This window comes from Musca domestica, unplaced genomic scaffold (assembly GCF_030504385.1).
Source record: "Musca domestica strain aabys unplaced genomic scaffold, Musca_domestica.polishedcontigs.V.1.1 25, whole genome shotgun sequence".
In the NCBI taxonomy this organism is placed as follows: Eukaryota; Metazoa; Arthropoda; class Insecta; order Diptera; family Muscidae; genus Musca; species Musca domestica.
The window spans coordinates 1,210,908-1,282,996 of NW_026712277.1; the positions used below are offsets into that span (position 1 = coordinate 1,210,908).

At 30.0% G+C, this 72,089-nt stretch overlaps 2 protein-coding genes across 6 annotated transcripts in view; one reads left to right on the top strand and one right to left on the bottom strand.

Moving 5' to 3' along the window:
• The first annotated feature begins 14,678 nt into the window (after positions 1-14,678).
• LOC101900955 (platelet binding protein GspB) lies at positions 14,679-45,447 on the top strand. Of its 5 annotated transcripts, none has more exons than XM_059123738.1 (9): positions 14,679-15,229; positions 19,015-19,617; positions 19,697-21,119; positions 21,500-21,885; positions 38,171-38,351; positions 40,421-40,474; positions 43,722-43,805; positions 43,925-44,076; positions 45,087-45,447. In XM_059123738.1, the coding sequence occupies exons 1-9, from the start codon at positions 14,737-14,739 to the stop codon at positions 45,209-45,211; spliced, it is 3,501 nt and encodes a 1,166-aa protein (XP_058979721.1). In that variant the 5' UTR covers positions 14,679-14,736; the 3' UTR covers positions 45,212-45,447. The 5 variants fall into 5 exon arrangements, with proteins under 5 accessions (XP_058979721.1, XP_058979720.1, XP_058979724.1 ...); XM_059123737.1 differs by having other exon boundaries at positions 40,421-40,498; positions 43,928-44,076; positions 45,087-45,446; XM_059123741.1 differs by having other exon boundaries at positions 43,928-44,076; positions 45,087-45,446.
• A 9,972-nt stretch (positions 45,448-55,419) lies between these two features.
• The window catches only part of LOC131802931 (UNC93-like protein), an 80,130-nt gene continuing 63,460 nt past the window's right edge, over positions 55,420-72,089 (bottom strand). Inside the window, exons 3-7 of the mRNA XM_059123717.1 lie at positions 57,776-58,297; positions 57,560-57,722; positions 55,855-56,122; positions 55,618-55,780; positions 55,420-55,547 (exon numbers count right to left, since the gene is read on the bottom strand). Coding sequence (XP_058979700.1) covers positions 55,475-55,547; positions 55,618-55,780; positions 55,855-56,122; positions 57,560-57,722; positions 57,776-58,297 — 1,189 coding nt within the window. The 3' untranslated portion in view covers positions 55,420-55,474. The remainder of the gene's footprint in view (positions 55,548-55,617; positions 55,781-55,854; positions 56,123-57,559; positions 57,723-57,775; positions 58,298-72,089) is intronic.

Sequence of the window (72,089 nt, forward strand, 5' to 3'; positions counted from 1 at the left end):
AATATTGCAATATATTTTCAAAAACTTAATTTTGAATAATTAAAATACAACCGTAAAAATATGACTTTTCTGTGATCAAAACCTCATCCCAAAAATATGCAACGTTTTTTCAACAATCTAAAATTTCCCCTGAAGGTATACACCAAATTTGCCAAACAATGAATCCACAAATAAGGAATGCTGGTTAAGAATCTCTCATCACGTAGAAGTAATTTGTTCTGTTAAAATTTTCATCAAACTCCTAAAACTATGCACCAAATATGTAACGACTCGACATATGCCTTTTGTTGATAAAAAAAAATATTTTTTACCATATTTTATTAAATTAAATTTTTTTTGAAAAAAAAAATAATGCTGCATACTTTCAGGACATCATAAAAGATATCTACTTTCAAGAGCATTTTGTTAAAAACAATTCCTAAAAGTATGCAAAGTTTTTCGTAATAGAGACATTAATTTGTTTGCAAATAATTGTTATGAAGCCCCTGAAAATATGCAACAAACATTGTCAAAAATTTTTATTTAAATTTTGCCAATATATTTCCTAAAACTATTCTCCACTTCAAAAATTCCAGTTAAAATTTAGTCTAATCCCCTAAAAGTATGCACCAAATTATCTCTGGCAATATGTCTTAAAAACATAAAACGCTTCGTCAAAAAAAAAATATTTCTATAAAATAATTCAATAGTTACTTGCTTATAATAACATTTATTTAAAGCCCTAAAAGTTTGCACAAAATATTCCGTAAAAATTACTCCCTAAAATACGCAACGTATTCTTATATTGATCCAAATAAAGGGAAACATATTAGCTCATATAAAATTATTGCTAGTTTTCCAAAAATATGCAAAATTATTTGTCAAACATAATAACCCCTAAAGGTATGTAACGTTTTGCCAAAAAAAATATTTTTAATATTTTTTTTTAAGTTTTATAAAAACATACATAAACACCCAATTAATCTCCTAAAAATATGTACATAATTTTTATTAAAAAAATAATGACTCCTAAAAGTATGCAATCATTGCCAAAAAAATATTTTACAAACGTTTTAAATTATTTTTTAATATATTAATCAAATATACATATACATCCAATTCATCTCCTAAAAATATGCACCGAATTTTGTAAAACATAAAAACTCCTGAAAGTATGCAATTCTTTACCGAAAAATACTAATTAAGCTCTGTCATCTGTTCAAATTTAATATTTTTAATTTTAAGAAAATAAACATACTCCCCAATTAATCTCCTAAAAATATGCAATTGATTTTATTTAAAAGAAATAAGCCCTAAAAGTATGCAATTATTGCAAAAAAATTATTTTAAAAACTTTTAAAGTATTTTAAAGCATACATTAACACCCAATTCATCTCCTAAAAATATACACCGAATATAACCGAATTAAAAAAATATAACTCCTGAAAGTATGCAATTTTTTACCAGAAAGCAATTTTTGGAAATATTTTTTTAGTTAAACTCCTCATTTGTTCCAATTTCATAGCTTTGTACTTACCTTCCCCCTCCCTCCATCTGCCATTAATCTTATAAAAAATGCACATGATTTTATTTTTAAAAAATAATGTATTTATAGCCAAAAAATATTGTAGAAGCTTTTTATAGTATTTTTTAAAAACATTTTAGTTAAACATACAAAACCTTCCAATTAATCTCATAAAAATGTCCATCAAATTTTGTAAAACAATAATAACTCCCCAAAGTATGCAATGTTTTTTGCAAAAAAAATTAAAAATATTTTTTTATTTAAGCTCCGTCAACCTCCAATTAATCCCCTAAATTTTGTAAAAAAAAATAACTCCCAAAAGTATCCAATTTTTTTTTGTAAAAAAATTAAAAATATTTTTTTCAAAACATTTTTATTTAAGTTCCGTCATATGTCCAAATTGCATAGCTTTGTATTTACCCTCTTTCCCCACCCCTCCAATTGCCTTCTGCTTACTTATCGGATTAATGCCTTTGCAATGGTCATTCTAATTGGAATTCTAACAGTCCAAATCATCAATAAATAATTCCCCATTATTGCTCTTATATCAGGTTGCAGGCTCTTGTATTTATTTTGTTCGTTGGCAGCGAGAACATTTCCCAAGCGTTTGACCGTAACACGTTTTAATTTCGTTGTTATTTTTATTTGCATTGCAACCCATGGTTGAGCTCATAATGTTGCCCCTTATGGTATGCTACAAAAATTGGTTTTATACTGAACATAAAAGACAGAGAATGAATGCACTGTCCAATGCTGCTGTACCTGATGGCATTGCACCCAAGTTTTTTGTTTTTGCTTTTTTTAATTTTAAATAAACCTCTCCTCCCCCCAAAAAGTATGCAATGTCTACGTCCATAAGTAGATTTGCAATGCCAAGCTAGGCTGAGACATTTCGATTTTTTTTTTAATTTTATTTTTTTTTTTTTTTTGTTTCTTTTATCACATAGACTGGCTTTACGTTAAAATATCTCAAAAGTAGCGTATAAATAAAAATAAAAGTAAAAGTTTTAACATTTCCTCACGCATATACTCCAGACATGCATACCTCTTCGTACAAATATACACATATGTACCCTTACCCACACCGACACCGACATTTACGTTTTAGTTATTTTCATTTTGTTGTCCAAATAAATTAAAAACCTCCCCATGTACCATGTCTCCAATTTTACATGCAAGTGCCCAAAAGTATGCAACACCAAAAAAATAAGCAATGGCAACATAACGTGCATGTCCACAAGTGCCAACGCAACATACGTTTCGTCGTAGTCGTCGTGAGCGTCAGCGTCGCCCATATGATAACATTGCAATTTTTGTCGGCAAATGCATGACGACGTTGCGACCAAGGGGATATGAGAGCGGGGGTGAACAATGTCCACCTTTCTGACCCACCATCCATGGCGTTGTCCAGTTTATCGGATTTCTCCTGGATGGACAGATGTATGAATGAAAAATAAAAATTACAAAGAAAAACATTTTTGCGCCAAAAAACATAAAACAGCAGCAACAATTTGAATGAGAGAGGAGCATCAGCAGAGAATCACACCCCTTCCCCCTCTTCACCCTTCAGGGTACATTTTTCCAAAAAATAGAGCAATTCAAAAAACAAACATTGACATCAGCAGCAACATCATTAATTTGTCGGAGAATAAAATGCCCGACTAAAAAGAGCCAAAAAAAGAATGTAAAACACATTATAACGTAAACTCGATTTACTTATTATAGCATACTTTAAGGGATATTGGGGGTGTGTGGTGTTTGTGCAATGAAATTGTAAACGACAGCAATGCTACTTTTTTCTGGGGGGAAATTTTTTAAATTTTGTAGGATTTTGAAAAAATGTGAAGTTTTTAAAATTATTTTAAGAATATGAGAAACTTTTTCAGTAGCTATGGAGAGAAAAATTCTTCAGATATCTCCAATAAACGAGAATTTTTTAAAAATATTTTCTTCGGGTCTATTTTGCACCAGGATTTTTATGGATATTCTTTTCGACGATCTTCAACAAATTAAACATATTTTTTTCAAATCGATCCTCTTGAAATTTTGCATGAAGTTGGGGTTAAGGTTAGAATAGAAGCCTTTCGTTGGAGGAGATGCTCAAAAATATTTAGAGGTTGAAACGGACCAAGAGAGAAAAATGTAGAAACTTTGCAGGTGGAAAGAAGTTAAGACCAGACAGGAGCCTACCAATATGAACGAGGCTAATATTTAGAAAATGAAAAACACCATAATTTTGGTGTAAAAAATACCAACATTTCCATTAAACCACGAATATTTTTCACCCCGGACAGAGGGCGAAATATAAGGCAAATGCAACCGGTCCAAAACAAAAAGTAGCAGGACTGTAGGATTATTCCAAAAACGTAATCGAAATCGATTCTTTAGAAAACCTCTGTTTGAAAGTCGGAAGATCCCGAAAAAAATATCTTACGAAAATCCCCGATTGAAGGTCTGACGGTCCTTAAGAAAATGTGCTTTAAAAAATCCACGTTTAGAAGTCTGAAGGTCCTTGAAAAAATATGATTTAAAAATTCCTCGTTTTGAGGTCTGATGGTTCTTGAAAAATGTCTTTAAAAAATTCATTTTGGAAGGATCGAAGGTCCTTGATAATATGTGTTTAAAAAAATCCCCGTTTAAAGGTCCTTGAAAAATTATTGATAAAGAACTAACTTTAAATGATTGTAGGTCCTTGAAAAAATATTAATTAAAAATCAACGTTTAAAGGACTGAAAGTCCTTGAAAAATTATTGATTAAAAATGCAGAGATAAAGGATTGAAAATCCACGTTTAAAGAATTGAAGGTACTAGAAAAATTATTGATTAAAATACAGGGATAAAGGATTGCAAAGCCACGTTTTAAGGGATTGAAGGTCCTTAAAAAATTATTGATTAAAAATCAACGTTTAAAGGATTGAAGGTCCTTTAAAAATTATTTATTAAAAAGCCACATTTAAAGGATATAAGGTCCTTGAAAATTATAGATTAAATATCCACATTTAAGGGATGAAGGTCCTTGAAAAATTATTGATTAAAAATCTACATTTAAAGGGTTGACGGTTTTTGAAAACATATTCTTTAAAAAATCCAAGTTGAGGTCTGAAGGTCCTTAAAAAAATATTCTTTAAAAAATCCCTGTTTAAAGAATTGAAGGTCCTTGAAAAATGTCTTTGAAAATTCAACGTTTAAAGGATTGAAGGTCCCTGAAAAAATATTCCTTAAAAATCCACGTTTATTGGTCCTTTGGTCCTTGAACAAATATTCTTTAAAAATCCACGTTTAATGGTCGTTTGGTCCTTGAACAAATATTCTTTAAAAATCCACTTTTATTGGTCGTTTGGTCCTTGAACAAATATTCTTTAAAAAATCCACGTTTATTGGTCCTTGAAAAAATATTCTTTAAAAAATCCACGTTTATTGGTCCTTGAAAAAATATTCTTTAAAAAATCCACGTTTATTGGTCCTTGAAAAAATATTCTTTAAAAAATCCACGTTTATTGGTCCTTGAAAAAATATTCTTTAAAAAATCCACGTTTATTGGTCCTTGAAAAAATATTCTTTAAAAAATCCACGTTTATTGGTCCTTGAAAAAATATTCTTTAAAAAATCCACGTTTATTGGTCCTTGAAAAAATATTCTTTAAAAAATCCACGTTTATTGGTCCTTGAAAATTTTTTCTTTAAAAAATCCACGTTTGATGGTCTTTTGGTCCTTGAAAAAATATTCTTAAAAAATCCACGTTTGTTGGTCTTTGAAAAAAATTCTTTAAAAAATCCACGTTTATTGGTCCTTGAAAAAATATTCTTTAAAAAAATCCACGTTTATTGGTGCTTAAAAATATTCTTTTAAAAAATCCACGTTTATTGGTTCTTAAAAATATTCTTTAAAAAAATCCACGTTTATTGGTGCTTAAAAATATTTTTTAAAAAAATCCACGTTTATTGATGCTTAAAAATATTCTTTAAAAAATCCACGTTTCTTGGTCCTTGAAAAAATATTTTTTAAAAAAATCCACGTTTATTGGTCCTGTGGTCCTTGAGAAAATATTCTTTATTTTGTAAGGTATCACATGGCTGGCCCAGTAGGTCAATAGCCGTATTAAAAAATATTTTTCTTTAAAATCGAATTATTTGGAAATATTTTTTAAAGATTGCATATGAAAGCCTTATCATATGCTTCAAGCCCATAAACGTTCATTAACCTAAAAGTATGCAATAAAATGTGTTTGTTTTTTTATCTCTTTCAATTGTCTTAATTTTCATATATATTCTAAAAAATTACCGAAAATAACAATTATCCCACACTAATTCGATGTACCTCTCCTCTACCCTACCATTCCCCAACGTCCACACCAACCAACGACAAAATACGTATTTAAATAAATACAATTCGAAGCAATATAATTATTGGCAATTAATACTTTTCGCCGTGGCTGCAATTACCATTAACGGGTATTTGCATAATATTTGCAAAATATCTGCAACAAAATATCGACTACAAGAGCTAAGAGATACCATTGCTGCAAGTTTTGCTTTGGCCGAGAGAGTGTTGGTGTTAGGGTGTGGTACTCTGAGCCGTTTAACCAAACAAAACGAAAGGAAGACATAAATAGCCAGATGGAATAGAGCAACAAAAACCTGTGGAAAAATGAAAAAAAAAAAATACAAAACTACAGAGACAATCAACGGCAAGGACCGGGCGACCGACCGACAAACTAAAATGAGAACAAAATTGCAATGAGAAGAAGAGGAAAAAAATTGAAAAAAAAATACTAGCAACACTTCAATTAAATGTTATTTGCATTGGAAATTAACATAATTGCTGAGAAATACCTAAAGGTATCATAAGCTTTTAACAACAGCAACGACAGCAGCAGCAAACGACAAAATTCCTCAGCCAGCCAGCAAACCAGAGACTAGAAGAGACAACGACAATGAGAACGTTGCCATTGCCAAACCTGACAAAAATGCCAAGAAGCAAAATGAAAAAAACAGAGATAGCGGGAGAGAAGAACCCATTGAGGAAATTGTATTAATTACAAAAATGTGATAAAACAGGATGGATAACAGCTTAAATACCTTCAATTTGGGGTGGGTTTGGAGGCAATGATAAAATAAACAGCAACAACAAGGAGGACACTAAAAATAATATTTAGCAATGGCAAATGACACTAAATAGGGAAGGAAAATAAAATATATGAAAAATGAAGCATACTTTAAGGATTTAAAAATTACGGAACAAATTTAAATGAAAAACATCAATGACACTATAATTAATTTTTGGAAATAAAGGAGGGAAAAATATAAATTATACAAAAAATGAAGCATACTTTAAGGGTGAAAATAATTTGGGGGGAAATGTTGCCTACATATGTGCCTTATATTAAAAACTCGCAAGTTTCCGACATTTCGTCAGCGAAAAGTCCACCCTTAAATTTTCATTCCAACATTTTGTGTTAGTACTTAAAAGTACTGTTTTGTACTTAATGCACAATTTGTTCAGTTTGACAAATTTTCAATTTTTAACCGAAACTTCATATGTCGTACAAAATTATCAGAGGTTTTATATATTTTCAAGGGTTTCCTCTCTCGAAAAGAAAAATGGAAGATGTTTACTTTTTACACAACAAACGCTTACAAATTATTAAAAAAAATCCACGTCAATTAATAGCTATAAAAAAAATATCTTTAAAAAAATCCACGTCGATTAATAGCTATAAAAAAAATATCTTAAAAAAATCCACGTCTATTAATAGCTCTTAAAAAATATTTAAAAAAATCTACGTCTATTAAGAGCTCTTAAAAAAATATCTTAAAAAAAATCCACGTCTATTAATAGCTCTTAAAAAATGTTTTGTGTTTAAAAAAAATCCACGTCTATTAAGAGCCCTTAAAAATTATTTTAAAAAAATCCACGTCTATTAATAGCCCTAAAAATTATTTCAAAAAAATCCACGTCTGTTAATAGCCCTTAAAAATCAAAAATTATTTAAAAAAAATCCACGTCTATTTATGGTTCTTAAAAAAAATATTTTAAAAAAATCCACGTCTATTTATGGTTCTTAAAAAAATATTTTACAAAAATCCACGTCTATTTACGGTCCTTAAAAAAATATTTTTAAAAAAATTCACGTCTATGGTTCTTAAAAAAATATTTTTAGAAAAATCCACGTCAATTTAGGGTTTAAAAAAAATATTTTTAAAAAAATCAACGTCTATTTATGACCCTTAAAAAATATTTTTAAAAAAATCCACGTCTATTTATGACCCTTAAAAACATATTTTTAAAAAAAATCCACGTCTATGGTTCTTAAAAAATATTTTTAAAATATCCACGTCTATTTATTGTTCTCAAATTTTTTTTTTTTAAAATCCATGTCTATTAATAGCCCTTAAAAATTATTTAAAAAAATCCACGTCTATTTATGATTCTTAAAAAATATTTTTAAAAAATCCACGTCTATTTATGATTCTTAAAAAATATTTTTAAAAAAATCCACGTCTATTTATGGTTCTTAAAAAAATATTTTTAAAGAAGTCCACGTCTATTTATGGTTCTTAAAAAAAATATTTTTAAAAAAATCTACGTCTATTTATGGTTCTTAAAAAAATATTTTAAAAAAATCCACGCTTATCTATGGTTCTTAAAAAAATATTAAAAAAAAAAATCCACGTCTAATTATGGTTCTTAAAATATTTTTTTTTTTTAAATCCACGTCTATTTATTGTTCTTAAAAAAATATTAAAAAAAAAACTCCACGTCTAATTATGGTTCTTAAATAGTATTTAAAAAAAAAAACTCTACGTCTAATTATGGTTCTTAAAAAATATTTTTAAAAAAATCCTCGTCTATTTATGGTTCTTAAAAAAATATTTTTAAAAAAAATCCACGTCTATTTATGGTTCTTAAAAAATATTTTTTTAAAAAATCTACGTCTATTTATGGTTCTTAAAAAATATTTTTTTAAAAAATCTACGTCTATTTATGGTTTTTAAAAAAATATTTTTAAAACAATCCACGTCTATTTATGGTTCTTAAAAAAATATTTTTAAAAACATCCACGTCTATTTATGGTTTTTAAAAAAATATTTTTAAAAAAATCCACGTCTATTTATGGTTCTTAAAAAATATTTTTTTAAAAAATCTACGTCTATTTATGGTTCTAAAAAAATATTTTTAAAAAAATCCACGTCTATTTATGGTTCTTAAAAAATATTTTTTGATGATTCTTAAAAAATATTTTTTTAAAAAATCTACGTCTATTTATGGTTCTTAAAAAAATATTTTTAAAAAAATCCACGTCTATTTATGGTTCTTAAAAAATATTTTAAAAAAATCCACGTCTATTTATGGTTCTTTAAAAAAATATTTTTAAAAAATCCACGTCTATTTATGGTTCTTAAAAAATATTTTTAAAAAATCCACGTCTATTTATGGTTCTTAAAAAATATTTTTAAAAAAATCTACGTCTATTTATGGTTCTTAAAAAAATATTTTTAAAAAATCCACGTCTATTTATGGTTCTTAAAAAATATTTTTAAAAAATCCACGTCTATTTATGGTTCTTAAAAAATATTTTTAAAAAATCCACGTCTATTTATGGTTCTTAAAAAAATATTTTTAAAAAAATCCACGTCTATTTATGGTTCTTAAAAATATTTTTAAAAAAATCCACGTCTATTTATGGTTCTTAAAAAAATATTTTTAAAAAAATCCACGTCTATTTATGGTTCTTAAAAAAAATATTTTTAAAAAATCCACGTCTATTTATGGTTCTTAAAAAATATTTTTAAAAAATCCACGTCTATTTATGGTTCTTAAAAAATATTTTTAAAAAATCCACGTCTATTTATGGTTCTTAAAAAATATTTTTAAAAAAATCCACGTCTATTTATGGTTCTTAAAAAATATTTTTTTAAAAAATCTACGTCTATTTATGGTTCTTAAAAAAATATTTTTAAAAAAATCCACGTCTATTTATGGTTCTTAAAAAAATATTTTGAAAAAATCCACGTCTATTTATGGTTCTTAAAAAAATATTTTTAAAAAAATCCAAGTCTATGGTTCTAAAACTCTATTTGCAGTTAAATTAAATACTCCCCCGTCCGGAATAAAAAACTTTAATAATTTTCTCCATAACTTATTAAACAATCATTAAAAAATGTTGGACACAATGAAAAAACACTTGCAAACAATATTTAATACGCCAAACAATGAACGCCGAAAAGGCAATGAACTGAACTGCCAACTATTCGAAATGAAGTGCCGAGGAAAGTGTCCAGACCAAAAAAAACGTGAGGAAGACAATACACCATTCACAAAACCACCCACCCACAACCTCATGCAAATGGAACGAACGCCCAAGCATATGCAACTATCGATGGCCATAAAGAATGTGATAAAAAAAAAAGTGGAGCCACACTAAATCATAACACATCGTTGCAGGAGACCAACTCTCTCTCTTTCTACGTTCCCTCCCTCTCCCAGTTGTGATGCAAAAGAACTCCGGTATTTTTTGCAATCAACTTCATTATGGTCGTGGAGGTTCCCTTTCACGTTTTTTTTTTAATTCAGTTGTCTTGCGATGTGTTTAATGACACCTTACAATTATGACATTGGCAGGTGGTATGTGAGAACACATACATACCTACATAATATACATATGTATGTATATATGTGCGCTGCATATTTTTGTAACTATGTGCATAATAAAATCGATTTTTTCCCCCAAAGATATCCTTTAAATAATTTTTGGGTTTTAGGTAGGGATTTGAAATATCATTGTTTCAAAATAGATGTGTTAAAAATTTCAATATATCAATTTCAATACGTATGTATGTGTGTGTGGTAACCGTTTTTTATTTTTCCAAATATGTCCCTTACAAAAATTTAGGATTTTAAGAACCATTTTTTTTTCAAATCGTTTTTTTTTTTTTTTTCAAAAATTTCAATATTCCAAATTTCAATAACTTAAAATCTTTTGGTTCAAAAATAATTTATTATTTTCAATCTATCCCCTCTTATTCGCCTTCTCCCCCTCTTAATTTTTCAGTTTGTAATACTTGCCAATGTAAATTCACTTGTTAATCCTTTAATTCAGCAAAACGCTCAATCTGCATTTCGAAAAAAAAATAAATCAACACTGAATTGAAATTTCCAAACAATGGCTCTATTTCATTATTGTGTTTAAGGCAGATTGCAGAGTGTGTGTTTGTTCACATGTAAATATGCATAAATTGTAAATGAGAGTTGATTAAATTATATTCTCATTTATTTGTATAATTACATTTGTTTATTGAAAAAAAAGGCGGGATGGCTGGAAAAATGACGCTGGTAGTTTGTTGGCAGGCAGCTGCGGTAGTAGCAGTTATGATATTAAGTCCAGGGAAACATTGACGTAGCGGTTTTTTAAGGAAAATAACAGGTTTTGCGACTCAAGGAATTAATACGAGAAAAACTTGAGGTTTTGTTCCCAAGAATACTTATTTAATTAAAGGACCCCTTTGGAACCATGAAATACAAAAACTGCAATTTATTAGAAAAATAAATATATTGGAAAAATTATTCCTCCTAGTTGTTACAGTGGTCCGAGCCTACACCCATCTCCTTTCATTGAAAAATTTCAATCTATCCTCTTCAATTTATTCAAAAAATTATATATTTTCCTCTCCTGTAATCGGGTCATTTTAATTCATAGCATTTTAGAATATCTAAAGAATGTTTCCCAATTTATTTGTAAAAAAATATTAAAAAAAAAAATTATATTTTCCTTTCGATCAGATTTTTTTCAGATTTTCAAAGAACGAATTTTCCCATATTTATTTAAAAATGTTCATACATGTATATATTTTCTGCTGAATATCTGAATTGTAAAAAACAATTTTTGTTCCTGAATAAATTTATTTAAAAAATTTAGTATCTCTTAAAAAGACAAATGGATGAGAGGAAAAATCTTTCAAAGAGGAAGAAACAAATACACATTATTCTGAAGGGATGATCCATAATTTTTTTTTTTTTTTTTTTTTTTTTGAAAAAAAAAAACAAGTTTCATTAACGATCTTTAAATATTTTTCAAAAAAAAAAAAAAAAAATCCAAAAATAAAATTTTTTTGAAAAAATCACGCTTAATGATTGTCCTAAAAAAATAAATTTTTAAAAAATTCAAATTTATTGAATTTCCTTTCTTTTTTTTAAATACTTTCGTTAATGATGCTTAAATATTTTTCAAAAAAAATCCAAAAATAAAAATTTTTTGAAAAAATCACCCAAAAAATAAATTTTTAAAAAATTCAAATTTATTGATAGGTGATGTTTATTAAAAAATATTTCTTGAAAAAAATATTAAAAAAATATATTTAAGCTTCAAAATGGTTTAAAAAACAACGAGTATGTCTTCAAAAATTTTTTTTTTTAAATCTACGTTTTCTGATATATATTTTATAAATTTTTTTAAACAAAGCTTCAAAAGGTCCTTCATTTAAAAAAAAAAAAAAAAAAATTAAACCACGCTCCAAAATGGTCCTTAAAATTATTTTTTTAAATCACGCTCCAAAATAGTACTTTAAAATTTTTTTTAAATATTTTTTTGAAACCACGCTCCAAAATGGTCCTTTAAAATATTTTTTTAAATCCACGCTCCAAAGTGGTCCTTAATTTTTTTTTTTTTTTTTTTAAATCATGCTCTAAATTGTTTTTTAATTTTTTTTAGAAAATTCACGCTACAAAATGGTCCTTAAAAAGTATGTGTTTTTTAAATCCCTGCTCCAAATTGGTTCTTAGAAATATGTTTTTTTTTTAAATCCCCGCTCCAAATTGGTCCTTAAAAATATATTTTTTTAAATCCATGCTCCAAATTGGTTTTAATTTTTTTTAGAAAATTCACGCTCCAAAGTGGTCCTTAAAAATATGTTTTTTTTTAAATCCTCGCTCCAAATTAGTCCTCAAAAATATAATTTTTTTTTAAATCCCCGCTCCAAATTGGCTCTTAATTTTTATTAAAAAATCCACTTTCCAAAGTGGTCCGTAAAAATGTTTTTTTTTAAATCCATGCTCCAAATTAGATTTTAATTTTTTTTTAGAAAATCCACGCTCCAAAATAGTCCTTAAAAATATGTCTTTTTAAATCCACGCTCCAAAATGGTCCTTAATAGTATATTTTTTTTAAATCCATGCTCCAAATCGGTTCTTAATTTTTTTTAGAAAATCCACGCTCCAAAATGGTCCTTAGAAATATGTTTTTTTTTTTTTAAATCCCCGCTCCAAAATGGTTTTTAATTTAAAAAAAAAAATCCACGCTCCAAAACGGTCTTTAAAAGTATTTTTTAGATCCATGCCTCAAATTGGTCTTTAAAACAGTTTTTTAAAATAAAAATATATTTTTTTAAATCCATTTTCCAAATTGGTCCATAAAACATCCACGCTGAAAATGTGGTTCTTTTTTTAAATATAAACTCCAAAAAGACGAATTGTCCTTAATTTTCTTTTTTTTTTTTGGCTTAAAAAAAATCCACAATCCATAAAGTTTCTTAAAAAATATTTTCTTTCAAATACTCAAGTTCTTAAGAAGCCCTCAATTTTTTTTTTTTTTTTTTTTTTTTTTTTTTTTGAAATCCACACTCGTAAATGGTCCCTAATTTTTTTTTAATATTCATGTTCATTTAAAACCTTTCAAAAAATTAAAAAAAAAAAAACAAAAAAATCCACGCTCATGAATGATTCTTAAATTTTGTTTAAATATTCACGTTCATTAGAATCCATCGAAATTTTTCGTAAAAAATCCGCGCACTTAAAAAATATATATTTTTTTTAATATTAATTTTCATTGGAGGACTTTGAATTTTTCAAATCCAAGCTTATAAGTACTCCCTAAAAATATATATATATTTTTTTTTAATACGTTCATTGGAGACCTTGGATTTTTTTAATGGCTCGTAAAGAATATTTTTTTTAAATATTCACGTTCTTCAGAGACTCTAGATTTTTTTTTAATCCACGGTCATAAGGACCCAAAAAAAAATTATTTTAATATCTACGTTCATTAGAGGCCTTCGATTTTTTTTTAAATCCGATCTCTTCAAAGATTAGATTTTTTATAAAAAATCCACGCCCATAAATGATTCTTAAAGGCCCTGGATTTTCTTTTAATTCCATGCTCATAAATGGTTCGTAAAACAAAATATTTTTTTAAAATATTCACGTTCATTTGAGGCCCTAGATTTTGTTTTTAATCCACGGTCATAAGGACCCTAAAAAAATATTATTTTAATATTTACGTTCATTAGAGGCCCTCGATTTTTTTTAATCCGATCTCTTCAAAGAATATTTTTTTTTTTTTTTTTGAATTTTCACGTTCACTAGAGACTCTAGATTTTTTTTTTTAAATTTTCGCACATAAATGATTCTTAAAAAATATATATATTTTCTAAATAATTATGTTGATTAGAAGCCCTCGAAATTTGTTTATTCTAAATGCACGCTCATAAATTGTCCTAAAAAAATATATATTTTTAAATTCACTTTCATTAGAGGCTCTCTCTTTTTTTAAGAAAAGAAAATCCACTCTCAAGAATTATTCTTAAAAAAATACTTTTAAATATTTACTTAAAATTTATTTTCCACTTGTTCCCCAAAATGTGTGCTGGGTCATAAATAGCCTGATATTTGTATATGTGTTTGTTTCTCTCTATCAGCGCACACATCATCCATTTGACGCTGACGCCTGATGCTGAGCTCATATTTATAGTTGACAATTATTTAATAATAATCACATGTTGCAATAATAATGACACATTCATTCGCACATAAGTACGTGCCATGATAATGCGATTATTTTGTATTCCGCCACCGCCCCCCGTCAGTGGCTGCGACGGCAGATAATGTATGCAAAATATAAATAATTGTTAAATATTATCCATATTTCATTAAGGCACTCTGGCTGATGACACAATGTTGGCATTTGATGTTTTTGTGGGGAGGGTAAGCCAAAGGGGGTAGGGAGGGGGAAATTGGCAGTCAATGTGAGGCAACTGACACTTGTTGCTTTACCCTGATATTTATTGCATTTTGTAATTTAATAAAATTTTTAATTTCATTTAAAGTTACTAATATTCTCTCTCCCTCTCTCTCTCTCTCTCTCTCTCTCTCTCTCTCTCTCTCTCTCTCTTTTACAGGACTATGACAAAGAGATACCTCCACACAAAATCAACTCCCCCTTGGGCAACAACATCAACGACATGCCAATCCATTTCAATGGACCTCGTCTGGATAATGAAGATGAAAATAATGATGAGGATGCCTCGGCCACCGAAGATGACAAGGATCATCTGAAGGAATTGGAATTTTACAAGAATTTAGCCAAGGCCGCAACGCTGGCCTCTCAGAACAATAATAACAACAATACCAGTAATAATAATTTAGATAAATCACCAATACCTCAACATTTGCACGAAGCATCAAATAATCTACACCCCTCACCGCCACCCTCACCGGAACCCATGCAAATTGATGTGGATCCCCATCTGCATCATCATCATCACCAACACCATCAGTTACATCGTGCCAAAGAAGAGGATATGCAACAGCATGAAGATGACATGGCCTTAATGCATCATGAGGATCACCACATGTCGGAGGTGGATGCCGAGTTGGCCGACCACCAATCATCGGAACAGGCCAAGGCATTGGCTGCGGCAGCCGCTGCGGCCCAGGCTCATCTGAATGGAACTAGTGAGTACATATCGATATCCAATTTTTTTATATTCCCCAAAGCAAAGCAACACGAAGAACACAGATACCGAACATTAATTTTCAGATGATTTCAGAAATAAAAAAATTTGGGAAATTTGGAAAAAATTGGAAATTTAAGAAAAAATGTGAAAAAATGGCCTTAAGTTTTCATTAAAAATTTTTGAATTAAAAAAAAATAAAAAATGGCCTTCAAGTTTTCCCAATTGGCAATTTAGAAATATTTTGAAATTTAAAAGAATTGGAATAAATGAAATTAAAAAAAAAAATGGAAATAAATTGAAAAGAAAATTGGTTCATTTTTTGGGCTTTAAGTTTTCCCAACTCTCAATTCAATTTTTTTGAATTTTTTTTTTTTTTTTGAATTGGAAAAATTGTGAAAAATAAAAAATGGACTTCAAGTTGTCTCAAGTTGGCACATGAGAAAAATTTTGAAATTGGAAACAAAAATTGTTTAAAAAATATAAAAAAATGGCCTTCAGGTTTTCCCAAAATCCCAATTGGCAATTTAGAAAAATTTTGAAATTTAAAAGAATGGAGAAAGAATGAAATTTAAAAAAAATGAAAATAAATTGAAAAAAATTGATAATTTTTTTGGGCTTCAAGTTTTCCCAAATCTCAATTGGCAATTTTGAAAAAAAATTTTGAATTTGAAAAATTATGAAGAATAAAAAAAATTGGCTTCAAGTTGTCCCAAGTTGGCACTTCAGGAAAATTTTGAAATTGAAAAAAAGTGTTAAAAAAATAAAAAACGGCCTTCAAGTTTTTCCAAATCCCAATTGGCAATTTAGAAAAAATTTGAAAGAATTGAGAAAGAGTGAAATTTAAAATAATGTGAGAAATAAAAAAATGGAAATAAATTGAAACAAATTTGGTTCATTTTTTGGGCTTCAAGTTCTCCCAAATCTCAATTACAACTTTAAAAAAAATTTGAATTTGAAAAATTGTAAAAAATAAAAACATGGGCTTCAAGTTGTCCCAAATCCGACGATTCAGAAACATTTTAATATTGAAAAAAAAATGGGAATAGGACTCCGAAAAGTTTTAAAATTGTAAAAAAATGTCCTTAGTTTTCCCAAATCCCAGTTGGTTTGAATTTTGAAAAATAAAAACAAATGAGCTTAAAATCTTTCCAAATCCCAATTTGCAATTCAGAAAATGTTTGAAATTAAAAAAAATTTAAAAAATAACAAAATGGGCTCCAAGGTTTTCCAAATCACAGTTGGCGTTTCAAATAAAAAAATTTAAATTGAAAAAAAAAATGTGAAAAATTATGAATGGCTTTCAAGTTTTCCGAAATTTCAATTAGATACTCAAAAGAAAAATTTGGAACTAAAAAAAATTAAACTGGAAAAAATTATGAAAAGTAAAAAATTAAGCATCAAAATTTTCCAAATCCCAATTGTATATTCAGAAAAAAATTGAAATTGAAAGTGAGGAATAAAAAAATGAGCATCAGGTTTTCCTAATTCGCAATTCAGAAAAAAATTTGAAATTGAAAAAAAAAAAAAATTGAAAAATAGAAAATGGGCTTCAAGTTTTCCCAAATCTGAATTTGCAATTCAGAAAAATGTTTGAAATTGACAAAAAAAATTTGATTTTCAAACCAGAAAATTTCAAGCCAGAAAATCCCTTAATTTTTTTAAGATTAAAAAAAAAAATTGGAAAAATTAGAAAAAATTGTGCTTGGCAATTTAGTACAATTTTGAAATAAAAAAAAAATTGATACTTGAAAAAATGAACTTCAATTTTTAACAAAAATCCCAATTGTCAAAAATTTTGAAATTGAAAAAAATGTGAAAATTTTAAAAATAACTGCTTCGAGTTTTCCCAAATTCCAAATCGCAATTTAGAAATATTTTAAATTAAAAATTAAAAAAATTGACCTTGGCAATTTAGTAAAATTTTGAAATAAAAAAATTGAAAATTAAAAAAAATTAAACTTCCATTTTTAACAAAAATCCCATTTGTCAAAAATTTTGAAATTGAAAAAAAAATTGTGAAAATTTAAATAATAACTACTTCTAGTTTTCTCAAATTCCAAATGGCAAAAATTTTAAATTAAAAAATAAAAAAAAATTAAGCTGGCAATTTAGTAAAATTTGAAATAAAAAAAAATGAAAAATAAAAAAATTAGAACTTCAATTTTTAACAAATCCCAATTGTCAAAAAATTTGAAATTTAAAAAAATGTGAAAATTTTACAAATAACTGCTTCTAGTTTTCCCAAATTCCTAATCACAATTTAGAAAAATTTTAAATTATAAAATAAAAAAATTGACCTGGCAATTTAGTAAAATTTTGAAATAAGAAAGAATTAAAAATTTAAAAATAAATTGAACTTCAATTTTTAACAAATCCCAATTGTCAAAAATTTTGAAATTGAAAAAAATGTGAAAATTTAAAAAATAACTGCTTCTAGTTTTCCTAAACTCCAAACTGCAATTTAGATAAATTTTAAATTAAAAAATAAAAAAAATTAAGCTGGCAATTAAGTAAAATTTTAAAAAAAAAAAATTTGAAAATTAAAAAAATTGAACTTTAATTTTTAACAAATCCCGATTGTCCAAAATTTTTAAATTAAAAAAAAATTGTGAAAATTTAAAAAAAACCTGCTTCTAGTTTTTCCAAATACCAAATGGCAATTTAGAAAAATTTTAAAATTGAAAAAAAAATAGTGAGATATAGGATAAAGTTCCAAAAAAAAAATGGAAAAATTAATAAAACTAAAAAATAAAAAAATTGCACTTCAGAAAAATTTTTGAAATTGAAGAAACTAATTTTTTTTTTATGTTTTGGATTATTTTTATTCTAAATCCAAAATATTCAACCCAGAAAGTAACTTAATTGTCAATTAAAAAAAATTTTGAAGTTCAAAAAAAAAAAATGGAAAAAATTGAGCATGGAGGCCATTTAGTAAAATTTTGAAATTGAAAAATATTTGAAAAAACTTGAACTTCAATTTTTAACAAATCCCAATTGTCAAAAATTTTGAAATTGAAAAAAAAAATAGTAAAAATTAATAAAAATAACTGCTTCCCAAATTCCAAATCGCAATTTAGATAAATTTTACAATTGAAAAAATAGGGAAATATAGGGAATGGAAAATTTAGAGTTCCAAAAATATGGAAAAATTAAAAATTTTTGAAATTGAAAAATTTTTTTTTTTTAGTTTTGAATTATTTTTATTCTAAATCCAAAAGTGAAGTGAAAAATTGTGAAAATTTAAAAATAACTGCTTCATGCTTTTGCAAATTCCAAATCGCAATTTAGAAAAATTTTAAAATTGAATAAAAAATATTGAAATATAGGAAAATGGACCTTCAGTTATCCCAAATCCCAAATTGGAAATTTAGAAAATTTTTTCCAGTTTTCCCAAATCAGATGAATTTTGAAATTGAAAAATATAAAATCCCAACATTGCTGAAGTGCTTTTTTATTTGAAAAAAAATTATTATTTTTTTTTTTTGTGAAAAATCAAAAAAAATCTTCAAGTTTTCCCAACTCCCATCATTGCCGGTTTTTTATTTTTTTTTTTTTAAATAAATGTTTTGAACTAATTTTTATTCTAAATCCGAAACCTTTCAACCCCGAAAATCCCTTAATTGTCATTTGCTTTTTCAATTTACAAAATTTTTGGAATCCCAACAACTGACAATATAGGCATTGTTTCCTAATACTAACATCCTTACTCACTCATACATACACATACACACACACACACCCCGTCCACCACATGCAAGCTATTTCACCAGAAAATTTTATTAGTTTCTTCCCCCTATTCCGTTCTAGTGCAAGAAATGTTAAATTTACAAAAATTGCAAAGTCTCTCCTCGTCATTCCAACAAGAACAGGCCATGGCCGGCAATAATGCCGCCACAGCGGCCGCTTTGGCCAGTCTGCAAGGTTTGGCAGCGGGGATACAGGCCACAGCGGCGGCAGCTGCTCTCAACTCACCGCTGAATTTGAGTGTGGCCAGCAGTGGAGGCAGTGGCATTCCTACATCTATGGCTTCGGAGTTGCTGGGTAGCAGTCACAAAGTTATGGCTCATATGGCGGAGTCGGCGGGCGGCAGTAATGCCGGAGATGGCCAGAATCAAAGGAGTGCCTCTTCACCCAATCATGCTGGCAATAGCCTGGCGGGTGGGGGACAATCAACGGCTTCATCGTCACAAAATGCTTTGGCCAATGCCCTGAGTAATGCGGCAGCAGCAGCGGCGGCTGCGGCCCAGGGTACAGCGGCCACGGCCTCGCCACCACCCCAGCTGCAGGCACCACCGGCCAGTGCACAAATGCCCCAGCTAATCCTGGCCTCGGGCCAATTGGTGCAAGGGGTCCAGGGGGCCCAGCTGCTGATACCCACAGCCCAAGGTGAGAAGGAAATGAAATTCGAATTTTCAGTTTTTTTCTAATTTCTTCCCCATTTTTCTTTTCGATTCCATTTTTCCAGGCATTGCTGTGCAGACCATCCTCACCATACCGGTGAGTCCTCAGGTGAACACCAACGAACAATTCCTATCAAACTTTGGAGCATTTGCTGGCTTCCATCAGCAACAAACGCCACCGCCTCCACCACCACCCCAGCCCCAGCTGCTGGCCGGTGCAGCGCCTCACTTGTCAGCCTCCTTGGCTGCCCTGCATCAAGCACCCACCTTGCCCCAGCTTGCCCCAGGTCCCACGAATTTACTCAAACCCAATCTTTTCTCAAACGGTGTACAACAGCTGTTGGCTGCCCTGCATCCGGAGCTTTTTGCCGCCGCCGCAGCCAATCATCATCACCACCAACAACAGCAGCACCAACAACAACAACACTCCCAACAGCAGCAACAACATGCCCAACAATTGGCCGCCCACCATCATGACATGCATTTGCGTTCGGCCGCCAACGATCGCTCCCCGCCCTCCTCGCCAACAAATAGTACAAAAGCTGCCGCAGCAGCTGCAGCCGCCGCAGCTGCCGCCTTTCATTTGCAATCCCAGCTACAGATCAAAGCCGAAACCCAACCTCATCTACATCCACATCATCATGCGGCCGCAGCAGCGGCTGCCTTGCATCACCACACCCAGGCCCTGAGGCATGCCGAGGGTTTGGCCTCACCCAAGCTGGACTGTAAATCGAAAATAAGTCTCAGCTCGGATGACAATGATGATTTGCCGCTGGCGCGTCATCAATTCGGCAGTCATCATCGTTTGGGTAATGCCTCCAGCTCACCGCGGCCATCTTCAAGTACTTCCAGCAGCTTGGCTCTGAGAGAGCGGGAGGTCAGGGAACAATTGTCACTGAAACTAAGTCCCTCGCGATCGGTAAGCAGTAATGCCGGACCAAGCGGCATGAATTTAAGTCAAATGGGCAGTGAGAGGGAAAAGGAGAGGGAAAGAGAACGAGAACGCGAGAGAGAAAGAGAACGAGAGCGTGAAAGAGAACGTGAACGTGACAGAGAACGCGAACGCGACAGAGAACGTGAGCGTGAACGTGAACGCGAAGAGAAACGTGAACGTGAGGGCTTCAGGGAACGCGAACGGGAGCGTATACGTGCCGCCTCACCCGCCACCCTTAATGCCCGCAGTGCCGCTGCAGCCCTGGCCAAAGAGGCTGCCTCGGTGGGGCAATGCCATTCCTCGACTTCTTCATCTTCAAACAACTGCAACGAAAGAGGCTATTCATCACCTGCAGGCTCATCCGCAAGTAACCAAATATACCGGGCCCATTCGCCCCACATGTCCCATCATTCGCTGGGTCGGCAAACGCCCCATACCATATCGCTGGACTCGCCACATGAAAGAGATTATCTGGGCAATGGTGGCCATCTGGCGGCCTCGGCATCCAACACAACGGCAACCTCCACGGCCAATGTACTTAGTGGTATGAATAGGTAAGTTGGAGGACATCTATAAAAAATCTCTCTGAAGAGAAGATCTCAAAATCTTCTCTGAGAAAGAAGTTGTCGAAATCTTCTCTAAGAAGAAAAGACCTCAAGGTCTTCTCTAAGAAGGAAAGCCTCAAGGACTTCTCTGAGAAAGAAGACCTCAATGTCTTCTCTCAGAAAGAAGACCTGAAGATATTCTCTGAGAAAAATACCTCAAGGACTTCTCTGAGAAAGAAGGCTTCAAGGCTTTCAGAGAAAGAAAATCTCAAAAATCTCTTCTCACAAAAAAGACCTCAAAATCTTCTCTGAGAATGAAGATCTCTTCTCTGAGAAAAACCCTTCCTTCAAAAATATGTCTCTCATCTCCAATTTCTCCCTCATTTCAGACTCTCCTCCTCCAACGGCGAGCTGAGCATATCAAAGTCCTCCCATGGCCCCTCAACTGCAACCGTCAGCGGCCTATCGGTGTCACCAACCCCCATTGCGGGACCAAACATGTCTTCAAACAATGCCTCCACCTCCACATCGTCATCGGCCTCGTCGATGCATCACCAGCAGCAGCCACATCATTCAATGCATTCCATGAAAATGTCTCCTACCACCAGTGCGGTGCTGCAACAGCAAAGAGAGCGTGAACGTGAAAGGGAGCGAGAACGCGAACGTGATCGTGAGAGGGATCACATGGGTGATCTGCCGCCACCACCGCCAGCCATGTCACCCAACGGCACGGAGGGTTCCATTGGAGCCCATGATCTGCTAATGGATTCACCGAGTGAGTAAAGATCGTATTCTGATAAAAAAATATCTCTCTCGTTTTTTTGCGTTTTGTTTTTGTTGTTGTAGAAGAGAATAGGAAGAGTTTTAGAATAATTTTTTTTCTCAGAGAAGACATTTTTCTGAGAGAAGACCTTGAGGTATTTTTCTCAGAGAAGAACTTAACGCCTTCTTTTTCAGAGAAAACCTTAAATTTTTGTTTCTCGAAGAGGAATAAACTCCGAAATTAGAAGATCTCAAGGTCTTCACTGAAAGAAAAAGAGCCTCACGATTTTCTCCAAAACAGAGAAGAATTTAAGGTCTTCTTTCTCCGAGAAGATATTGAGGCATTTTTTTCTCCATCTGTTCATCTCTTCCAAAGATGTCCTGGAGGAATTATTTTCTATAAAATAAAAACAGAATGTATTATCTTCTATAGAAGACCTGGAGGTTTTTCCTCCCAGGAGACCTAGAGTCCTTTTTCTAAGTGAAGGCCTGGAGGATTTTTTTTTCTCAGAGAAAGCCCCAAAGTATTTCTTCTCAGAGAAGACCTTGAGAGAAGAACAGGAAGCCTTATTTTTCAGAGAAAACCTTAAGTTATTGTTTCTCAGAGAAGACCTTGAGGTCTGCTTTATCTAAGAAGATACCATAAAAGGCCATTTCGTGGAAGAAGATTTTGATATATTCTGTCTCAGGGAACGATTTGGATCTTTTTATTTTCATAGAAGACCCGAAGATATTCTTTTCTTAGAAGACCTGGAGCTCTTTTTTTTACTGAAGACACGGAGAAGTTCTCCTCATAGATATTTCTCTCAGAGAAATCTTTGAAGTCTTCCTTGGATCTTCTTTTCCATAGAAGACCCGAAGATGTTCTTTTCTAAGAAGACCTGGAGCTCTTTTTCTACTGAAGACACGGAGAAGTTCTCCTCATTGATATTTCTCTCAGAGAAATCTTTGAAGTCTTCCTTTTTCGTTGTCAGAGAAGACCTTGAAGTCTTCTTTTTCAGATAGGGCCTTGAGATCTTCTACTCTATAGAATACCTTCATGACATGTATTTTATGGAAGACCCTGATGTCTTCTCTTTTGTAGATGACCGGGAGGTCCGCTCTTCCATAGTGAACCTGGATTTATTTTCTTCTATAGAAGTTCTGAGATCTGTAGAAGGCCTGAATGTCTTTTCTGCAATAGAACCAAAGGAGATCTACTCTTCTATAAAAAACCAGAAGGAGTTCTTTTTCAAAGAATAGCTAAAAGATGTCTGCTTTTCATTCAGAAGACCTGGATAAGGTTTTTTCTTCTAAAAAAAACTTGGAGGGGGTCTTCTCTTCTTTAGAGGTGGTATTTTTTTCCATAGAAGACCTGGATTTATTTGCTTTTATAGGAAAACTGAAGGTCTTCTTCTCTCCCACAGAAGAGCTGAAGGCCTTCTTCTCTCCCCCAGAAGTGCTGAAGGCCTTCTTCTCTTTCATTGAAGAGCTGAAGGCCTTCTTCTCTTCCAAAGAAGAGCTGAAGGCCTTCTTCTCTCCCACTGAAGAGCTGAAGGCCTTCTTCTCTCCCCCAGAAGTGCTGAAGGCCTTCTTCTCTCCCCCAGAAGTGCTGAAGGCCTTCTTCTCTCCCCCAGAAGTGCTGAAGGCCTTCAGCTCTTCCATTGAAGAGCTGAAGGCCTTCTTCTCTTCCACAGAAGAGCTGAAGGCCTTCTTCTCTTCCACAGAAGAGCTGAAGGCCTTCTTCTCTTCCACAGAAGAGCCGAAAGCCTTCTTCTCTTCCATAGAAGAGCCGAAAGCCTTCTTCTCCTCCATAGAAGAGCCGAAAGCCTTCTTCTCTCCCACAGAAGAGCTGAAGGCCTTCTTCTCTTCCATAGAAGAGCTGAAGGTCTTCTTGGGTGCTTTCCCTTCTCCGAGAAAACCTAGAGAACTTCTTTTTTCTTTCCTCTAACGAACCTCTTCTTTCAAAAGGAGAACTTCTGATCTTCTTTTGGAAAAGGCCTCTGGCTCATTTTTTTTATAGAAGAGGTCTAGGTCCTGTTACAATAAATTATCTCTGGATCTTTTTTCAATAGAAGACCTGCATGTATTCTTTCAATGGAAGAGCTTTTTTGAATTGAAGATCTCTAGAAATTTCGGGCCTTCTTTCCATTGAAGTCACTTAAGCCTATTGAGGACCTCTAGATCTTCATTCTCTAAAAATGACTCCTATTCCGTATTTTTGGTAAAAAATAGAGGCTCTAATCTTTCTTTCTAGGGAAACCTTTGAGTTTTTTCCCTGATTTTCCAAAAGAACAAAAAACCAAGGTCTTCTGCGAAGAGAGGAGCCCTCCTCCTTCCACAAAACAAACAGAGGTTGTTCGATTTCGGAGAGATGCCCTCAATCTCATGTCCTATATAAGAAGGCCTTGAAGTTTTTTTTTACCAGAGAAGACCTGGGGGTCTTCTTTCTCGGAGAAGACCTCTGAGAGATCTTTTCTCAGAGAAGACCTTTTTTCTCCGAGAAAACCTTGAAAACTTTTTTCGAAGAAGTCGTTTCCTGGGTTCCTTTAGGTTTTTCTTTCTAAGGAGAAAAAAAGAAGGAAAACCTCTTGGTCTTCTAGTTTCTGTCGAAGAAACTAGACCTGGGTGTCTTCTTTCTCGGAGAAGACCTTTTTTCTCCGAAAACTTTTTTCGAAGAAGTCTTTTTCTGGGTTTCCTCAAGGGTTTCTTTTTAAGGAAAAAAAAAAGAAAGAAACCCTATTGGTCTTCTAGTTTCTGTTGAAGATTCCTGAGGTTTCTCTCTATATAAGACTATTTGTCCTTTATTCTAGAAAATTCGCTGGATCTACTGTCTGTAGAAGGTGTCATTATATCTGTCCTATAAAAGAACCTATTAGCATTCTTGCTATAAAGAAGGTCCCTCGGCTTTTTTTTTTTTTTTTTTTTTGAAGTCCTCATTTTGGAATATGACGTCTTGCCCCTTTTTTCCATAGAATAGCTCCCATTTCGCTCTCTTTTTGGCCTCCCTCCAAAATCTTCCCCAATTTTCTTGTAACTTTTCATTAGTTGTTGTTAATTTGAAAATTGAAGTTTTGCGAATTTCCTCAAAATCCCCCTCTCCCCCTTCCCCTCTGCTTCCTCACATCACAATAAACCCCTCCAAGGAAAACTATCTTCATTAGTCTCCAGTAACTTTCTTGCGAAGCTTCTCGTTTACGCTTCTCCGAAAAACTAAACTATATTGACATGTTTGGCAAAAGGTAAACTTTTAGCTATCTACGGCTAATTTCCAATTACACTCCTAAGCTAATTCTTCTTTAGCAGGAGCTTCTTCCTCTGCTCTTCCTTATACCTATGCATCACTTGCTTTCACTTCTTAACATATGAGTGACATTAAGCCTTGCAGCAAGATTTGGTGGTTTCATTCATTGATGACAAGGATAATGGTGTTGTTGTATATTTTTTTGTTGTATTTTTCTTTCTTCGAAGAATTTGTTGCCTCCTCGCTAAAAATGCAATTTGCAAAGTATTAGAATTTTGTTGCGAAAATTCGCCAAAAGATTATTATTTTTGTGAAAAACTTTTCCAATGGCAAAAAGGATTTGACAGCAGCCGCAGCAACAGCATCAACTCAACATTTTTTCATTATTGAGAAGAGTTGAATGGAATTAGAGGTTGCCAAGGTAATCAGCAACTTTTAATGTGGCGAACAGTGGGGGAGATGTGGGAGAAATTAAGGAGGGATCTTAAGGATAATATGCGGTAGGAAAAATATATTCTTTTTTGGATAGTCCTTTAATTGGATTTAATTAGAGGCCAGGATTCATTGTAACATAAAAATCATAATCATAAAAATTTTGAAGCAAAAGGAAAGGCTGAGAGAGGGATAAAGAGAGAGAGAGAGAGAGATACATTGCAAAACGCAACAATAGCTAACTGTAATCCTTGTAAAAATAGTTTTAAAATATCTACGTTTCTTTTTAGTCCTTCCAAAAATATTTTTAAAAAATCCTCTGTCCCTTATGGTCCTTAAAAATTAATTTTTAAAAAATACAGGTTATTCTTTAGTCCTTGCAAAAATATTTTTAAAATCTCCTCTGTCCCTTTTGGTCCTTAAAAATTAATTTTTAAAATATCCACGTTTCTTTTTAGTCATTGCAAAAATATTTTTAAAAAAATCCATGGTTCCTTTTAGTCCTTGAAAATTAATTTTTAAAAATCCACGTTTATTTGAGGTCCTTGTAAAAATATGAGGTCCTCGTGAAAATATTTAAAAAAATGAATTTTTTGCATTTTTTTTAAAAAATATAAAAATTTCGAAGCAAAAGGAAAGGCTGAGAGAGGGATAAATCGAGAGAGAGAGAGAGAGAGACGGAGAGATACATATCGCATCAATAGCCAACTCTAATGGATTTTTTCGCATATTCTTTAAAAAATTATAAAAATTTGGAAGCAAAGAGAAAGGCTGAGAGAGGGATATAGAGAGAGAGAAACAGTTACCTTACATATCGCATCAATTGTTAACTCCAATGGAATTTTTTTATTTTTCTCTTTCGTTCAAAAATTTGTAATTTTTAAGAATAAATATTCTTCCACTGTTACTTCTTTGAATTTTTCTCCCTTTCAATTTCTCCCTGCTACCCCCTCTCTCTATTTCTCCCTCTCTTGGTCTTTTTCTAAGCATCTCTCTAAATTCTAAGTCTATTCAAATTATATTTGACACCATAAAGATAAAGATATAGACATCATTGACATCAAGCCACAACGTTTCTGAAAACTTTTCCAAAATAAGTCAAATATTCCTCTTCTTTTCCCACCTCCTCTCATCACCTGCATATATGTTTGTGTGTGTGCATATTGAGCATCCTTGCTAGCCTCCATAATTGTGTAGTGTCAAAAGTTTAGCTGGAATTAAATATTTTAAAGTTTAATTAACGCACATACACCTTTCAATTTTTGAAGTTCTATATAATCGGATAAGGCTATTATGGTGGGTGGAAATTTGGGGGGAAATTAGCATCAACAGTTAAAAAGTAGCAGTGGATTGATTTCGCGTTTTAGGAGCTTCCTGGATAGTCAAAACGTTGACCTTTTGTGGGGCAGTTACCAGAGGGAGTGGATATATCCCATTTTCACAGCAGATCTTGTGTTAGTTGAAATTATGGGATGTGTGAAATATGAAGAGAACCGGATGCTTATTTCGGATTTTATCATTGTTTTGATTATTCGGAACTGACCCTTTGGAGGGGAGGTATCAGTAGAAATGACCCGATACCTCTTTATAACAGATCTTGTGTTGATGGAAATATTGAGATGTACCAAGTCTGAATGGAATCGAATGTCATTTTCGGGTTTTATGAGCTTCATGGTTATTCACAATTTTGACCCTTTGTGGGGGAGGTACCAGAAGGAGTGGTATCGACTTAAAACGTCCTGGATTTCGTCCAAAGATACCTCCAATGTCGACTCCAAATTTCCTGAAATGGATTTCGTCCAAAGAGGCCTAGGGTCTAAAAACATAACCTCGATGGCCGTATCAAATGAAATATACCCTCTCTTGCCATAGGACTGAGGTTATAAAAAGGACCATAATATCAGCACTTTTATGCACTATTATCCTAACCCACGCTCTTTTTTAGTCCTTGCAAAATTATTTTTAAAAAATCAATGTTCTTTTTTATGTTCCTTCCTTCCTTTTATATAAATAAATATTTTTATAAAATCCAAATTCCTTTTTAGTCCTTTCAAAAAAATCCACGTTCCTTTTTAGTCCTTGAAAAAATATTTTTACAAAATCCACGTTCCTTTTTAGTCCTTGCAAAATATTTTTAAAAAATCCAAATTCCTTTTTAGTCCTTGAAAAAATATTTGTAAAAAATTCACGTTCCTTTTTAGTCCTTGAAAAAATATTTTTAAAAAATCCACGTTCCTTTTTGGTCCTTTCAAAAATATTTTTATAAAATCCAAATTCCTTTTTAGTCTTTCAATAAATATCTTTATAAAATCCAAATTTCTTTTTAGTCTTTGAATAAATATCTTCATAAAACCCAATTCCTTTCTAGTCCTTGAAAAAATAATTAAAAAAAAACACGTTCCTTTTTAGTCCTTGGAGAAATATTTTTAAAAAATCTCAATTTATTTTTTGTCCTTTCAAAAATATTTTTTTTTTAAACCTCATTCTATTTTTTTTTTCCTTGCAAAAATATTTTTAAAAAATCCACGTTTATTTTTAACCTTCGAAAAAATATTTTTAAAAAATCCCCGTATAATTTTAGTCTTCGAAAAAATCGTTTTAAAAAATCCACGTTTATTTTTAGGCTACGAATAAATATTTTTAAAAAATCCACGTTTATTTTTAGTCCTCGAAAAAAATATTTTTAAAAAATCCACGTTTATTTTTAGTCCTCGAAAAAAATATTTTTAAAAAATCCAGGTTTATTTTTAGTCCTCGAAAAAAATATTTTTAAAAAATCCACGTTTATTTTTAGTCCTCGAAAAAAATATTTTTAAAAAATCCAGGTTTATTTTTAGTCCTCGAAAAAAATATTTTTAAAAAATCCACGTTTATTTTTAGTCCTCGAAAAAAATATTTTTAAAAAATCCAGGTTTATTTTTAGTCCTCGAAAAAAATATTTTTAAAAAATCCACGTTTATTTTTAGTCCTCGAAAAAAATATTTTTAAAAAATCCAGGTTTATTTTTAGTCCTCGAAAAAAATATTTTTAAAAAATCCACGTTTATTTTTAGTCCTCGAAAAAAATATTTTTAAAAAATCCACGTTTATTTTTAGTCCTCGAAAAAAATATTTTTAAAAAATACACGTCCTTGCAAAAATATTTTTAAAAAATCCACGTCCTTGCAAAAATATTTTTAAAAAATCCACGTTTATTTTTAGTCCTCGAAAAAAATATTTTTAAAAAATCCACGTTTATTTTTAGTCCTCGAAAAAAATATTTTTAAAAAATCCACGTTATTTTTAGTCCTCGAAAAAAATATTTTTAAAAAATCCACGTTTATTTTTAGTCCTCGAAAAAAATATTTTTAAAAAATCCACGTTTATTTTTAGTCCTCGAAAAAAATATTTTTAAAAAATCCACGTTTATTTTTAGTCCTCGAAAAAAATATTTTTAAAAAATCCACCTCCTTGCAAAAATATTTTTAAAAAATCCACGTTCCTTTTTAGTCCTTGCAAAAATATTTTTAAAAAATCCACGTTCCTTTTTAGTCCTTGCAAAAATATTTTTAAAAAATCCACGTTCCTTTTTAGTCCTTGCAAAAATATTTTTAAAAAATCCACGTTCCTTTTTAGTCCTTGCAAAAATATTTTTAAAAAATCCACGTTCCTTTTTAGTCCTTGCAAAAATATTTTTAAAAAATCCACGTTCCTTTTTAGTCCTTGCAAAAATATTTTTAAAAAATCCACGTTCCTTTTTAGTCCTTGCAAAAATATTTTTAAAAAATCCACGTTCCTTTTTAGTCCTTGCAAAAATATTTTTAAAAAATCCACGTTCCTTTTTAGTTCTTAAAATATTCCTTTCACGAATTTGTCGTGTTTAAAAATTCCTCATATTCCACATTTAATTGAGTTTTGCATCCATTAGAGATCTCTTGAAGGACATTTTCTATTTCCCAAATCAGACATCATCAGTTTCTTCCCACCCGTTACCCCACCAAATTTAAAAATATCTCCGATAAGTCTCTAAGCACATAGCTCTTCACAATTAATTTGTGTAGCCAACAAAAGCTAAAAAAATATTTTTTTAATTGCATATTTTTCTAATGAAATCACAACGAAGTCAAAAAAAGTGCAAAAATATTTGATTACAAATATGACGACCCCTTCGCTATGACCGCACTCCAATAATAATTCCAAATTTCCACATTTCCCATATGGCGGGGCAAATATCCTTTCTTTCTTTCAATTATTTCACTCATCAACATCATTCGAACTCATGATGTTATGAGAGTCCATTATTCACCTTCGTTAAGTATGCGGAAATGCTATATTTTTTTGGGTTAGTTATATTTAATTATGGTTATGGATTTTCAGTTCTTGGTTTTTTTTACGTTGGGCGCCATAATGGTTATGTAGTTGCAGGGGCAGAGAAGGGGTGTAAAGCGGAGGCAATGAGAGAACATTTGCTTAGTGAAATATGCAAATGATACTTGTGTGAGTTTGGATTTCATTTTGGTTGGGTTTTTTTCCCAACCCTTTGTGTTTTTTTTTTTTTTTTTTTTTGGGGGGGGATGGGGAGGTGGGATTTTTTATTTTTCTCTGTTGAATGAACTATTTTAGCTTTCATTACAGTTTTGGTATTTGTATTGATTGGATTAATGTGTATATACACATATGTATGTATGTATGTCTGTATGTACAGATGTATGGGGGTGTGATTGCCAACAATCAAACTTCCAGTTAAGTGCATACTTATGTGTGTGTGTGGATGGCAACAAAAAAGACCACCGCTTAAAAAGAAGTCTGCTGAAAAAAGGCAAATCATGAAAAAAATACCCGTACATCGATAATTTGATTTTGCCTGAGTTCAGGCCATATGGCCAAGAGGTTAATGGCCAATTGGTAAATATTTTAGAGCCATAATTGATAAACTTTATTAAATTTTTTTTTTTCCGTTTGTATTTTCTTCTTTCGATGAAGGTATTTAGGGGCAAAGTTTCGACGGCGGTTGTGGTTAAATGAGGTTTCCTTTTAAGTGAGGAAAATCTCTAGGAAATTTATAAGAATTATAAAATGCTTGGAAGGAATTTCTAAAGGAACTTTTTCTTTGGGAAAAATAAAAGGACGTTTGAGGGGTTTCATCCCAAAAATATTTTTCTAATAAATATTAATGGCGCCCAATGGTTATTTCAAGTCCGAAAAATAATAGTCCAAATTATTTTTATCCTCAAAAATAGTCCTTAAAAATAATTTTTATTTACAAAAACACGATTTTCTTTGTTGGTCCTTGAAAAAGTATTTATAAAATTCACATTTCGCTTTAGTTCTTGCAAATATATTTTTAAAAAATTCACTTTTCGCTATAGCCCTTGAAAAAATATTTTTAAAAACTCCAAAAATTAATTTTTGCTATAGTCCTTTCAAAAATATTTTGAAAAACTCCAGGTTAATATTCAGTCCTGGAAAAAATATTTTTAAAAAAGTCCACGTTTATCTTCAGTCCTTCAGTTCAGTTAGTTGTTGAAAAAATATTTTTAAAAAAGTCCACGTTTATCTTCAGTCCTTCAGTTCAGTTAGTTGTTGAAAAAATATTTTTAAAAAATCCACATTTATATTTGGTTGTTGAAAAAATATTTTTAAAAAATCCACGTTTATATTTGGTTGTCGAAAAATTATTTTTAAAAATCCACGTTTGTTTGAGGTCCTTGTAAAAATATTTTTATAAAATCCACGTTTGATTGAGGTCCTTGTAAAAAATATTTTTAAAAAACCCACGTTTGATTGAGGTCCTTGTAAAAATATTTTTAAAAAATCCACGTTTGCTTGAGGTTCTTTTAAAAATATTTTTAAAAAAACCACATTTATCTTCAGTCCTGAAAAAAATATTTTTAAAAAAATCCACGTTTATTTGAGGTCCTTGTAAAAATATTTTAAAAAATCCACGTTTATTTGAGGTCCTTGTAAAAATATTTTCAAAAAAACCCACGTTTATTTGAGGTCCTTGTAAAAATATTTTTTTAAAAATCCACGCTTAATTGAGGTCTTTGTAAAAAATATTCTTAAAAAATCTACCTTTCCCTTTAGTCCTTGAAAAAATATTATAAAAACATCCACGATTATTTTTAGTCCTTGAAAATTTATTTAAAAAATCCACGTTTATTTGTAGTCCGTGAAAAAATAATTTAAAAAAATCCACGGTCCGTTTTAGTTCCTGAAAATTACTTTTTAAAAAATCCACGGTCCCTTTTAGTCCCTAAAAATTACTTTTGAAAAAATCCACGTTTATTTGAGGTCCTTGTAAAATTATTTTTAAAAATTCCACGTTTATTTCTGGTCCTTGTAAAAATATTTTCAAAAAAATCCACGTTTATTTGAGGTCCTTGTAAAAATATTTTAAAAAATCCACGTTTATTTGAGGTCCTTGTAAAAATATTTTTAAAAAAATCCACGTTTATTTGAGGTCCTTGTAAAAATATTTTAAAAAATCCACGTTTATTTGAGGTCCTTGTAAAAATATTTTTTAAAAAATCCACGTTTATTTGAGGTCTTTTTAAAAATTATTTTTAAAAAATCCACGTTTATTTGAGGTCCTTGTAAAAATATTTTTAAAAAATCTGTTTTTATTTTTAGTCCTTAAAAAAATATTTTTAAAAAATCCACGTTTTCCTTCAGTCCTTGAAAAAATATTAGAAAAATCCGTTTTTTTAGTCCTTGTAAAAATATTTTTAAAAGATCCAATTTTCTTTTTAGTCCCTGCACACATATATTTGTTCCGCCCTCCCACCTCCTCGATTTGCATCTCTCTCAAGTGTAATTACTTAACAAATTGTATACATAAATTATCACCAGCTAATAAAGGGATTAACATGATGTGAAAATTTAACATAACATTTCACTTAACAACAACAATAACAAGGATATGTACCTTGCCTCCCAAAAACTACTTCATCTACTACTTCTACCCTCCAAAACCCAGATCTCAATACTCAACATCTTAGCCAAGATTTATTTGTTGTGTAGTGTGGATGTCTTGCATCTTGTAAATTTCCAAGTAAGACTAAATGTTACTGTCTGCCGTCTGCCAGTGTATATATGTCACCAACAACAACATCTATTACAACAACAATATTGTGCTTAATTACAGCTAATTGACGCTTTACAAAAACTTATGTTTTTCACGTCTTAAGAGTGCTTATATGCATATTTAAAACTGTAATGCAGGAAAAATCTTTCCTACGACTGTCTTTTATGGCTTGGCTTCTAGAGACAGTCGCTTCACTCCAAATAAGTTTGTTCTGTGGCAAAAGTAGTGGTGGCTCATGAAAAGACAACTCATCATACCACTGCATAATCAACCGAACGCCAACTTTAATGACATGCTTTAGAGACAACAATGCAGGCGTTTTGGGCGAGAACGCAGAATAGCTAGGTTCCGTCTATGCCAGGAAAATAAGATGATCAAGTTACAGACATGCATTTGGGATGGAGAGTCGCGGTGCATAAAGCAGTTGTATTTGGAGTGAAGAGGAATGATAGAAAGTAAAATATTAAAAAACGGAGTTTTTTTTTGAGAAGTCCTTGAAAAAAAAATTTAAAAATCCATGTTTATTTTTAGCCCTTTAAAAAATATTTTTAAAAAATCCACGTTTATTTTTAGTCTTTTAAAAAATATTTTTAAAAAATCCACGTTTATTTGTGGATCTTGAAAAAATATTTAAAAAAATTCACGTTTATTTGTGGGTCTTGAAAAAATATTTTTAAAGAATGCACGTTTATTTTGGGATCTTGAAAAAATATTTAAAAAAAAATCCACGTTTATTTGTGGAACTTGAAAAAATATATTTAAAAAATCCACGTTTATTTTTGGATCTTAAAAAATATATTTTTAAAAAATCCACGTTTATTTTTAGTCCTTGAAAAAATATTTTTAACAAATCCACTTTTATTGGTGGACCTTGAAAAAATATTTTTAAAAAATCCAAGTTTATTTTTTGTCCTTGAAAAAATATTTTTAACAAATCCACTTTTATTGGTGGACCTTAAAAAATATTTTTAAAAAATCCACGTTTATTTTTAGTCCTTGAAAAAATATTTAAAAAAAATCCACGTTTATTTGTGGAACTTGAAAAAATATTTTTAAAATATCCACGTTTATTTATGGATCTTAAATAATATATATTTTAAAAAAAAATCCACGTTTATTTTTAGTCCTTGAAAAAATATTTTTAAAAAATCCACGTTTATTTATGGATCTTAAATAATATATATTTTAAAAAAATCCACGTTTATTTTTAGTCCTTGAAAAAATATTTTTAACAAATCCACTTTTATTGGTGGACCTTGAAAAAATATTTTTAACAAATCCACGTTTATTTTTAGTCCTTGAAAAAATATTTAAAAAATCCACATTTATTTTTCATCCTTGAAAAAATATTTAAAAAAAAAACACATTTTTTGAATCCTTTAAAAAATCCACATTTTTTTAGTCCTTGAATAAATATTTTAAAAAAATCCTCGTTTATTGGTGGACCTTGAAAAAATATTTTAAAAAAATCCTCGTTAATTGGTGGACCTTGAAAAAATATTTTAAAAAAATCCTCGTTTATTGGTGGACCTTGAAAAAATATTTTAAAAAAATCCTCGTTAATTGGTGGACCTTGAAAAAATATTTTAAAAAAATCCTCGTTTATTGGTGGACCTTGAAAAAATATTTTAAAAAAATCCTCGTTAATTGGTGGACCTTGAAAAAATATTTTAAAAAAATCCTCGTTTATTTGTGGACCTTGAAAAAATATTTTAAAAAAATCCTCGTTTATTTGTGGACCTTGAAAAAATATTTTTAAAAATATATGTTTATTTTTAGTCCTTGAAAAAATATTTTTAAAAAATCCACGTTTATTTTTAGTCCTTGAAAATTTTTTTTAACAAATCCAAGTTTATTGGTGGACCTTGAAAAAATATTTTTAAAAAATCCACGTTTATGAGTGGAACTTGAAAAAACATTTTTAAAAAATCCACGTTTATTTGTGGACTTTGAAATAATATTTTTAAAAAATCCACGTTCTTCTGCGGACCTCGTAAAGATATTTTTAAAAAATACACGTTTTTTGGTAGACCTTGAAAAAATATTTTTAAAAAATCCACGTTTTTAGGTGGACCTTGAAAAAATATTTTTAAAAAATACACGTTTATAGTTGGTCCCTGAAAAAAAAATTTTAAGGAAGTCCACGTTTATCTATTTCTTCTCTAAAATTTTTATAAAAAAAAATTATCAAAAGAAATTTGAAAGCCTAAAATAAATGTTATTTAATTAATAAATAATGCCAACAGCAGTGTGCGTATAATTAACATTAATTGAAGACTTTGGTGCGTATGAGTGTTGTCAAGACGTATACGCCCTCCAAAATATTAACTATTATGTTTACTTGGTTTTTGAATAGATTTTTTGATATTCAAAAATCATCACCCTCCTTCGGCATCACCCTTTCCCTTTCATTGCTTCTCTATTTGCATCATTAAAAGACATTGAGACATTAAGCAGCAGCCGACGACGACGAAGAAGAGTTAAAAATTTTGTAATTCTATTCTGTTGATGCTTAAAGTTTTCTCTGTACTTATTTGTTGTTGTTACTGGTGGCTTAAGGACTCAAAATGCAATTCAATAAACAGCTAGAAATAATTCATCTGTTGCTTGGAAGACGAAGTGTTATTTCAGCTCCTCGCGATTGTCAATGTTTAATTACTGACAACTTTTGCAAGGAAGTAGCAAATGTTGCGCCGTGATGGTGTAAAGAATGATACTTAAATTTGGGAATATCTTTGAAAGGATAATGATGATTACAGACACTGGGGAGTTACAACTTGATGAGTAATGCTTTAAATTAGATGAGAAGGCATTGAGTGGCAATTGAAGGTAATATAGGGTTCTAGCACTTGGAATCGTAAGGCATCATAAGTGGGGGAGGTGTTGGCAATTGTGCTACTTAAAGAGATTTTAAGGAGGATTTTCGGATAACACTGTTTCATACTTTGTGTGAGTTTGTGGAAAAATCTCCAACAAATCATGATTTTAGAAGGACGACGTCAGAGACGAAAATATTCTTCATTAGATTCTACTATAAGTCACCGAAGACAAGAAATCTCTATTTCCACTGAATATCCAAAAATATTTGCATCAAAACCCCAAAAAATATACCTAATTTTTTATTAAATTTTCTCTGGACTTTTTTCGATCGGACGCCTGAAAATGACCTTAAATTTCATTTTAGACGAAAGATATCCAAAGAACAAATATTCTACACAACATTTTACTACGAATCTCAGAATTAACCATATATCTAGGTGCTATAGTTTTTAAGAAAATTACATTTGAATTTTATGAACTAAAAGTGAAAATTATGTCTTTGTAATTTTTACTCTTTAAATTGACATGTTTCCAATCCAAGTTAAAATCTCCCTTTATACTTCATTTTTTGGAGAAAGTGTCAGAAGAAAAATTATTCTACATCAAATTTCATTGAGAGTTTCTGAAGAAAATAAATTTCTATATTCGATGTGTACCATGAAAAAATATCATCAATTTATGTTAATAAAAAAAATTGTTTATTTTTTTTTTTTTTTTAATTTTTTTCTCGGACTTTTTTTGATTTGACGCCTGAAAGTTTCATAAAATTTCATTTTAGGCGAAAGGAGTTAAAAGAAGAAATATTCTACACTAAATTTCACTACGAATCTCAGAATTAACCATAAATCTAGGTGCAATAGTTTTTAAGAAAATTGCATTTGAAAATTTTGAACTAAAAGTAAAAATTATGTCTTTGCAATTTTTACTCTTTAAATTGACATGTTTCCAATCCAAGTCAAAATCTCCAGTTAAACCTCATTTTTTGGGGTAAGTGTCAGAGGAAAAATTATTCTTGATCAAATTTCATTGAGAGTTTCTGAAGAAAATAAATTTCTGTGTTCGATGTGTACAATGAAAAAATATAATTGGTTTATGTTAATAAAAAACATTGTTTATTCATTTTTTTAGTAATTTTTCCTCGGACTTTTTTTGATTTGACGCCTGAAAGTTTCATAAAATTTCATTTTAGGCATAAGGTATCAAAAGAAGAAATACTCTACACAAAATTTCACCCTCAATCTCAGAATAAACCGTACATCTAGGTATAATAATTTCTACGAAAATTACATTCAAAATGTGTGTACTAAAAGTGAAAATTATGTCTTTGCATTTTTTTTACTGTTTAAATTAGCATGTTTCCAATCCAAGTCCAAATCTCCATTTATACCTCATTTTTTGGGATAAGTGTCAGAGGAAGAATTATTCTAAATCAAATTTCATTGTGAGCCTCTGAACAAAAGAAAGTTGTATTCTTAATATATACCAAAGAAAAAATGGCATATATTTTCTTAATAAAAAGCCTAGCTTAATTTAGCACTGTTTCCGATTTTCTGTAAATTTTCTTAAAATTTTGCTGCACAAAGCCAGTCTGGCTTGTGGAAAATCTAAAGTGAACCTGTTTTTAGATCAAAACCCCAAAGGGTTCTGCGAAAAAATCTGTCTTTAAATTTAAGTGAATTTTTTTAAATTAAATTCTAAAGCTCCATCCCGAGTTGATGTCACCTAATTAACCTACCCCAACTGAATCTTCATTTTTCAACTTTGATGGCATCATTTTCTCTCTTGCACTTGGCATAAATGCTAATTACATTTACTTAATTACCACAATTACCTGAGTAATTGCAACGTAAACGACTTAAACGGAAGGTAGCAAAATAATACTTAACAAATTGCTTCCTAATGATGGCAAGAGACGCAACAGGTCTACGCCGTCTGCTGGCAGAGTAAGATGAGTACTTGGCCATGAGTGGGAAGAGAAATGGCAAGAGTGGCAACATGTCTGTGCCGTCTGCTGGCAATAGGAGATGAGTACTTGGCCAAGAAAGAGTAGAGGAATTTTGAGGGAAAAAAGAAAAAAAATTTAAGAAAATTTTAAATGGAAATTTCACAGAAAAAACATTCTGTAGGAGAGTGTTAAGTTAGTTTTAAGACGGGATTAGGTTTTTTTTTATTTTTTTAATGATTTTTAATAAAAAAAAATATAATTGGACAAGAAATTTTGAGAAAAAATTTTTAAACCTTAAAAATTATTTTAATCATTTCAGGGTCGATTTAGTAATTATTTATAATTTATTTAATTAATTGTTTAGGAATATTTTTGTTTTTTAAATCTTAAATTTTGAAGGAAACACAAAAGGGGAATTTTTTAAATTTTATTTCGATTTTTAAGCATACATTTTAACAAATAAATTTAATTTAAATCATTTCGGGGTCAATTTAATTATTTTTTTTTTTATAAAAATTTATTTAATTTATTAATTATTTATTTATTATTATTATTAATTAATATTAATCGTTGTAGTAGGGTACGTATGAGTAATATTAATTTTTGATACTCCGGCGTATGAATGTTGCCACTACGTATACGTTTTTTTATTAATAAATTCTGAAATGAAAATTCCACCGGAAGAAATATTTAAGGAGAGTTTTAAGTTAATTTTAAGAAGAGATTAGGTTTTTTGTTTTATTTTTTTAAATTGTTTTTTTTATAAAAAAAATAATTATAAAAAAATATTTTTTCTCTTTCCCCCTCTTTTAGATGAGCCCACCATCAATCAGGCCACCACTAATATGGTTGATGGCATTGATCTAGATGAAATTAAAGAATTTGCCAAAGCATTTAAGTTAAGACGTTTATCATTGGGCCTAACCCAGACCCAGGTGGGTCAGGCCCTATCTGTTACCGAGGGTCCAGCATACAGTCAAAGTGCCATATGCAGGTGAGTGGAAACCAAATTTATTTATTTTTTTTTTTTATATATTTTTTATTAAAACGTAGAAAAATGTCCTTTGTAGTCATATTTTTAATTTCATATTTATAATTTTTCTAAAATTTTAATTTTAAATGAGAGGAGAATTTTTTAAAATTTAATTCTTTTTTTAATAATAATTTTTTATTTTTATTTCAAATTTTTGAGAATAAATTTTATAAAAAAATAATTTAATTGAAATAATTTCGGAGTAGATTTAATTATTATTTATCAAATATTATTTTTTTTATAATTTTCTTTTTGAAACTAATACGAAAGGAGAATTTTTTATATTTTATTTGGATTTTTTACAATATATTTTATTATTTTTAATTTAATTTAAATCATTTCGGAGTCGATCCAATTATTAATTATCATTTATTAATTATTTAATTCATTAATTAATTATTTATTAATATTATTAGTATTTTATATTAATTTTCAATCTAAGGCGTATGTGTGATGCCACAACGTATACGCGTAAGACATTTCAAACAAAAAACATTGCCTACTTTTAGGATAAAGATATTGAATTTTAATATTATTATTTTTTTTTTTTTTAATTTTTTAAGTAGATTTTCCTTTGATTTTATTTTTATTTAATATTTAAAAATTAAAAAAAAACTTTAATTTTGAAACTAACACCAGAGGAAAATTTTGAAATTATTGAGAATAAATTTTATAAAAAAATAAATTCATTTTAATCAATTCGGAGTCGATTCAATTATTAATTATCATTTATTAATTATTTAATTCATTAGTTAATTATTTATTAATATTATTTGTATTTTATATTAATTTTCGATCTAAGGCGTATGTGTGATGCCACAACGTATACGCGTAAGACATTTCAGAAATTTCAAACAAAAAACATTGCCTACATTTAGGATACAGATTATTAAATTTTAATGTCATTATTTTTTTTTTAATTTTTGAAGTAGATTTTTCTGTGATTTCATTTTTATTTAATTTTTAAAAATTTTAAAAACTTTAATTTTGAAACTAATACAAGAGGAGAATTTTGAAATTATGGAGAATAAATTCTATAAGAAAATAAATTCATTTCGGGGTCGATTTAATTATTATTTAAAAGAAAACGTTGTTATATGGAGCGTATGGTTAATATTGTATTTTGAACAATAGGCGTATGAATAATGCCACAACGTATACGTTTTATTTTTTTGATTATGATTTATATTTCTGAAAATTCAAAATTTCAAAAAAAATATTTATTTCCTACTTTGTGAAAATTTGAAATAAAAACTGTCAAAAAAATATAAAAAAAAATATTTTATATTTTCACAGAACAAGATTACAGCCCAGAACAAAAAATATTTTTTTTTTCTTTTTGTGAAAATGTTTTTTTTTTTTTTTTTTGTGAAAAAGTGAAGCAAAAACTTTCAAATAAAAATAAAATGTAACAGAAATATTTTTCATTTCAAATTTGTACAGCACAAAAATTTACAAAAATTATTTTAATTTCAAATTTTCACAGAAAAAAAATCCAGACCCATTTCTCCTATTAGTACTAATTTTTTATAAAATAAAAAAATACATAAAAATTATTTACATTTATCTGTAGTTTATATACAATACCAATTAGTAGAATTTTTACAATTTATTATATCAACATTATTATTTTTTCTGATTATTTTTTATAGCCTCTATAACAGTTATTTATTTATTTTTTGTTTTTTGTTCCTCATTTACCACTACCAACTTTCCGAAGAACAAAAAAAGAGTTATTACAAAAAAAAAAACCGAAAAAAAACTAACCAAAATTTTTGTTATTTATTTATTGTGCCAGGACATTTGTTTCTTTCAACTCTCAAAACTAACCAAACAATTGCTAATTGCTTTTTAATACAAATTAATTGAAATAACAAAAATACAAAAAAAATATTTATTTTCTATATATGTATACTTTTTTTCCATACCTTCTTGTTTACGGCTTTGTTACGAACGAAAAATCAAAACACAAATCCCCTGACACCCCCAAACCACGAATCCAAAATCCAATCGAAACGAATGACAAACAGTGCATTAGCCGCACAAATGTACGCTGCTCAACTCTCGTCTCAACAGCAAAACATGTATGTTGAAAACGGAAAAAATAAGTATGAATCAATCAATTTTTTTCAGTATAAAAAAAAAATTAAAATTTAGAAATACTAAAATTAATTGTTTGCTTTGTTGTAACTTAAACAAAAACATAAATAAACATGAAATATTTACAAAATTTAACGCAATTTAGGATAATTAAAGAAAAAATAAATAGATATTAAGATGTGTTTAAAACAATAATAAAAACTATTCATAAAGTTTAATCAGTGTTTGAAAAAATATTTTTATAAATGTGCGACTATTGTTAGCCTACCTTGGAAATTAAGAATTTTTTGTAATCAAGGCAAAATATTATTTTAAAATATTCACTATAACTTATAATTCTATAAAAGTTTTTTTTTTTTTTTACTCATCCTAATATACAGCATTGAAAAGTAAAATTAAACGAAAACTAAGATTAGTTTTTAAAAATAATTTTCAAAAAGCCCACGGTAATAATTAGACCTAACATGTATTTTTTTAATCCAATACTAAAATTGGACTTTTGCTTTCAGCTCTAAATATTATTATTATTATTTTTTTTTTTTTTTTTTTTTTTTTTTTGGAAAATTTAAATCTATTGATAACCTTTTAATGATATTAAAATATCTTCAGCTTTGGAAAAATATTTTTTTAAAATTAAAATGTGGAGAAAAAAATTAAATTGAAATATGAAGAAAAAAAATTTTAAATATTAGAAATATTCTTTAAGAAATCTACAACTATTGACAGTCTTGAAACATTTAAAAATTAATTTTTAATGTTCCTGACTCTAGAAAAGTTATAAAAAATATCAAAAATATTTTTTAAAAATTATTTTGAAAAAAATCGCGGTATAATTAATTTTTTAATCCGATACTTAAATTTACCTTTTTCTTTCGGCTCTAAATATTTTTGTTTTTTTTTTTTTTTTTTTTTTTGGAAAATCTAAATCGATTGATAGCCTTTAAATAATTTTAAAATATTTTAGCTGGAAAAATAAATATTTTTTTTAAGTCCGCTTGTGCTATTTTTTTTTAAGTCCGCTTATGAAGCATTTTAAAAAAATCCACGACAATAATTAGTCTAGAAAAGCAAAAAAAAAAAAATCCAAGATTATTGATTGTTTTCAAAAACATATTATTATTAAAAAAACAAACATTTAAAATTATAAAAAAAAAATATTTTAAATATTTTAAAAAAATGTTGGAAGCTTTGAATTTTTTTTAAGTTTCGAGGCGCTATCTTTTTAATAAATATTTTTTTTTTTTGAATCTGTTACTGATCGCCTTGAAATAACATAAAATGATATATACCCTCTGTAGCCATATACAGAGGGTATATATCATTTCATGCGGCCAAAAAATGACTCATCGAAATAACGGTTTTAGACCCTAGGTCTATTTGGACCAAATCCGTTTCAGGACATTTGAAGTCGATTTCGCCCATCCTTCTGCCTAGCTTTTTGGCTGGCTTTTGTGCATCATAACTCTCGAACTGAGTATCCGATTTGGTTCACACTTACAAAATGTTATTATCAAACTTAAATCGAGTTCGGAAATGACCAATATAGGTCCCCTCCTGCTGGTGCCTCCCCCACAAAAACGTCAAATTTTTCTTAGAACAAGAAGAGATCATCCAATTTTGTGCAATATTTTCAAATCCTAATATTTTTATCCGTTCTAGCCAAACTTCGAAAATGGACAATATCGGCCCAATCCATCAAGTACCTCCCTCCCAGTAAATGGTCAAAATTTTGAATAGGTATAACTCTTGTAAATGTAAAATAAAGATTTTGATTGTCTTAAAATTTCGCACATCTTAACCAAAACAAGATCTGGTATGAGAAACTGATGGAACGAACCTCCCCCAACGGGTATCTCTCGCACAACGGTTAAAAATTTTGAAATTTCGGCCATCCAGCTTTCAAAACGCGAAATATTATTTAAATAGGACGAAATCAATTTTCAAAATATTGCAAAAATTTTCGATTAATTAGAAGATTTTAAAGAATCATAATTTTTGGAAAAGAAAAAATTTTCATTTATTCAACGGATGATGATTTTGAAAAGCTCCGAGATTCTCAAATTTATGGAAGCTTTTAAATTTTTAAAATTGGTTTTTTGAAAATATTTTTTTAAATATTCTATCAAAATGAAATTTTTCGGAAAATATATTTACTAATGATTTTTTTTTAAATTAAAAACAACCAAAAATTCTACCATTTTTCAACAATTTGATTTCAAAACTTCTAACTGCATCAATTGTTTTTTTGATGTTGGAATATTCAATATTTTTATGAATATTTTCAAAAAACTCCACCTTCATTAAAATTCCGTGTTTCAATAATTCTATATTTATTCAAAATATTTATAAAAAAATATTTATATTTTATAAAAAAACATATGATTAAAAAAATTATAAAAATAATTAAATTTTTATTGAAAATTTATGAATAAAAAATGTCGTGTAATTTTATATTTATTAGAAATATTTTTTAATTGAAGATAATTACAAATATTTGTCAAATATTACAAAATATTAAATAAGAACAGTCCACAATCATTGCACAAAAAAATTTTCCAATAATTCCAAGAATTTATATTTCCCCAAAAAATTAAGCAGTTTTAAAAAAAAATATTTTCTCAATATCTTGAAAAATTCGCATTTCAAAATAGTCATTAAAATATAATATATTTTTTTATATTACTGATAGGCTTTTAAAAAAAAAATTAATTCCTATATTGCGTTAAATTTTGTAATTAAATCACAAAAAAAAAACAATAATTTAATATTTTTTCTTTCAATTATTTTCGTTTAATTATTAATTTACTTTTAGTATGCGCTAAACTTATAAAAAATTACAGGCTGTGTTGTTTTTGTATTGGCCAGGGCATTGCCACACATATTTAAATATATAACTTAAGCTCACTTAAATATTTAAACAGAATGATAGAGAGAGGGAGAGAGTTAACTCTCTCCCCCCAAAAACAACTCATTTGATGAGAACAAAAAGAAAACCTTGTTTGCTTATTTTTGGCTTTTTTATAAAAATATAGAAATTATTTTGAACAATTCAAAAAAAAAAAATTGAACAATTCTGAAAATCGAAAAATCCCCTGTGAACAGACAATGTCCTGGCACTTTTTTTTAAAAGAAAAAAACAAAACCTGAAGCGCATACTAAAATTAGAAAAACACGAAACAGAACGATTTTCTTCCCGACTTACATTATTATTTTTTCCATAACTCTCCTTAGGTTCGAAAAGCTGGATATAACACCAAAGAGCGCTCAGAAAATCAAACCCGTTCTCGAGCGTTGGATGAAAGAGGCCGAAGAGAGGTGAGAGTATGGATTAAGTTCCTACAGCGTTTGCTATTAGTGGCGTTTCTAAGGATTTACTAACTTTGGTTTTTCTCTTTCTCTTTTCTCTCTCTCTATTTTCCATTCATTACTCCCAGCAGTCACTGGAATCGTTTCAAGTCGGGCCAAAACCATCTAACCGATTACATTGGCGTTGAACCATCAAAGAAACGCAAACGACGTACCTCGTTTACACCGCAAGCCTTGGAGCTTTTGAATGCTCATTTTGAGCGCAATACCCATCCATCGGGTGAGTGGTAATTTCACAATTTGCCTCAAATAAATAATACAATTTCAATTTATAATGTTTTGTGAATTTTTTATTTATGTATTTCTAGAAAGCTTTCTTCAAAAGCTTCAAGTGCTATAAAGCAAATTGATTTTTTTTATAATTTTAAACGTTTTTAGTAATTATTTTATAATTTTTGAAAAAAAAAAACCTGAAAGCTTTTTATAAAATGTTAGCTTTCTTCAAACGCTTAAAATGTGATAAAGAAATATTTTTATTATTTTAAAAGTCTTTATTCTTTATTTTATAATTTTTGAAAAAAAACCTGAAAGCTTTTTATAAAATGTTAGCTTTCTTCAAAAGCTTAAACTGTGATAAAGAATTTTTTTTTTTTATTATTTTAAAAGTTTTTATTATTTATTTTATAATTTTTAAAAAAACAAACTTGAAAGCTTTTTATAAAATGTTAGCTTTCTTCAAAAGCTTAAAATGTGATTAAGCATTTTATAAAGCAAATTGTGTTTTTTATAATTTTGTTGTTGCAAAATCGTCAGGCAAAATCCCATTATTGTTGTTTTTATAAAATATAATTTTAAAAATTTTTATTAATATTATAATTTTTGAAAAAAAAAACTTGAAAGCTTTTTATAAAAGCTTTACATCTTCCCAATATAAGTTATGATCGAAATCATATTCATTACATGAACTATTCAGAAAGCTTAAAAGCTTTCCTTCGTGAAATCTACTTTTTTTAAAGAAAAAATAACTCAAAACATAAGAGATTATTATTAAGATTATAATTTCCAAAAAAAGTAGACACCTATCAAAAATTTAAATAATTTATGGTAAAGATGATTGTTATTAGTTAATATATTATTGAGAAAACTAAAAAGCTTTTTTTATAAAAGCTTTCATAGGAAATACGATTTTTTTAATATTTTACTTTCTAGTTTTTTTATTTTATTTTTTTTTTTTAACTTAAAAAAATTGTTAATAATAAATCTTTTCTTCCCCTCATTTTTGCTTTTCAGGAACCGAAATTACCGGCCTGGCCCATCAATTAGGCTATGAACGTGAAGTTATACGCATTTGGTTCTGTAATAAACGTCAAGCTCTCAAAAACACCGTACGCATGATGTCCAAAGGTATGGTGTAAGTCGTCGTCGTCACACCCATTACACCATTATCAAACTGGGAGAGTAGGGAATTTGAGAGAGCGTCCTTTCCTGCAGTGGACTACCATCAACAGCCAGCCATCTGAACAAAAACAAAATTACAAGGGAAACATAGCTATTCCAATCATATAAATTTTGTATAGAAAAAAATATTAGAATAATAATTCTTCATATGTATTCTTCAAGTTTTGAAAAAAAAGGAAAGAGAGAGCTTTGAGTTGATAAAGAGCTTTTGGTCGGTGAATATGCAAATTAATGTTTTAAGAAGCATATTTTAAAAAGTTTACAATATTGTTAAGTTTCGGAGAGCGAAAGAAAGTATTCTCCTCTTAAAATTTGAAAAGAACGAATACCTTTTTAAATTCTTTTTATTTATTTTTTACAAAACATATATCATTATTTGGAAAAAATTGTAGGAATAGATAGTTAGAATAGTTTTCTATAATATTGTTTGTATTCAATCTTAAAATTCAATTTTAATTTTAAATGGTGTTTTCTCTATTGTTTTTAAATTAATTGTTAATTTGTTATATTTTTTTATTGACGAAAAATTTCAGCATTTTTAGAGGTTTGAAAAAAATTCGTGGCTTAACTCTAGTTTAGTAAAAACTTTTATTTTTTTATTATTTTTCAAGAGGTAGATATTTTTGCCATGATTCCGGTAAATTTTTTTTTCTTGGGGGAGGACCACATTTTTGACACAAAAATCCGATTGCAAGACCCGGTCTAGACCCGGATTACACAAAATTTTCTAAGATCGAGGATCATGATGAGAATTGAGAAAGCCTTCCAAGGGGCGTAAAACAAAGGGTTAGTAAAGTATTTGGAGAATTTGAAGGAATTCGGAGAATTTGAAGGACTAAGTTGAATTTTTTATAAGGCATTTTTAAAGCTTTTCGAATGACAGAAGAGCTAAAGGGAGGCATCTGAAAACGTGGATATAAAAGCTTCACGTAGGCATCCCAACTCAAAAAACAAAAGCTTTCGAGAGACACACCAAACATGATTTTAAAGCTCAATGAAGACAATACAAACGTGGATTTTTAAAGAGTTTTAAAAACTTTTCAATGCTGAATATTCACTTAAAATACCTAATCAAGGTTTTTTTACGAACTTCGAAAGTATTTCCCAAACGTGGCTTTAAACCACCTCAGGAACCTAAGTCGAGGATATTTTAGAGAATTTTTAAGAGTTGAGAGATGTATGCAATACCTGGATTTTTAAAGCCACCTCAAGAACCTAAGTCGAGGATATTTTAGAGAATTTTTAAGGGCTAAGGAGTGGATTTCAAAGGGATTTTAAAAGCTAATGCCGGCAACTCACACGTGTATTTGCAATGAATTTTGAAGGTCCAATCGTGTATTGCTTTAAAGATTTTAAAAGCGATATGGAAGCATCTCAATCGTGAATTTCTTAAGAATTTTAAAAGTTCAGGAAGGGGCCTAAGACCGTTTTTTACCAATTTTAAAATCTTCAGGGGAGCATCTCCATTTAAGATTCTTTTTTAAACAATTTTTAAAGCTCCATATAGGCATTATGAACATGGATTTTTAAAAGCTTTTTTTCGCTTTGGTACTTAAATGCCATTTTAATGACAAATTTTAAGACCTTTTAAAAAAAATTTAAAAGCTTCATAGACACACCCCAAACGTAGATTTTTTTAAAACCACCTGAGGATCCTAAATCGGGAATAGTTTACTGATTTTAAAAAGCCTGTAAGGTGGCGCCCAAACTTGAATGCCTTAAAGGATTTCGAAAGCTTTAAGATTGCACAATATAGTTCGATTTTTAAGACTACCTAAAGGACCTTATTCAGGATGTTGTTAAAGAAATCTGAAAGCTTCATAGAGGTCCCACAAAAGGGGATAATTTGTGGCCACCTAAAGGGCCTTATAAAAAAACGTGTTTGTAGAATATTCAAAGTCTCCCTGAAGGACCTAAATAAAGGAGTTCTTAAAGAATTTTAATGCATTCTAAACCGTCTCTGAAGGACCTAAATTCAGGATTATATTACATTTGAGTATTTTTTAGGATTTGTAAAGCATACCTCAAGGACTTTAATTTATGTTCTTATTAAAGGATCTTACTCTTGAATTCAAAGAATTGTTATTGCATTGTACTGGATCTCATAAAGGATAGTACTAAACATTTTTTAAGCCCCCAGTAAGGACTGGATTTTAGAGTTTTCAAAAAAAAATTTTGGACACATAAAAGCTCCACCCCGCATATTTTTTAAATAATTTTTTGTGCCTCCGAAAGAATATAAATCAGAAACATTCAGAAGAAGTTTCAAGCTTTATAAAAATTTCTCTAAGACTTCTTTGATGGATGACATTAAAGGACCTCTTTTACTCTTTAGGACACTTGCTCTTGAGGATAATTTGAAGAATTATAATGGCCTCCGATTACATTTTGGATTTTTAAGTAACTTGGCCCTCAAGCCCGTCTTTTTATAAAATTATTTTTAAAAACTTCTTAAACTGGTTTCAAAGCTTCCCAAATAGAAAAACTTTTGAAATTTCTTACTATGGAAGATAAATGGGGTTCTCTTAAAATATGTAAGTCCTTCTGAAGGACGTAAAGTAGGAATTTTCTAAATTTCCTTAAAGGACCACAATTGCGCATGTTTTAGATTTTTTTAAGTCATCCTTAAGGACCACATTTTAGATCTTTCTTCTAAATTTTAATTTTTTTAAAGGAATTACCAAAATCCAGGACATTTTCAAGAATTATTAAAGCCTCCATATAGAACCTACCTTCAGGATTTTTCAAAGAGTTTCTCAAGCCTCTTGAAGAACACAAAATGTATATTTTTTTAATAATTTTTAAAGCCTCCCTGAAGAACTTAAATCAGGAAAATTAAGAAGAAGATTGAAATGTTACCTAATGTAACTACAGAATTGCGAAGCCTTACGTAATGGACCAAATTAAATAACCTTAAATATCATCCCCATAGAAATTAAACAGGGTATTCAAAACCAAAAAATTAGAGAATTTTTAAAGCCTCTCAAAGAACTTAAATTACATATATATTTAAACCTCCTAAAGGTCCTGAATCAAGTATTTCTTACAGAACTTTTGAAGCCTACCTGAGTGTCAAAATCTATATTTTTAAGAATTTTGAGAGACTCCAATGTGGAGCAAAATTATCGTATTATATATCAATATTGACATTTTTTTCCAAGGATTTAAAAAATATATATTTTTTCTAAGTCTAACTTATGCAGCATTTAATTTTTTTGTTTTTTTCTTTCATTCTTTGAGAATATTTAAGGATAAACATTTATAGAGTTTTTTAATCTTTAATTCAGATTTTGTTTTTTTTTTTTTTTTGTAAATTTTTAGGGCTTCCATTAGTATTTTTTTTATAATATTTTCAGCTTCCTGTTGTTACAGTTTTTTCTGAATTTTTCAAAGTTCGTTGTTCTATTGTTTAATTTTTCTATTGTTTTTTTAATTGTTTTATCAGTAAAAAATCTAGCACAGATTTTTTTAAATTGTTCTATAAAATAATTAAATAAATATATCACATCTGACTCCCTCCAAAGGCTAACTGACGACTCAAAGCTTTCTCTCTCCCTCTCTCTCTCTCTCTCTCTCTCTCTCTCTCTCTCTCTCCTCTTATTCAAACTGTCGCTATCCTCTCAAAACCATGGAAATATTGGAAAATGTAAATATCAAACATAGATTAAGTAGTAATTTAAAAATAAGAACTAAATAAAAAAAATTGATATTAAAACAAAGGCAACAACAAAACTTTTTGTATAGAGAAAAAGTTTATACAACAACACAAAAGACACAATTTAGACATTTTGTAATATTTCCTCCCAAACAAAAAATGCCCACCCTTAAACAAAAACCCAACACTATTTTCCACTTTTTAGATACAATACAAACAACACACCTAAATCTATATAAAACTCATTAATATAATATATATAAAAAAATTAATAATAATTATTATTATGTGATTAAGTGTGTGAAAAAAATTTAAGATTATTTTAATTTTATTTTAATTTTTTTTTTATTAGATGTAAGCTCTTTTCCTCTTTGATGAACTTTTACTCGAAAACTGTCTCTTTATAAAAAAAATGAAAAAAATTAAATATTTATACAAAAATATTTAAAAATTAACAAAAAAAGTTTATAAATTTTAAAAGAAATACTAAACTTTAAAAACAAGAAACCCCCCAAAATTCCTATCAAACTTAGTTTAAACGTAACGTAACTAAAAACAAAATTAATAATAAATATTATATTAAATAATAATTTAATATAAATTTAAATATTAAATAAAAATAAAATAATTTATAATTTTAGGCCATATATATGTAAAGGTGTGTCATAGCATTTATTATTTTATATAGTTTATTATGTTTATAGTGAAAAAAAAACACACATACACACACACAAAAATTAAAAATATGAAAAAATGACAAAATTAGTTGTGGGCGGAAAAGTTTCGGTCATTAAAAGAAAATTCTATTTTTTTGAAAAAAAAAAAGTAAAAATGCTGTAAGTTCGTCCGGGCCGATCCTTGAATACCCTCCAACATTTGGAACGGTTTTGGCAATTTTCGAAAAAAATAAAATCCGTTAAAAATTCAGTTAAAATCTTCAAAATGCCGAATGTTACGTTATATTAGGGTCTACAGGACGACGTGGACCTGCACAGACAATCTCCTGTCATCCATTGCGAACTTCAAATATCAAATTTGGAGCAATTCCGGTGAACAATGCCTCTAAAATCATCAAAATACCGAATATCGGGAGTTACCGTTATATGGGGGCTATATGAAGACGTGGACCTGCACAGACAATTTTCTGTCTAAGGCTGTAGTATCCATTACGAACTTCAAATACCAAATTTGAAACAATTCCGATAAATAATATCACTACAATCATCAAAATACCGAATATTGGGAGGTACTGTTATATGGGGGCTATACGAAGACGTAGACTTGCATAGACAATTTTCTGTCATAGGCTGTAGAATCCATTTCGAACTTCAAATACCAAATTTGAAACAATTCCGAAGAATAATGTCGCTAAAATCCTCCAAATACCGAATATCGGGAGGTACCGTTATATGGGGGCTATACGAACACCAAGACTTGCACAGACAATTTTCTGTCTAAGACTGCAGTATCTATTTCGAACTTCAAATACCAAATTTGAAACAATTCCGGTGAATAATCTCGCTACAATCATCAAAATACCGAATATCAGGAGGTACCGTAATATGGGGGCTATACGAAGACGTGAACCTGCACAGACAATTTTCTGGCTTTGACTGTAGTATCCATTACGAACTTCAAATACCAAATTTGGAGTAATTCCGATGAATAATGTCGCTAAAGTCGTCAAAATATCAAATATCGGGAGGTACTCTTATATGGGGGCTATACGAAGACGTGGACCTGCATAGACAATTTTCTGTCCTAGGCTGTAGTATCCATTTCGAACTTCAAATACCAAATTTGAAAGAAATCCGATGAATAATGTCGCTAAAGTCATCAAAATACCGAATATCTGGAGGTACTGTTATATGGGGGCTATACGAAGACCAAGACATGCACAGACAATTTTCTGTCATAGGCTGTAGTATCCATTACGAATTTCAAATACCAAATTCGAAAGAAATCCGGTGAACAGTGTCGCTAAAATCATCAAAATACCGAATTTCGGGAGGTACCATTATATGGGGGCTATACGAAGACGTAGACTTGCACAGACAATTTTCTGTTTTTGGCTGTAGTCTCCATTGCGAACCTCAAATACCAAATTTGAAACAATTCCGGTAAATAATGCCGCTAAAATCAACAAAATACCGAATATCAGGAGGTGCCGTTATATGGGGTCTATACCAAAACGTGGACCAATATGGCCCATTTTCAATACCAAAAGTCCTGCAGACAGAATATACATTTGAGTAAAATTTTATTAATCTACTTCAATTCGTTCGGAAGTTAGAGTGATTTCCACAGACGGACGGGCGGACATCGCTAAATCGACATGGTAGAGGGTATAAAAAAATGGAAAAAAATTCAAACCGATTCCATAACGGGCCAATACAATAGTTCATTTTCCACATAAGGATAATATTTAAAAATAGATTCCAAATTTCCAAAAAAAATAATAATATTTTTTTTATTTATATTTGGCCTTAAATTGGTTCTCTATTCTCTTCGGTAAAAATATTTTATTATTCCATGCAAATAATACATAAAAAATAATATAAAAAATTAGATAAATTATTTTCAGTCCAAATTAAAAAAAAAAAAATAAAAAAAATCTCCAGGTCCAAAAAACTTCGATTTTTTAAAGAATTTTCAAGGTCGGAACTTTTCAGCCCACGATTTAAAATTTTTGAAAAGAAAATTGACAGCACAAAAAAAACAACAATGATGAAATACTTCTATTCAAACGTGCCATTCCACAAATACAAACGAAAGGAAAACACAGACATACAAAGACAAAAACCCCCCAAGGAAATTTCCCCCATTTCCTTTGGTGAATTTTTATTTAGAAAACATAACCTTATAAAAATAATTGTATATTATTTTCTAAAAAAAAAAATTAAAAAAAAACTAAAAACCAACACACAATGACAGGTCTCTTTTGGGCATAAATTATAAAAATTAAAACAAAAAAAAAAATAAAACAGATAAAATAAATAAATAAAATATAATTGTCTCATACAAAAAACAAAAAAAACTTTTTAGCATTAAAGTAATGAAAAAAATAAATATTATATAACATATGATAATTATAATATTAATATGTACAATTTTATTATTATTATTCTATTTTAAGTAAGACAAACAAAAAAAATCACAACAACAACCACAATAGATCCATATATAAATAATACATTAAACAAAAAAACAAGGTAAAAAATAAAAACAAAAAAATAAATCAATCTAAAATGTAAGAAAATAACTGCAAAAATATTAATTTAAATAAAAAAAAAAAAACAAAAATCAACAAAACAACCAGAAAATAAAATCAATAATAAATTATAGGATTTAAAAAAATAAATAAAACAAACAAATCGAATAACGTACATATTATTACTATTATTTAAACAAATGATTGTAATAACTCAAGAGCAAAACTAAAAAAAAAACCAGCAACAAAAAAAATTAATAAAAAATATGTATAAAAAATTAAAAAATGAAATGTGTTTTATTTTTATTTCGAAAAAAAAATTAAGTCATTCTAAAGTTTAAGAAACGTGGATTTTTCAAATTTGTCCAGAAGGGACATGGATTTTTTTTAATGAATTTTTCAAGGCCACCAAACGAACGGGGATTTAAAAAAATCCAAAGCCAGTGAATTCCAAAAAAATTGGATTTTTGAAAGAAATTCGGGGATTTTAAAAAATCCAAAGCCAGTGAATTCCAAAAAATTGGATTTTTGAAAGAAATTCTAGACGAAATTGAAAATTTATTTCTAAAATAGACTTTTTTTTAATTTTACGGGGTTTTGATTTTTTTTTTTAAAAATTTGGAAAATTCGGACTCTTTTAAATTGACTTTGAAAACGTCCATGAAGATATGAAAATGTAGATTTTTTTAAGAGTTTTTTAAATGGAATCTCGGAAGATTTTCCTTGAAGCACAGAAAACCAGGAAATGAAGATTTTTTATGAATTTTTTCGAGGCCTCATAAACTTTAAAAACTTTGAATTCTGAAAAAAAACTCAAAAATTGATTAAAATTTTTTTGGGCTCTTAACAATTAAAAAACCCTGATTTTGTAAATCTTTCTAAGGTATTTTATGAGATCTCTTAACAGGGATTTTTTTAAGAATTGTTAGTGCCCCTGCATCCCACAAAATGATTATTTTTTAAAGATCAGGCTTCCTAAATAACAGAAAATTATATTTTTCTTTTCAAATAACTTGTAAGGCTACCTAAGGAATACAAAGTTTGGATTTTTTTCAATAATTTTCCAAAAAAGCAAAGAGGTTTTTTAAAGATTTTTCAAGAGCTTTTTAAAACCAGATAATGTGGATTTTAAATAATTTTTTTAATGGCCCCTGAATTCCAGAAAATGTAGATTTATTTACTCATTTTTCTAGAAGATTTTATAAAGAATTTTTCAAACCCCCTTAAAGGCCAGTAAATGTGGATTTTTTTAAGTGATTTTCAAGGTCAAAAAACTTGGATTTTTTCAAGAATATTCTAAGCCCTGCCAAAGTGTAGCAGATGTGGATTTTTTCTAAAATTCTTCAAATCGAAGTTTAAAACTCAATTTTTATAGAACAGGAAATTTGGATTTCATTTTTTCCAGAGTAGAAAATGGGGGGGGGGTTTCAAAAGTTAAAAAAAAAACAAATAATACGGATTTTTTTATTTTTCTTTTGTAATCTTTCAAGAATTTTCCAGAAAACGTAGATCTGTCAAGTAATATTCAATTCCCTTTAGAGACCAGAAAATGTGGATTTTCAAAGAATTTTCAAGCGTTTCTAAAACCAGATAATGTGAATTTTAAATAAAGCCCCAAAATTCCAGAAAATGTGGAATTTTTTACTCATTTTTCTAGAAGATTTTTTGATGAATTTTTCAAACCCCCTTAAAGACTAGCAAATGTGGAATTTTTTAAATAATTTTTCAAAGCCACAAAACTTGGATTTTTTAAAGAACTTTCTAAGCTCTCCCAAAGAATAAAAAATGTGGATTTTTTCTACAATTCTTCAAAACTAGAAAACGTGGATCTGTTAAGAAAATAGATGGAGTTCTTAAAATAATTTTTAAAGGTTTCTTTAAGATTTTTTTTTTTATTTTTCAAGACCAGAAAGCTTGAATTTTTTTGAGAATTTATCAAACCAACACCACCCACCTAAAAGACCATTAAATGTTTTTTTTTTTTTTAATTTTTCAATGCCAAAGAATAAATAAAAGAATATTAATTTTCAATATTTTTTGAATTTTTGAAGCTGAATATGGATTTTTACGGTGTTTACAACTAAATTTTTAAAGACTAGAAAAATTAGAATTTCATTGATTTTTCAAGAGCAGAAGACGAGGGGGTTTTGAAGAGTTTTTCAAATGCCCTTAAAGGCCAGAAAATGTGGATTTTTTTGTAATTTTTCAAAGCCAAAAAAAAGCTTAGTTTTTTTTAAAGAAGTTTCTAAGTCCTGCCAAAGAGTAAGAAATGTGGATTTTTTCTATAATTCTTCAAAACCAGGAAACGTGGATCTGTTAAAGAATTTTCAATACCCCTTAAAGATGAATATCAAAAATTGTGGACTCTCCTAAAGACATTTTTAAGGTCCCATAATGATAAAAAGTAGGTTTTTGGAATATATTTTCAAATTTGAATTCTTGTCAACGAATTTTCAAAGTCCCATGGAGACAAGAAAAAGTAAAGTTAAACATTTCTTCTAGAGTCTAGAAGATGGGCAATTTTTTTAGTTCGCCCTGAAGCACAAAAACCCTTGATGTTTTAAAGAAATTGTCAAGCACCAATATTTACACACAGCTTAGATTTTTAAAGAATTTTTCAAGGCCCCCTAAAGGCTACAAAACTTGTAAAGAGTTTTTGATGTTTCATAAGGGCCAACAAATGCGGTTTTTTATAGATTTTGTAGAGATTTTTTCCAGTTAACAAGGATTTTGAAGAATTTTGTGAGATTATAGTCTTTCCAAAGTAAGAGATATTTTTTAATAATTTGTAAGACTACCATAAAAACACAAATTGTTTTCAATAATAGGAAAAATAGGAAATTGAATTTTAAAAGGATTTTCATCTGCTCCTAAAGATCAGATGACTTGTATTTCTTAAAAAAATTTTTTTTGAAGGGCCCCTAAGAAATAGAAAATATGGATTTATTCATTAAATTTTATAGAACCGAAAATGAGGCTTTTTCCAAAAATGTTTCAAAGGCCAAAAAACTCGTACTTTCCAATGAAGTTCTAAAACCTCTCAAAAGTGAAAAGACGAGCATAGCGCCATCTGTTTGTAGTACGTAAATATTTCTGTTTCTGTCGCTGATAAAGTTTGTAACATTGGTTGATGTCCTCGATACAACAATTTTTGGCATGATGTCCAATGTAGTCAATAGATGGCGATAGCAATTACCGGGTGTCTCAAACATGTATACCAGGTGTGGAAGTTTCTCATTCGTTGAGTTTTTAAGTTGTATATGGACCATGCTAGAAAATAAAAATACAGTCTAAAAATAGGCTATTATATCCTTATAAAACAAGTTTTATTAAAAACAAATCAAAATACAAAAATTAAATATTTTCACTTATAACAACATCTAATTGTTTATATTTTTTGCTGACACGATATTCACAAATGCCATAGCTGAAAGAAAAAAAAAACGGAAATAAAAAAATTAAAAAAAATATTTGGAAACTTTATAGCCATCTCTTACCCGGTACACCCTATTAACAGGACGCAAATCAAAATAATCAATTTCAGTGAAGTACAAAACTGTGAGCTTATAATATAGCCAATGACCGAACCCGTCGATTCCCACAGACGAAAGTTGCTATAACCGGCTATCAAGTCTTTGGGAAACAGGATGCCATAAAATGCTAAAAATAGAAATAAATTAGTTTAGGTTTGAAAATTTGTTAAGCAAAGCTTTAAAGCTCTTCTCCGGTCTTACCATTGATAACAACCAACCAAACACCATCACATATTCCCCATATGGCAGCAAAGGCACAATATTTCATGTAGTCACCCTGTTTCGCCTCATAGAAATACATATAGCCGAAGAGCGAGAGATTCAAAAAGGCACATAGTATTGCCAGATTAATCCGTCCGAATTTTTCAGCAATACCTCCCGCGAAGCCGGCCGCAATGGCATTGGCAACACCGAAACAAATCATGGCAAAGCCAATGTTTGAGATGCCCCAACCACAGGCTACAAAGGACTGGAAAGAGAGAGAGATAATTGAAATTAGTTAAAGGTGGTGAAATCGGATAAAGTCTGAAGCAAACTCTCATTGTAGGTGGCATGACCTCATTGTGTGGCTTTATGCCCCGAAAACAGATTTAAGAAATGAAAATTAAAAAAGAAGACATATCTCCCATTGCCTTCCTACTTAAAGAGAGAGAGCGAGATAATTGAAATTCGCGAAAGGTAATGAAATCGGTTAAAGTCTAAACCAAACTCTAGATGTAGGTGGCATGACCTCATGGTGTGGCTTTATGGCTTGACAACACATAGAAGAAATGCAAATTCAAAAAAAAAGTCATTTCCCCCATTTCTTTCCTACTTATAACGCCTGAAAATATGCATTTGAGTATTCAGACTCCAATTTCTAGTCTTGGAAAAATCTACAGCCACAAATTCGGACAAGTTACATATCTCTCAACTCATCCCCTCTTATACATCGGAAGGTCTGAAACATAGACATTAGAGGGCGATAAAAGTCAATTGAGCTAACATTAAACTCGACATCTAGGTGGCGCCCCAAAAATTTGTGGAATTTGAACTGAAAATTGTTTGAGGAAGTGAAAACTCAAATAAATTATTGGTTGGGCCTTTTAGACACATCTTCCCGGACAAGTCACATATCTCCCATTTCCTCCCTACTTATAACCATTGGAAATATTATTTAAGCTTTCAAACCACAATTTCTTACTTTGGTAAAATCGACAGACAAAAATGCGGACAAGACACATATTTATTAACTCCTCCTGGTTTAGAGATCTGAAGGTCTGAAATATAGACACCAGAGGCCTACAAAATACACCTGAGCTTCCAAACTAAAATTTCTCACGTTGGAAAAATCTACATCTAGGTGGCGCCACTAAAATTTGTGGAATTTGAACTGAAAGCCGTTTAAGGAAGTGAAAACTCCAACAAATGAATCATTGGACCTTTTAGGCACATTTTTCCCAAACATATCCCCCATTTCCTCCCTACTTATTACGCCTGAAAATATACCCTTGAGCTTTCAAACTTCAATTGTTCACCTTTGTAAAATCTACATCTAGGTGGCGCCACTAAAATGTATGTAATTTGAACTGAAATCCGTTTTTAGAAGTAAAAACTCCAACAAATGATTCATTGGACCTTTTGGACACATTTTTCCCAAATAAGACATATTCCCCATTTCCTCCCTACTTATAACTCCTGACAATATAAATCTAATCTCTCGCCTTGGTAAAATCTACATCTAGTTGGCGCCACTAAAATTTGTGTAATTTAAACTGAAAGCCGTTTAAGGAAGTGAAACCTCAAACAAATGATTCGTGGGACCTTTAAACACATTTTTCCCAAACAAGACATATCTCCCATTACCTACCTACTTATAACCCTTTAAAATATATCATCCTTAAGCCTTCAAACTCCAATTTTTTACCTTGGTAAAATCCACTGCCAAAAATGCCTCCTCCAAGCCAATGAACATGGTGATGGGTAACATCAGCAGCAATCTGCGCTTCTTCAACATATTCAGGGTGGACAGCAGTAACTTCCAGCCAGAGGCGTCCTTGCCGCCAGACTCCCCCTTCTTGGCTCCATATCTGAAAAAATAGAAATAAATTCTAAAAATTGCCTTAAATTTCTCAAAACCCACCTTTTCAACGAATCCACTCCAAAAATAATCAACAATACCGCTCCCACCATACAGGCCAAAAATATCGAGTTCAATAATTGGATCTTACTCGGTTCGGGAGGTGTTAAATTTGGATTAACCTCCGCCTTAATGCTGGGACAAAATTTCGCTCCACACAACTCTCCCACCAAATGTGAGGTGTCATTCGCAGATGTAGTATTTTCGCCCGCAGGACCACCCAGCGATAGAACCGATGATGATATCAGATTTCCCCATACCTGGGCCATTTGATAGAAGATGAAAAAAAGGCCAAAGAATTTCACAGTGTTATCATCCTTTTGTGATTTGTGGCCCGAAACATAAGTCAAGGCCTCAGCCACCGTTGAGAGGTAGGTACATTTGGCACACCATAGAGGGCCACCGCCAAAACCAACCATAAGACCAGCTGGTATCAGGGTTACGAAACGTGGATAAAACTGGGCAGCTATATAGGGCATATAGGCAAAGAACGACAGGGCCATGGTGAGTTTGACGCCGAACCATCTGAAAAATGGAGGAAAATATTTTTTTTATTAATTAAAGTTTAAAATATAGAGGGCGTTAAGTTAACTTGTGCAACTTTCTGCCGGAATTGGCGGTTTAATGAAATTCAAATTCCGAAAAATTTTGGTAAAGCCAGTTTATTAAACACCCCAGCCGCTGGAATTGAATGCCTGAAAGATAGGCAGCAAATGAGGTTCATAATCGAAGAACTCTAAATTGAAATCAAATACAGGTGGCGTTATAGCAACTTGAGCAGCTTTTTGCCTCAATTGAACAGTGAAAATAGGTGACAAATGCACGGCAGTGTCAGTATTAAAAATAACCGAGTCGGGGACCTTGAAGGTTTACAAAAACCATCATCCACAGGCGATAAAACCAGATGAAGCCAAGATGATACTCAAAATTTAGATGGCGTTACGTCAAGTTTGTTCATGGCTAGGCGAAAATGTATTGCATACTTTTAGGCAAACACATAAATTTTTAGATAGTAAATGTTCACAAATGATTTTTCAAAATTTATCTCAGGTATTTTCGGGAATTATCTCCAGTCTGTTTTTTTAAGTTTTCATATTGCCTAACCCGATTGGAAATCTAGGGCATACTTTTAGGTTAAAACATATATTTTGAAATAATGAAAGCGATGGCGTTAATGTCTGTCATCGAAGAGAATCTTTAATTTGAGAAGAAATCATGGAAAGAACCAATCGTTAAAATATTCCAATCGAAGTACATAAAAGTATGAATGATAGACCCCAAAAGGGCATAAAAAACGGTTGTGTTCAAAAATGTAAATCTACATCTAGGTGGCGTTACAGCAACTTACGCAACGTGATCTCTTAATTGGATGAAATTTGAGAACCATTTTTAAATACCCCAGCATTTGTGAAAGATATACAGCAAAGGGCGTTAAAAGCCGATAGAGCTAAAAATAAAATTGAAGATATAGATGGCGTAGTAGTAACTTGAGTACCTTTGTGCCTGGATTGGAAATAGTTTAAGGAAGTTGACATTAGCGAAACATTCATGGCAATGTCAATATTTCCAATACCCGAAAAAACCTGAAAATTGGAAGCAAAGGTCGATAAATCCGGATGATGACCCAGATTGTGTTCCACATCTAGGTGGCGTAACGTAAACTTTGCAGTACTATGTCTGCCTTTATTAAAGTTTGGGAAAATTTTAATTTGAGAAAAAAGACATTGAAAAGCCAATATTAAAAATATTTCTGTCACAGGATTGAAAGGCTTTAATGATAGACAGAAAAATGGTCATCGAATCGGAAGTAGTCCAAAATCTACAACTAGGTGGCATTACAATAGGTTAGGTTAGCATTTTTCTAGATTGTATGAGGTTTGAGAAACATTTTTTATACAGACCTTAAACTTTTCAAAGATAGACAACAAAAGGCGTTAGAAGCCAAAGGAGCGAAAAATTCAACTTAACATATAGATGGCGTTGTAGCCACCTAAGGAGATTTATGTCTGAAATTGAAGAAGTTTAAAGAAGTGCATATTAACGAAACAATAATGGCAAATCCAATATTTCTAAAAGCACAATGGCGAGCCTTTGAAGTCTGAAAATCGAAAGCAAAAGACGTTTAACCGAATGATTTCAAAATTATATTTCACATGTAGATAGCGTAACGTTAACTTTGCAGTATGTACTATGTCTGCCTTTAATGCGGGTTGGGAAAGCTAAAATTTGAGATAAAACCAATATTCGAAATATCCCTGTTACAAGAAATAAACAGCAATGGATAGAAAAGTTGGCGTAATCCAAAATCTACAACTAGATGGCGCCACAAAAACCTGTGCAACTATTTCTCTAAATTTGATGAGGTTTGGAAAACATTTTCAAATGCCTCAACCACTGAACCTAATCTTTTGAAAGACAGACAGCAAATGAGGTTAAAAGTAAATGAATCGAAAAATCGAACCTAACATATAGGTGGCGCTGTAGCAACTTGAGTACCTTTATGCCTGAATTGGACGCTTGTGGCTGGACTTTGAAAGAATGTTTTTTTGGAAACCTCGTTTTGGAGGAAGTCCTCCAGTCCGATCCTATGAACACTTTTATATACATATTTATGTATTCTTGTATCCATGTATTCTTGTAAACAGAGTACAATTCGTATTTATTGCCCGATCCAGATGAAATTTTGCAGAAGTTGTTTATTTGACCCAAGGACGAACTCTATTGAAATTAGAGATAAACGTTCAAAATTTGGATATAGCTTCCATATATATCTTCGTCCGTATTGCCTTTTGTTGTGCACCAAACGTGTAATATCAGCCCAAATAGTATGAAATTTTGCACATACGACCAAATTAGGCCTGAAAAGAGGTATACCAAATTTGATCAAAATAGGCTCAGATATAGCTATAGCTCCCTTATATATTGTTCATCAGATTTGTTATTATGTCCTACACCACGGTATGGAGGGTATATTAAGTTTGTCATACCGTTTGTAACACCTCGAAATATACATTTTAGACCCCGTTCTTGATCAGCATAAAATTCTATGCCGATTTAGCGATGTCCGTCCGACCGTCTGTGGAAATCACTCAAACTTCCGAACGAATTAAAGTAGATTGATAAAATTTTACTCAAATGTATATTATGTCTTCAGGACTTTTGATATTGAAAATGAGCCATGTAGGTCCACGTTTTGGAATAGCCTCCATATAATGGTACCTCCCGATATTCCGCATTTTGATGATTTTTGCGGCAATATTCATCGGAATTGTTTCAAATTTGGTATTTGAAGTTCGAAATGGATAGTACAGCCTATGACAGAAAATTGTCTATTCATGTCCACCTCTTCGTAGAGCCCCCCTATAAAAGTACCTCCCGATATTCGGTATTTTGATGATTTTAGCGATATTGCTCACCGCATTTGTTTAAAATTTGGTATTTGAAGTTCGTAATGGATTCTACAGCCTAAGACATAAAATTGGCTGTGCATGTCAACCTCTTCGTATAGCCTCCATATAACGATACCTCCCTATTTGATGATTTTAGCGTCATTATTTAACGGAATTGTTTCAAATTACGTATTTAGAGCTCGCAATGGAAACTACAGTCTGTGACAGGAAATTGTCTATGCAGGTACAGGTCTTCGTATAGGCCCTCCCTATATTCGGTAGGTACAATACTCACCGAAATTTTTTGAGATATCGTATTTGATGTTAGTAATGGATGATATAGCCTGTGACAGAAAATTGTCTATGCTGGTCCAGGTCTTCGCACAGCTCCGATATAACGGAACCTCCCTTTATACGATATTTTGATGATTTTAGCTACATTATTCACCATTTATTTCAAGTTTCGAATTTCAATATGGTAACGGCTTATGACAAACAATGCTATGTAGGTCCATGTCGTATAGACCCCAATATAACGGCTATATTCGGTATTTTTAAAACTTTTTTAAGGACTTTATTTTTTTTAAAAATTTCAAATTCGTTCCAAATGGTGGAGGGTATTCAAAGTTCGGCCCGGCCGAACTTACTGCTTTTTAACTTGTTTGAGTTGGTTTTCTTTTAAGCTAATCACTTTCCTCTTAGAGTATTCGATGTAGATTTCCCAAAACTACCTATTTTCTATTTCTTAATTTAGTCAAATATTGAAATATCTATTTTGTTGCTGCCCCCCCCCCCCCTCTTTTTGCAGTTTGAACAAGTTATAAATTAATTTGCAACACTTCGCACACAAGTTTTAATGTTATTTAACTTGGCCCAACAGTCCCTTCAAAATGTCTACAATGGGCAATCTTAAGTCCACTTCAACAACTACTTACCTAAAATACTCGTCAAATGATGCTTTTAACGAAATTAAAGTTTTGCTGTTAAAATGTTTTAATTAGCTAAATTTATCAAAAAAAAAAAAATCCTACTTGTTCATTTCGATAAGGCAGGGACGTGGCCAGGGGAGATTTTGTGGCCTCATGACCCCAGCAAGGACTTGAGCTTCCATAAATAGCAACATATTTAAAAGGCTTGGGAAATTTTCAAATTTTAACAAAAACAAAATACTCTAGTCTCGCTTTAATTATGTCGAAGATATTTTACAATGTCGCCCCAAAATATGCAATAAAAATACCAAATATTTGTGAAATACAGACCGTTGTCGGTGTGGCAACATAAAAAGGAATGTTATTAAATTGTAGCATAATTTTAGGGATATATGTTAAACAGCTGGAAATTTTGAATAATATATTTTTGAGGCATATTTTTAAAAAGGGTTTTTATACCCTCCACCATACATAGTATGGAGTGCATATTAAGTCCGTCATTCCGTTTGGAACTCATCGAAATAATAATTTTATCAAAATTTATCAAAAAAAAAAATTCTACTAGTTCATGTCGATAAGATAGGGATGTGGCTGAGGGGAGATTTTGTGGCCCATGCTAGCTAAATTGGTCATAAATTTTTTTTGTTCATTTCGATAAGTCAGGGGCTTGGCAGAGGGGAGATTTCTCGCCCCTTTATCAAAAAACTCTTATTGTTCATTTCGATAAGATAGGAACGAGGCAGAGAGAGGTTTTTCGCCCTCAGAATCCCATCAGGTACTTTTGACTCTATAAATAGAAGAAGTAAAAAAGCTGTAAATTCGGCCGACCGAATTTTGAATACCCTCCACCATTTGGAACGAATTTAGCAATTTCCAAAAAAATAAAATCCATTAAAAATTTTGTTGAAATCTTAAACCAAATGTAGCCATCATATTAGGGTCTAAACGACGACGTGGAACTGCATAGGAAAGTTATGTCATAAGCCATTATAATATTCAAATGCAAAAATTAAAAAAAAAATCGGTGAATAATGTAACTAAAATCATCAATATTGGGAGGTATTATTATATGGAGGCTATGCCAAAATGTGGACCTGCACAGACAAGTCTCTGCCTGAGGCTGTAGTATCCATTACGAACATCACATACCAAATTTCAAAGATGTCCGATGAATATTATCGCTAAAATCATCAAAATACCGAATATCGGGAGTTTTCGTTGAAAGGGGAGGCTATATGAAGAAATGGACCTCCTCGGATAATTTTCTGTCATAGGCGGTAGTTTCCATTACGAACTTCAAATACCAAATTTCAAAGAATTCCGATGAATAATGTCGCTAAAATCATCAAAATAGCGAATATCGGGAGGTACCGTTATATGGGGGCTATACGAAGACGTGGACCTGCACAGACAATATCTTGCCATAGACTGTAGCATCCTTTACGAACATCATATACCAAATTTCAAAGAATTCCAATGAATAACGTCGCTAAAATCATCAAATTAGCGAATATCGGGATGTACCGTTATGTGGGGGCCTGCACAGACAATCTCCTGTCATAGGCTGTAGTATCCATTACGAACTTCAAATACCAAATTTGAAGCAAATCCGGTGAATAATGTCGCTTAAATCACCAAAATACCGAAAATAGGGAGGTACCGTTATATGGGGGCTATACGAAGACGTGGACCTACACAGACAATCTCTTGCCATAGACTGTAGCATCCATTACGAGCTTCAAATACCAAATTTCAAAGAATTCCGGTGAATAATGTCGCTAAAATCATCAAAATACCGAATATCGGGAGGTTCCGTCGAAAGGGGAGGCTATACGAGTGGACCTGCAAGGATAATTTTTTGTCATAGACTGTAGTATCCATTACGAACTTTAAATACCAAATTTGAAGCAAATCCGGTGAATAATGTCGCTTAAATCACCAAAATACCGAATATCGGGAGGTTCCGTTATATGGGGGCTATACGAATATGTGGGCCTGCACAGACAATTTTCTGTCATAGGCTGTTTTATCAATTTCGAACTCCGAATACTAAATTTGACACAATTCCGATGAATATTGTCGCTAAAATCATCAAAATACCGAATATCGGGAGGTTCCGTTGGAAGGGAAGGCTATACGAAGAAGTGGACCTCCACGGATAATTTTCTGTCATTGGCTGTAGTATATATTACGAACTTCAAATATTAAATTTGAAGCAAATCCGGCGAATAATGTCGCTAAAATCAACAAAATACCGAATAGCGGGAGGTTCCGTTGAAAGGGGAGACTATACGAAGAAGTGGACCTCCAAGGATAATTTTCTGTCATAGGCTGTAGTATCCATTACGAACATCAAATACCAAATTTGAAACAATTCCGATGAATAATGTCGCTAAAATCATCAAAATACCGAATATCGGGAGGTATCGTTATATGGGGGCTATACCAAAACGTGGATCTGCACAGACAATATCTTGCCATAGACTGTAGCATCCATTACGAACATCATGTACCAAATTTCAAATAATTCCGATGAATATTGCCGCTAAAATCATCAAAATACCGAATATCGGGAGGTACCGTTATATGGGGTCTATACCAAAACGTGGACCTACATGGCCCATTTTCAATACCAAAAGTCCTGCAGACATATTATACATTTGAGTAAAATTTTATCAACCTACTTCAATTCGTTCGGAAGCTAGAGTGATTTCCACAGACGGACAGACTGGAGGTGTTACAAACGGATGATGGAGGCTATAAAAAGAGGCTATGTAATATATTCAAATTTTCCTCTTGAAGTTAATATCCATCTACGCTTATGCTTCCAATGTATACTTGATTCTGACTTATTTTGTGTTTTGTTTTTTTTTTTTTTTTTTTTTTTTTGAAATACTTTGAATTAATTATATGCAAGATGTAGATTTTTGGGGGGAAAGAAAACTTGTTTTAATGCTGAAAATTTCCATGGCAAACTTTATGGCGTTTTTTTTTTTTTGATTTTCATTTGCATTGCATACTTTTTGGCAGTTGTTGTATGCAAAAAATTTAAAGCTTCGTGGAACATTATGAATGCCAGCTAGAAACAGAATCATTAAAACTGACTTAGTACTGTTCAAGGTAATTTATAATCAATTGCAAATATTAAAAAAAAAAATTTCTGATTATTCAAATAAATTTCAATTTTTTGATGACTTTTTAATTTTTTTATATTTTTGTCTGATCCAAAAATAATTCATAAGAATTTCAACAAATTCCCTTGCATTTAATTAAATTTCCCCCCAACATGCATATGCGGATTGTCCACAAATATTTCCATTTTCCAACCTAAAAGTATGCCACACAAAATATTTGCAATATGAATTTCTTATGTCTCTGCACTGAAATGTCTTAATCCAAATATTTACTCTCTCTCTCTATCTCTCATTTCCAGAAATTTCTTAATTAAATGTTAAAATATTTGTATGTGTGTGTGTGTACAGTTGTATAAACATTCATGGTCTATTTTGTATATTGAATTGATTAAATTAAGAAATTAGATCTGGCCATTTATGTTCGGTTGAGTAAATAAAACAAATTAATGACTCTAAATGTAGTTTAAAAAGATTTCGTTATTATGCGGATTTGTGCGAACGAAGATTGGGCCAACAAATTATAAGTAATTAATCGGAAAATTTACACTGTGAATTTAATTAAGGCAAGTGGCTTGGTGAAAATGTAGTGCATACTTTTAGGTAAACAAATATATTTTGAGATATTGAATTTTCAGAAATTATTTTTATTAATTTATCTCAAGGGTTTCCCAGAATGAGCATCGTTGTATGGTTTCATATTTTCCCATCCGGTTGAATATGTAAAGCATACTTTTAGGCAAACACAAAAAAAAGTTAATATATTCAATGTTTAGAAATGATTTTTCAAAATTTATTTCAGGCGTTTTCCAGAACTATCCCCAGCCTAATTGAAAGGTTTCATATATACTGAAACGATTGAAAATTTGGTACATACTTTTAGGCAAAAACATGGGCAGAATACAATTTTCAAAATATAAATATATATATTTAAAATAAAAATTAAATTTTTAAATAAATTTAAAAAAAATCTCGATTTTTTTCAATTTATTTAAAAATTTAATTTTGGTTAAAAAAAAATTCTAAAAATTTAAAAATTTAATTTTGATTTATTTTATTGAATAAAACGAATTTTTTAAAATTTATAAATTTTTAAAATTTATTATCTCCAGCCTATTTGTAAGCCTTCATATTTCAAAATTTTCAAAATATATTTCAAGCGATTTTATAATTTTTTTTAAATTTTTAAATTAAAAAAAAAAATCGAAATTTTTTTTAAATTTATTTAAAAATTTAATTTTGATTTAAAAAAATCTAAAAATTTAAAAATTTAATTTTGATTTATTTTATTGAATAAAATTAAATTTTTGAAATTTATAAATTTTTAAAATTTATTATCTCCAGCCTATTTGTAAGCCTTCATATTTCCTGAATCAATTAAAAACTAGTGCATAAGTTTACCGAAAAACATAGTGAAAATTTGGTGCATACTTTTAGGCAAATATATAAATGTCAAAATAATAAATATTTTAAAATGATTTTTCCAAAATGTATTTCTAGCATTTCCCGGAATTATCTCCAGCCTATTTGTAAAGTTTCATATTTCCTGAACCGATTGAAAATGTGGTGCACATTTTTAGGCAAAAATAATAATGAATGTTCAGATATAATTTTCAAAATTTATTTCATGCGTTTCCCGAACTCATCTTCAGTCTATTTGTAAACTTTCATATTTTTTGAATCCACTGAAAATCTAGTGCGGTTTACGTAATAACATGATAAAACTGTGGTGCCTACTTTTAGGCAAACACATAAATGTTATGATATTGCATGTTTAATATTTATTTTTTTTTTTTAGGAAATTCCTTAAACGTATTTTTAAATTATATTTTTCAAGGACGAAATTTTTTTTAAATTATTTTTCAAGGACACGATTTTTTTTTAATTATTTTTCAAAGACGTGGATATTTTAAACTATTTTTCAAGGACGTGGATTTTTTAAAATTATTTTTCAAGGACGTGGATTTTTTAAAATTATTTTTCAAAGACGTGGATTTTTTTAAATTATTTTTTCAAGGACGTGGATTTTTTAATTATTTTTCAAGGACGTGAATTTTTTTAAATTTATTTTTCAAGGACGTGAATTTTTTTAAATTTATTTTTCAAGGACGTGAATTTTTTTAAATTTATTTTTCAAGGACGTGAATTTTTTTAAATTTATTTTTCAATATATATTTATTAATCAAGGAAAGTGATTTTTTAAATTAATATTAAAGGACCTCTCTTGAAAGTGGATTTTTTAAATAATTTTTAAGGACTTTCTTTAAACGTAGATTCATTAAGTTATTAATCAAGGATATCTCTTGAAATTGGATTTTAAAATATTTTAAAGACCTTCTTTATCTAAAATTTTTTCCCGGAATTATATCCAGCAGTAAGTTTTTATATTTCCTGAACTGGTTGAAATAATGGTACATAATTTTAGGCAAAAAAATAATGAATGAACCGAAAAGAAATTTTCGAAATATATTTCAAGCGTTTCCCAGAGTTTTCTCCAGCCAATTTGTGCGGTTTCATTTTTTTGGGTCCCTTTTAAAATATAGTGCATATTTTTAGGCAAAAACATAAATATTAAAATATATCGAACGCGAAAACGGATTTTCAAAGTTTAATCGAAAGAAAGGATTTACAATGTTTCCTATTCCCTGACCCCATTGTTAAAACACATAGTAATCTCTCTTTCTCTCTATTTCTTTTCCAGCTCAGCCAACTTGTTTGGGTCACTAGCCCACAACATTTTGCCAAAGCAACAATTTACTCATCACACAAAGTTACCGCCAAATAATAACATAAATTTCGCTCAACTTTTATTTTATGATGTCAACTTTTAGGAACCCACATTAAAACCGTTTAATAGTGGTTCGAACTAATGATGCGGGTGTGCGAGTGTGTGGGCTAATATTAATGTACAATTTCTTGTTTATGAAAACAGACAAAATATAAAAATAACAACAACAACAACAATGAACTCTAGTCTCGCTTTAATTATGTCGAAGATATTTTACGATGTCGCCCCAAAATATGCAATAAAAATACCAAATACTTGTGAAATAAAGACCGTTGACTGTGTGACAGCATAAAAAGGAATGGTATTAAATTGTAGCATATTTTTAGGGGTATATGTTAAATAGCTGGAAATTTTGAATGTTATCTTTTTAAGGCATATTTTTCATATGGGTTCTTTTATTATATAACTGTAAATGGGAATTTTTCAAAATTAAATTTTTAGGTCGACTTTATATACCCTACAAAAATAAAAAATCTAAAGAAGGTTTTACAAACTTTTAATTTACAAAAAAAAAAAATTAAGAGCGTAAATTTTTTTAAATTTTTAAGTACCTTCTTCAAAGGTGGATTTTTCCAAGAACATTATACAAATGTTGGATTTCTAAAAATATTATTTCCAGGACCTCTTTCAAGCGTGGATTTTTAAAAATAGGATCTTCTTAAAGCGAGGATTTTTAAAAATAAGACCTTCTTCAAGAGAGCATTTTTAAAAATATATTTTCAAGAACCTTCTTCAAGCGTGAATTTTTAAAAATATTTTTTTCAAGGACCTTCTTCAAGCGTATATTTTTAAAAATATTTTTTCAAGAACCATCTTCAACCTTGGATTTTTTATAAATATTTTTTAAAGAACCATCTTCAACCTTAGATTTTTATAAATATTTTTCAAGGACCTTCCTCAGCGTGTATATTTAAAATTATTGTTTCAAGGACTATATTAAAGTGCGGATTTCATAAGATATTTTTTCAAGCAGATTCTTCAGCCATGTCATTTACATTTTTTTTCAAGGACCTTCTTCCAGCTTGCATTTTTTTAATATTTTTTTATTGTCCTTCTTTCAGTTTGGATTTTTAAATAAAAATTTCTAGGTCCTTTTTCAAACGTGAATTTTTAAAAATATTTTTAAGGACCTTCTTCACGCGTAGATTTTTAAAAATATTTTTCAAGAACCATCTTCAATCCCTGATTTTTTTTAATATTTTTTAAAGGACCTTCCTTAAAAATGAATTTTTTTTACATTATTTTTCAAGGATATTCCGTTAAAATGGATTTTTTTAAATTATTTTGGGAGTGGAATTTTTTAAAATTATTATTCAAGGACGTGTTTTTTTTGTAAATTATTTTTCAAGAGCATGGATTTTTATTTATTTATTTATTTATTTATTTTTCTTTTGAGGACGTAGAATTTTTTTTTTAAATTATTCTCCAATGGCCTTCTTTAAACTTCGATTTTTTTCCAAGCACTTAAACGTGGATTTTTTAAATTATTTTCTAAGCACCTTCCTTTAACGTTTGTTTTTTTAATTATTTTTCAAGGACCTTCGTCTTGCTTGGATTTTTTACAAAAAATTTTTTTCCAAGTCTACCCTCAAAAATATTTGTCCACACATATTTCCCCAAGACTTTCCAGATCGTGATTTTAAAAATATATATTTTTTTAAGAATATTAAACATCGTGGATTTTTTAAATATTTTTTTCCGACTATCCAGAGTCTGAGCTTGTTAAAATCTTCACCACCAGCAGGTAAGAACATAGCCTTTTTTAAAAAATTTTCTCATGACTATCTAATAACGTATTTTTTTCAAGGGTGTTTATAAGCAGACTTTTTTATTGTTTTTTTTTTTCAACTTTTATTTGAGAGGCGTGAATTGTTTTCAACGGCTTCCCAAAACCGTGAATTTTTCAAAAGTATTTTTTCCATGACTCTTTAAAAACACCATTTTTTATTTTTTTCCTTCACTCTCTAAGGACGAGGATTTTTTGAATATTTTTTTAAGAACAATATACAAACCTGGATTTTTAAAAAAATAATTCTCCAAAATAATCTAAAAGCGTAGTTTTTTTAAATTAAAATACAATTAATATTTTTCTTTCATTCAGCCTTTTTATATTTTTTATTAAAAGTGTTGTTCGAGCTCAACAAAGACCTCAAGCTCGAACAACACATGTTTTAGTACAATTAAAATATTTTTTTACGATTATCTCAGTGCATTTTTTTTAATTTTATTTCCGGGTCTATTTAGAAGAATGGATTTTTAAAAAAATATTTTTTTCTTGGCTATCTAGAAGAATGGATTTAATTAAATTTTTTATCAAAAATCATTTGAAAACCTTGATTTTCAAATATTTTTTATGGAAAATATTTTTAAATTAATTAAATAAACTGCTATAAAAAAGCATATTTTTAGGTGTTGTGATATAAGCAGCAGATTATTATTTTTATTTGATTATACATCATTGGGATCAATATTTCAACCCCCATCATCTCTCTAATAAACTACATTGAAATGCTTTTATTTATAACCAAAATTCTTTTGTCAATACCTAGTGAACTTCTCGGTATTGTAACCCTTCTTCTCTTAGATATTTTCCCCAGAACTGTTCCCAATTTTCTCGTCTCAACGGAAATTCCATTAAGAGTAGTATAATTTGCAAAGGAAATTTGCTCACATATTGTTCGCCATAAAATAGAATTTCCTGAGCCTCAGCTCAGAACTGAACACAAGCCCAAGACATTTCAATAGCTTTCTCTCCCCATTCACAGGAATTTGTCAACGCAAATATTCTACGGATATTTAACTTAATTTCCTTCTTTTGTGCATGACAAAGCATGTTGCTTTTGTCGATCTAATAAATCTAAATTAAAGAAATCTTCTTTTCGAGATGGCAAATATAAATATGACCTTTCTTTGCGCACAGCTTCAATTTTGTGCCCCGGCCAATATTGGCACAGACATAGATGTGGTGTTGTGCCTAAAAGTATGCTATGGCATGTTTATTAGAGATGAAAAAAAAAAACACAATCTCTATTTATGCAATAACAAAAGAGGAGGCGTGGGAGTGTTTGCTTTGACTCCTTGGTGAGACGACCCCTTTTAGCCATGGCCCACAAATATTAGTTTTCATCAACATTGGCTTCGCAGCTCATAAATATGCGCATAAATTTTGCCATCCTCCTCCTACTCCCCTCCCACGAAATATGATGAAATAGATACTCTGAATTTCTGTGAAGATATTTGAGAGCGCTGTGTTCTTTTTGTTTTTGTTGTTGTTGTTCATTACAACATTTACCAAATTTGATAGAAGTTAATATTCCCAGCCAATCGTTGTCTAAGACTGAAGTGTTATTTTCTCTGTTGTTGGCAAACAAAAAAGCTTTTAATAGGATTTTCCGTGCGCTCCCCTTCCCTTTCCTCCCCTATCGAACTCCAGTCGTTCTCTCTTGGAGGCTTAACAGTTTATTGAAAAAAGCAATAACAATAAAATTTTAGTTTTATGATTTTATATCGTCTCTAAATGTTTGATTTGCTCTTAAGGACGATTTTGTTTTGTGGCATTGCCAAGGCAGTAGTAATGTCTCAATATGGCAACGTGCCTTTCTGGCCATAAAAGCCACACAATAATAGTTCGATAGGTTAATAGGCAATTTTTATATTTTTGCCATTTTAGGCTAGTGTTATTGGCAATCGAAGTCGATTGATATTTGATTTTATTTTAAAGTTTCTAGAGCATATGTTGAGGCGTGCGAATGTGGGATCATTTCATTGCCTACTTATGAATTCATGATGGGAGAGAAACATAAAATGGTATTATTGTAGCACACTTTTAGGCTAAGAATTCACAATTACTGGGACAATTAGGAAGGATAATGTCTTGAACATTTTTTAAGTAATATTCTAGAAAAGGGGATTTTTTGGAAATATTTTGTAAAAGTGGTTTAATAAAAAACACTATTTCCAAGGACTTCCAAAAATTTTTTTTTTTTTAAATAAATTTAAAACATGTTTCAAAAAGTCATGAATTTTCGTGGATTTTTTCAGACATCAGCTATAAGGGTGTTTTTAAATACTTTTTCAATT

What these genes read in the sequence shown, in the direction of transcription:
- LOC101900955 (XM_059123737.1), top strand. Translation starts at nt 14,737, where the DNA reads ATGCCAATCCATTTCAATGGACCTCGTCTGGATAATGAAGATGAAAAT. An exon ending in GTACTTAGTGGTATGAATAG is followed by an intron (nt 21,120 to 21,499) that starts GTAAGTTGGAGG and finishes CCCTCATTTCAG; the next exon opens with ACTCTCCTCCTCCAACGGCG. An exon ending in TCTGCTAATGGATTCACCGA is followed by an intron (nt 21,886 to 38,170) that starts GTGAGTAAAGAT and finishes CCCCTCTTTTAG; the next exon opens with ATGAGCCCACCATCAATCAG.